Genomic DNA, 70,200 nt, shown 5'->3' with positions numbered 1-70,200 from the left:
AAACCCTCCTAAATGTCACACACTGGACCTTTAACATAAATGAATAAATGTGATGAATCAATATGGGGGGTGCTGTGCCTATCTCAGCTGACATTGGGCGATAGGCGGGGTACACCCTGGACAGTTCGCCAGTCCATCACAGGACCATATATAGAGACAAACAACCATTCACTCACACTCTCACACCTACGGTCAATTTAGAGTGACCAATTCCCCTAATCCCCATATCGCATGTTTTTGGACTGTGGGAGGAAGCCGGAGAACCCGGAGAAAACCCACACACACACAGGGAGAACATGCAAACTCCATGCAGAAAGGCCCTTGTTCCAAAGTTGTTCCAAAGGGGCTCGAACCCAGGAACCCGGGTCTTCTCACACACAAACATAAATATGGTCTAGAAAGCATCCACAGACTTACAAATCTTACTTCCTCTGCGGTGACATCGTGATGGACTCTGTATCCAGTCCCGTTGTCGCGCGGATCGTGGCTTTTGCCCGGGCTTTTGCTCTGGGCGTGGTTGGTGTAGTAGCGTACGAACCGGGAACGTCGGACCAGCAGGTGCAGCAGGAAGCAAAGCATCTCCATGGCGATGGAGACGAGGAAGAAGATGAGCGTGTTCCTCCTCTCGTCGGATATGAGCAGCTTGGTGAAGATGCGCGAGAGGGAGATGATCACTCCAGCTGTGCCTGAGTACAGGAGAGATTTGAGATCAGACGGAGGGACGGGGACAAGACAGACATGTTTGTGTTGTGTGGCCATACTTACTCTCTCCAGTCATCACCCCCTGTGTGTACCTCTTGGGCAGCATCCCCATGTAACCATAGAAACTGGACTGCTGCACTGAGGAGCGAGGAGGAAGTGTAAACAGTGGATTACGTCGTAGATTCAACATTATAACAACAACACTTTAGAACCTTCACAAACCACAGGAGAGAAGCTGCTCTGACCTGTGGACCTCCACTAATTAAAGAGGTCCCAGTGTTGTGGTGGCGTTGGCTCTGTGACTCTGTGTTCACGCTCAGTAACAAGAAGGAAAATGGATCAGGGCATGAAAGTCTTTAACAGCAGCTGAAAACGAAACCCTTTACAGCTGGTGTTTGCTCTAACAACACTCTTTGTTCTTCCAACAGCTCAGAATATTTACATTTATGCTTTACTTTGTACAGAAGATGACAGAACACCATGGTGGCCTTTACAGTGTGGTCACATCCAGTAAAAGCCACACAATATATATGACCTTTTATATGTGACTGCGTGACATGACCGATACCTTATTATGTGCACGTCACACGCAAAGTAATAATATTCATATGCACTGCATGGGCGTCCAGGGACTTCCTGGCCAAATTCACCATTAGCACAAGATTCTGAATGAATAAAACATGTGCAACACGTTTAAATGTGGTGATAATCTCAGCCACATAGTGTGGAAGACACTATCTCAAAGCCAGACTTGACAAAATACTTAAAGGGATAGTTCGGAATTTTGGACATAAGACCTATTTTCCAACTCAGCCGGTGTGATGGAGACGTCTGGAGACGTTTTCAAGAAATTTAATTCGGTTCTTCTAGTTGCCGAGTTCGGTGGTGCTATGGCTAGCGCAAGTCAATGGTAAAAGTTAGCATGGCATCAGAAACACTCATACCGACTCCACAGTGCACCCGAGGCAAATCAATTGTAACAGCCGACTATCGATGTACATATCTGTGTAGATAGAATAACATTTGAAACAAAACTAACCTTGCATCGCATGAATTTTTGAGGGACTACTTTCTGAGACATAAATCCTTCAAATTGGAAGGTTGGTTTTATTTCAAACATTCTATCAACACAGATATGTACATCGATCGTTTGCCGTTACAATCGATTTGCCTCGGGTGCACTGTGGAGTCGGTATGAGTGTTTCTAATGCCATGCTAACTTGTATCATTGACTTGCGCTAGCCGTAGCACCAGCGAAACTCTGCAACCAGAAGAACTGAGTGAAATTTCTTGAAAACGTCTCCAGACGTCTCCATCACACCGGCTGAGTTGGAAAATAGGTCTTATGTCCAAAAGTCCGAACTATCCCTTTAAATCACTGACACGAAAGAAAATCACATTTGCACAAAATTAAAGCTGCTTTTCCAACTGAAAGTTTACTTAAAATCAAATATGTACAAATTGACTGAAACTAAAACTAAACGATAACTAACTGAAACTGAATTGTGCGTTTACTAACTGTGGTTCTGGTTCTTGGTCTTGTTAGTGTGGTCTCGTCTGCATCCATTGCTAAGATATTAACGAGTGATCAGAGCCACAGGTGACTGGATCATGACTAAGTAAACACACACAGAGAAAGACCAGACAGTAATGGTGTAGTACTGTAGTACCTGTGCACCCAAAGGCTACCACTCCCACTGACACGAGGTTGACGATGTAAGCCTGTCTGGTGGTGAATTTTGCCAGCCAGACATCAAAGACGCTAACGAAGACCAGCGGGCCCAGGGCAAAGATGTAACCTGCAGACACACACACACACACACACACACACACAGAGAGAGACAGATGGTCTGTGAAGTAGTAGTTGCACTGAGCAAATATCATCAAGGTCTTACGCAGACATAACATTTCAAAAGACACTTCATCAAGGATGGAGACAGTGTTATTTAAGGCAGCAGAGAATGCAGCTGTAAATCTGAGCTCTTATATCCATTCCCCCTCTGGAATACATTTTTTTTTTAAAGAAGAATCCTTTTTCTGTTGCTCAAAAATCACACATGTAGGCTGAACCACTTTAATAAATTTGTGTTAATCTCAAATATGAGTGTTCTTATTAAAACTATTTAACTGTAAAGACATTAAGGGGGGGATTGTGAATAATTTAGGCCCAAATTGTAATTGTAGTGTAAATATGTACACGTTCACTTTGAGGGGGAAAAGAGAAGATGATTTCATTTTTGATTCGAGGAGGGAAAACAAACATCACTTTTAAATGAACGTTGTCTTTAGAAAAACACACATATATTATGTATTTTGATCAATTTTGCTTTGTTTGTGCTGACAATCCTTAAGGTGCCAAGGGGTCCATTAAAAAAATAGAAACAGTTTACTGATTCTATTATGATGATTATCTCATAACACAGGGTTACAACAACAACAAAGAAGTAAGTTGTCTATGTCTTTTCAACTGAATTAGGACCATTTTGCACCGCTGTGATGACATCCATTTTTCTCAGTCAGGTCAGGTTTTTATGCTAATTTGATTTAGAAAAATCAGATCTTTTGACTAAATTGATTACATTTTTGAATGATTGATTACATTATCAGTTGATTTTCGTTAATATTTCTCATCCAAAAAAAGCTTTAGGAGAAAAAAAAATTGCTTTCTAACAGATTCCTGTTAAGAACAATGGTGTATTTACCACAGATGTAGCAGAATACGTCAGGCTTATTTTTGCAAGATCTTCTAGTCGAAGCTATTTAATTCACTTTAGTCATAAGTTGGCACGTGCAAAATCTTCAGAATTTGTTTTGTTGAGAGCCAGTGGACCTCTCACCGTGTGACCAAAAACCAACTCATTTGGACTGAACCCCGTATTCTCTTGTGTAACCTCCCTTGCTGTAAGCAACAACCACGGCAAACCTTCCTCCCAATCAGCATTCAACTGCACACAATAAGCCCGCAACAAAGATTTTAATGTTTGATGGAACCGCTCCAATGCTCCCTGGCTCTGTGCGTGATATGCTGAGGACTGGTTGTGCGTGACGTGTAGCTGTTTCAACACTTGAGCAAACAGGTGTGAGGAAAAGTTTGACCCCTGGTCACTTTGAATGATCCTTGGAATACCAAATATAGAGATGAACTGGCTGAGTGCACGCACCACCGCCTTGGCTGACAGCGTGCGCAACGGATACGCAGCAGGGTACCTGGTACTTTGGCACATCACCGTCAACAAATACACTGAACCAGACTTAGAAGGGGGAAGAGGACCAACACAATCAATTATCAGATGTTCAAAAGGTTCACATACTGCAGGAATGGGACACAACGGAGCCACTTTAATTACCTGGTTTGGTTTCCCTGTCATTTGACAGGTGTGACACGTTTTTATGTATGCTGAAACACTTTTCTTAACCCGTGGCCAGAAAAAATGACGCAAGATCCGGTCATAAGTTTTTGCTACGCCCATATGACCAGACTCATCATGCGCAACACTGAGAACCACATCACGGAATTTCGACGGTACCACAACCTGATACACTGGTTCCCCCATGAAACCCTCTCCGTGCGGCACCCACTTCCTCAGCAACACTCCTTTCTCCACAAAATAACCCTGTGCCAGGTCCTTTACCTCACCCACAGGACGCACAGACTCAAACAGCTCTGCCAATGTGGAGTCGGCCTTCTGTTCCTTCACCAATTCACTGCGAGATATAGAAAATGGAGAGTTAGACACACGTGACAACAATGATTCAGCAACAATGAGTTTTTGGTCAGCCTGATCCGCGCCACCGGCGTCCGGACAAGCTCTCATCATTGCGCGGGTCACAGCGCATGCCTTAAACACCTCCGGGAACCTCTTCTCGTTTTCATCTGGCCCCCGAGTACCAAGCGGTACCGGGACAACCAGCGGACGAGCCGGCTGATCCGGCCAGACACGGCCCCCTGCAACATCGTTCCCCAAAATGACATGGATCCCTTCTACAGGCAGAGCAGGACGCACACCCATGTTCACTACTCCACTGAACAGATCAGACTGTAGGACCAGTTTGTGTAATGGCACACGAAAAACTGACATCCCCATGCCTCTTATGGGAACAAAAGAACCCGTATCCGACTCCTCGGAAAACGGCAGAGCAGACCCCACAATGAACGAATCAAATGCCGCCGTATCCCGCAACATTATCACCGGGACTTTGTCCTGGCTGCCCACCAGAGACACGTAACCTTTTGAAACAAACGGCAAAAATGATTTCAAATCAGGATTCAACTGAATTGACGACGGAACATCTCCACACTGCCTCACAGCACCAGAAACGGGCGCAGCCATGGCAGCTGGCTTCACAAATCCGCCACCAAACTTAGTGCGCGTTTTACGCACAGGGCACTCATTTTTCCAGTGTCCTTTTTCGTGACAGAAATGACAAAAATCCTCATTCTCGCGGCCCCGACCTGGCAGCCAACTGTTATGACCCCGATCATTCCTCCTAGCCGGTGAAAACCCAGCTCGAGGCCTGTCCCAGGAGGACACCCCCCCCCCACTGGACCATCAGCACAGACAGGGAAATCTCCTCTGCCTCTCTTATGTGTCAACAAGTAATCATCAGCAAGCGCGGCCGCCTCCGCCGCCGTACTCACTTTCTTTTCACTGATGTATATTGCCAACCTCTCAGACACTGAGTTTTTAAACTGCTCAAGCACAATCAGGTCACCCAGCCCACCAAAATCTGTTACACCGGCAGCTGCACACCAGCGGTGAAAATGCGTTCCCAACACACGTGCGAACTCCAAATGAGACTTGTCCCCTTTTCTCCAGCTCCGAAACCGCTGTCTATACGCCTCCGGAACGAGCTCATAACTTTGCAAAACCGCAGCTTTAACCTTTGAGTAGTCACCGCTGTCAGACGCCGGCAGCGAGGAAAATGCTTCCTGTGCGCGCCCTGTCAACACACACTGTAACAACACGACCCTGTCCGCGTCGCTCCAAGCTCTCGTATTGGCTACACGCTCAAACAAGACAAAAAACGTGTCCACGTCTCTTTCATTAAACTTCGGGACTAACCTTAACCTACTCAAAATATCACCGGAGTCACCACTTCGACCCCCAACAAATTTACCGTCGCTCATGAGATTCAACCTCTGAGTTTCCAAGTCCAATTTAGTCAACTCAACCTGCTGCTTTACTTTTTCCAGGGTCACAGCCTTCTCCAAATCAGCCTTTTGCCTCAGCTGCTCCAATTCCAGTTCCTTCTCTGTCTCTAACCGGAACCTTAACGTAAGCAACTCCTTCTGCTGCTCAAACGTTAAATTTGAATCTGCAACCTGTGCACTGACTCTACCGGCAGCCTTTCCCTCCGCAGGTGGCCCCGACGCACACGCCAACACACCCTGATCATACAAATTCGCCAACACAATTGCCTTCACATTGTCTTTCAACCTTTTATCAGAGACATATATCTTATAAACCTCAGCGAGTTTCAGCAATTGCTCCTTTGTGCACTGCTCCACAAATTCCTCTGAAGGTGCCCTCACAAAATCCTCTACTCCTGCCATGATAACAGACGTGCAAAGACAAACTCACCAAGGAAACGAAAAAGAAGACACGATTATGGCCTCAATCCCAGCGGATGAACCCCCCCTAACTGCCTATCCATTTCTACCTAAACTCAACCCTAGTCTTCAGGGGATACTGATGGCGGGTACTTACGCACTCTCTACCACTAGTGTGACCAAGCGACCAGCAAGCTGGCAACCCGTCCGCACTATGGACGTGCTCCCGAGACAATCGCTCCAACCACTTTCACCCCACACTACAGTGGCACCACGAAACCCAAAGGGGAAACGCGCTTATCCTGCCGGGGAGACACCACACTGATTGCGAAAACCGAGGCCAACACGCAACTTCTCCCTGTATCCTCCTACACAAACACACTCACGTCTATCACAGCCACATACTTAGCCCAAAACAATTCCTCTCGTACAATCCTCACCTACGAGCGTTCCGACGGGGAATCCCTCACGGAACCCCCAGAATGACGTCACAGCAATCAACGCGCGAACATCAAACAAAGCGCTTCGCAAACATCAGTCATCAATCTCCGCAGAAGCAACATTACGCAACAACTTACACCAATAGGACGAGCCCCCATTTGTTATGGTCTGGCTCACAAGACCACAACAAAAACGACCAAGGGAGGACGGAGGAACGATAATTAAAGATATAATTTATTTACAACTAATAGAATGTGCAACATAACCATGACCAAACAGAAACCAAACGAAAAAAGGAAACGGTGGCTCGGACGGAGCTTCGCTGGCGGCAGGCAGAGAGAGACCGAGCAGACTGCAACCCCCTAATATAGACACAGGTCACAGGTGTTTCCCATCAGGGCCCCGCCCCGCCATCAGCCACTGCAGGGGGGGAAGGGAGAATACAGAAGGAGAACACCTAGACCGGCCTGGGCCGTCACAATTGCAAGAAATATAAAATCTTTTTTGCATCATATGACGTGAAAATGTAAACAAAAAAGTTAAATAACAAATATGTAGGTTCTGATCGAGCAAAACCAATGTGATTTTTGGATTCAGCACATCAAAATGATCCTAAATCAACTAAAAAAACAATAAATGTGGTGTTGACCAGTGTAATCAGAGGTGGAAAGAGTACTGAAATATTCCCCTCAAGTAAAAGTACCACTGTCTTGGTAAAAACAGTCCCTTTACTTACCCACTGTAATCCTGGTGTGCAGGCTGAGTCTCTCCACCAGCACATTGTTGAGGATGACGGCCAACAGCGCCACCAGGATGTACGTCAGACTCATGTCAAACACTATAGATGAGCCTGGAACACACACACACACACACGTGCAAGAGCCGTGAGCACTTTTCACATTTAATGCATGATTTATAAATGAAAATAAAAGTACACGCCTGTGGTTATTTGTGCTCGTATGCCCATATTTATACCTTGGAACTTGCTGTGCAGGTAGTCCACCTCAGTAATGAAACTGTTGTAGGGAAGCAGGAAACCCACTCCAGCCAACAGCATCGCAAAGTAGATGCCATGGTAACGGTCGTCAGGAATCGGCTCCTCAAAGTCTGAAAAGGTAAAACAGAGTTGGGAGTTTAAAGAGGAATGAAATCCAGCTCGTGCACTCACTGGAAATAAAAATGACATCAAAAATATTTGGGTACGGTGCTCAATTTTCATTTTATTGCTAATCAGGACAGATGATGTAGCAGCAGAGCAGAGCAGAGGTGATGCTGCTGCTGCTGCTGCTGCTGCTGCTGCTGCTGCTGCTCAGAGAGGACCTTGTTCCTGTTGCGTGGATGAAAGATTGATCAGAGGAATTGTTGATGAATCACAGGGCTGTTGGTCGCTGCACAAATATCTTTTTTTCCTGAGTGCAGGCTTATTCAGTTTCATGGCTAGAATACGATTTCTTCATAAAACAGTTCATAATCCTCTCCTAATGCGCTGAGCCTCCTCTTAATGTCTCCACAAGGTTTTTGAGCATTTTGATTTTACGGCAGACTTAAGGGGAAAACATCCTAATGGCTCGTTACAGACACTAGAGCTGGAGTTCATAAAATGTGTTGATGAGTCAAAATAGTCCATTTTAACAAGTGTACTGACATTACTATTGGGTTTGATGAGGGTAAAAAATAAAACAGAATGTACACCAGGATTTCTATTAACCTTCACCTAATCTTAGAAAACTGCGTCCCAAATTCAAAGCCTTATGGACCAAACAACGTGCATCATAAAATAGGACAAAGTAGAAATGTCACGATAAGTCCTTATTATTATGAATCATGATAAATGTCACATCATTAAAGATTGATTTTTGCTCTTGAATTATTAAAACCAGTAAATTGTGATTTGAAATTTGTTTTACTGACAGTCACAACCAACAACATAATTATTTCACCCATCTGGACTGAAGGCTTTCAGAGTGATTAAATGACTGTTATATCCAATCCAATCAAACTTTATTTATAAAACACTTTAAACACAACAACAGCTGAAACAACATGAGAATATAACATATATCTCAAAGTGTGTTTGTGCAAAGACTAAACTTTAAAGGTGCCATATGTAAGAATGTGGCCAAAAACAGTTACTACATTCAAATTCAAAACACCGAGGTCTTTTAGGTTTCGTTTTCTGACGTAACTGGCAACCCGTGGTTTCTCGGCAGCTGAGACTCTACTGACTGCAATGATTGGTTGACGGCGGTAGGTGGCGCCACATGCCAAAACATGTTTTCAAAACATAAACATGATTTGCAGTCTGCAAAATATTTTTTTTAATGCAAATATTTTGGTTGTACTGTTGTTGTTGGTAAGTTCAGTTTGTTATATGAACATTATTCCTGAGTCTCTGTGACATATTAGGAGGATTTTATGGCCAGTTGATTTAGATTTATTACATAATGCACCTTTAAATTGATTTATATCAAGCGTGTTATATTACAAATTATGTATCATTGTCATTGTAATGTCACTTAATATTTATAACATGAATATGGTTAAAACTAAAATTGACGAGTTAAGATTAAAAATATGCGTAAATTACACTGAATTAAGCAAAAAAAATTGAAGTTGAAGAGGATGTGAGTGACGCAATTGCATTACACCAACGCATCTAAGAAGCAGTTTGTGGAAGTTTCTACAACTAGAAGCGCAAGACACACTAATTATGGACAGACTGTTAACTTTTAGTTTTTAATTAAAAGTATTCCATAAGCTTGTTAAAGAAGTCAGACTTTCTATCCAACCCCTTCCTGACCCCCTCTCATTTTTAATGACTGGGATTAATTCACTAATGCTTCTGAGTTTGCCATCCCTCATCCCCGAGTCAGGCTTTTTTTTTTTTCCTTTAAGGGGAAAAGCAGATTTATTCTGTGTGGAAAATTTCACCCTCTATTTTAAAGGCTGCAGACTAAACTGTGGAGACTGACGACTGCAAGAGAAAGACAGACAGACAGACAGACAGACAGACAGACAGACAGACAGACAGACAGAGGTAAAAGATGAAGAGACAGGAAGCAGGGAGGGATTCTGACGAGCTCGGGCCCTCGCTGTGTTTCCTTGGTCACTTCTGATTTGATTAAGGTGCCCTTTGAACAACCGGAGTAACCAGGCAACACAGCAGTTCTCTGTGAACAGACCTGCTGTGTTTTTCATACATCTTCCTTTCTCTGTCCTCCCGTCACTGCTTCCATTCACTCCACCATCATCTACAAACAAACACGGCCTACACTGACACGTCCACGTTCACACTTATTGTTCGCTCTTATTTTGCTGTCCCTCTCTCTCTCTCTTTGTGATTCTGGCTGCAGTGATGCTGTCTGAAGTCAAGGCAAAGCAGCCATATATTCTCAGCATTACATACTTTTCCTCTTGGATTCAGTTCACAACACAGAGCAGTTAACCTGCTGGATAAATGCACATGTTACACATGAGACCAAGCAACACCAAAAAACTACCTGAAGACATATTGTGTAATTATCTATGTCTATGAGAGCAGAGTACAGAGCAGAGTACAGACCTGAGTACAGACCAGTTTACAAAACGGTTTACAGACCAGTTTATAGACCAGAGTACAGACCAGTTTACAGACCAGTTTACAGACCAGTTTACAGACCAGTGTTCCACTGTGTAGACCAGTTTACAGACCAGTTTACAGACCAGAATACAGACCAGTTTACAGACCAGAGTACAGACCAGTTAAAGACCAGTGTTCCAGTGTACAGACCAGTTTACAGACCAGAGTACAGACCAGTTAAAGACCAGTGTTCCAGTGTACAGACCAGTTTACAGACCAGTTTACAGACCAGAGTACATACCAGTTAAAGACCAGTGTTCCAGAGTACAGACCAGTTTACAGACCAGAGTACAGATCAGTTTACAGACCAGTTTACAGACCAGTTTACAGACCAGTTTACAGACCAGAATACAGACCAGTTAAAGACCAGTGTTCCAGAATACAGACCAGTTTACAGACCAGAGTACAGACCAGTTTACAGACCAGTTTACAGACCAGTGTTCCACTGTATATACCAGTTTATAGACCAGTGTTTAAGTGTACAGACCAGAGTACAGACCAGTTTACAGACCAGAGTACAGACCAGTTTACAGACCTGAGTACAGACCAGTGTTCCACTGTATAGACCAGTTTACAGACCAGTGTTCAAGTGTACAGTCCAGTTTACAGACCAGTTTACAGACCAGAGTACAGACCAGAGTACAGACCAGAGTACAGACAGCACCAGTGTCTCCACAGTGTGGTTGTAAACTCAGACTTGGTTCAGGCCTTAGATTAATGTGATTTTCTGAGTCTATAAATGTCATTTCTCATTAAAGCGTATAACACACATCGACACACTCACACTGACAAACACGTGAATAGCACGACTCCATCTCAGTGATACACTGATCAGTCACAACAACAGTGAAACAGTCACAGGTTTTGATGTTGCCGCTCATCTTGCCTGTTTTCATTCTCAACCGTGAGTAATGGGATTTCAAATTTATTTTGAAGGTTCATTTATTCTCTGGGGGTTTTTTTGGGGGGGGGGTTTTCTTGGCTCAAGTAATACAGAGGCAGTGATGGTGCTTCACTTTACATGATGGCATTTTAAAACTGGAAAAATAAACTGTTTTTGATCTGTCTTACTATAAACACACTGTTTTTCTGGTGTTATTGATACCTCATTTATTGTTCCTTGTCTATCTTTGCAGTCACTACACACACACACACAGACACACACAGACGCACAAACACAGTTAATCTGAAGAAGTCCCTCACCAGGTTCAGACAGAGCCAGCACTCCTCGCTCTGGGGCATCTTTATTGATCTCCTCCTCCTCCAGCTGGTACGAGTCAAAGCTGTAGCTCTGCACCACGCTGCTCTCTCGTCCTTCCCTCCAGCCTTCCCTACCAACATCCCTCCATCCGGCTCTCCCTCCATCCCGCCACACATCCCTCTCCTCTGGAGTCTGGACCGGCGTGGGCCTGCGGCGCTCTGCTCCCACCGTACCCATCGTTTCACCACACAGGTATAACACACACACACACACTCTGGCTCAGAGACACACACTGGAGGCAAGGCAGGGGGTGGTGTTAGATGATCTGCTGGAGAAGGTACAGGAACAGAAGCAGAACATAATTAACATGTAAACAACAAAAAGCAATGAAGTAAATCCATTCATGTGTGTGTGATAAGAGTCAGGTTAAGACACGATTGCCGTTTGTGTGAGATGAAATGTGAGAGGCATCTTAAGTGGGAGAAACACACAAGGTCAGTGAAACGGAGCTCCGCGTTTTAAGAGCAGAAGCTGAATTATAGCGCAGATTACTGCATAATACAGACGAGGCTGATTAAAGACGGGGCCACGGGGTTGATCATATCATTCATTCACGTCGCGTGAGTCACTTATTATTGGGCAAAATATCCACTCTTTCCTGCTTACAGACTCTCATTTGGGAATGAAAGTTTCACACAAAAAGTCCAAAACCTGAAGATTTTTAATCCACAGTGACGTAAATGAACGCAGGGAACATGTTTTATATCGCTTCACTTACACTTAAAATGACCGATGTTATGCTGGTGAACTCTTAGAAATAAAAGTGCTAAGTGGAACCATATAAGGTTCTCCGGCTTGTCCTCAAAGGAGAGCCCATTTTGGCTCCAGGTAGAACCTTTTTATAAAGGTTCCACCCGGAACCCTTTTGGAGGGTTCCACCAAGAAGCCTTTTAAAACCCTTTATTCAGGAAAGGGGTTTTAAAGGGTTCTCTGGATCAAAATGGTTCTTGGAACCATTAGTGTTACCGAGAACCCTTGAAAAAAAAAGTTTTTCAGAAGCAAATGGTTCCAGGTAGAACCTCAGTCCTTTTGGAACCCTTATTTCTAAGAGTGTACCATCCAGCACTATCTTCATCTTAAACATGATTAAAAGAAACACTCCTCAGGTCTCTCCATGATCAACTGCCTTCTTTCACTCCAGCTAACTGTTCCCCTGCTGAGGGAATTTATGTTGTAACACGCTCGCGTGCATCAATATTAATGGATATTGACATTGTTCCATATGCAAACAAATGCACACCGACAATAACCACAAAGGCTCATCTGGTGTGTTTACCTGTGTGGTTACACAAGCACAAAGGTGGTGTGTGTATAGCTGCTGACTCCTCTCCTATTTTGTCTGTAGCTGCTTTAACATCAGGGTGAAATCTATTTGAACCTATTTTAAGACACGATGACGATGTAAGAAGGTTGTCACTTCTGTGATGTGCAGGGCTCGTGCTGGCCTCCAGCGGAGACACAGCGATTAAAGCTTCAGTATGTAAGAATTTGTGATATTTAAAGGTGCCATATGCAAGACTGTGGCCAAAAACGGTTACTACATTCAAATTCAAAATACCGAGGTCTTTTAGGTTTCGTTTTTCTGACGTAACCGGCAGCTGAGACTCTACTGACTGCAACGATTGGTAGACGGCTGTAGGTGGCGCCACATGCCAAAACATGATTTCAAATCATAAACATGATTCGCAGTCTGCAAAATATTTTTTAATGCAAATATTTTGGCTGTACTGTTGTTGTTGGTGAGTTCAGTTTGTTATATGAACATTATTCCTGAGTCTCTGTGACATATTAGGAGGATATTATGGCCAGTTGGTTTAGATTTATTACATAATGCACCTTTAAAGGTGAGACTGCAGATTGAAAGAAATGTCCTCTGCTCATCGGTAACTATAACTATAACTATAAGACTTCTCTTACTAGAAGTGATGTGAACCATATTTCCTCTCTTGTAATAATTTATTTATTAACCCTTTAAGGTACGCACCAAGAAAAAGCAAAGGAAAAATTATTTCTTTGCATTTTTTATTATTTTATTTTATTTACTTATGATAACAATAACGACAATCAATATTTATTTATTTTTTAAATTAGACCCTACAGTATTTCAGAAACAACCCTCTACCAAACGGTTGAGACGTCTGTTCATAATAAACCTGGTTTGCATAATTAAAAAGGTACAACATTCAGAACAAGTCACATTAAGTGTTAGTGAGTTCAGCTTGATGCATTTTTCAATGAGATATAGTGACTTAAAGTGTAGTCGACCAAATGGTTGAGTAGTACCTTAAAGGGTTAATTATCTTTATTATCATGCTGCTTAATTTGCATTATAAGCGTCCACTCGTGGCTGCACAAGATGGCGTCCTCTGAAAAGCAAAACCTTTCAGTGCATCAATCTTAGGCTACAAAAAACGATATATTTTATGTTAAATTGATTATACAATATGCAAAATAATCATTTATGTGTAGTATATTCATTTTATAACCCTCCAAAATGTTACGCACTGGACCTTTAAGTGGAGGGCGCCACCTGTGGACATTGCACGGTGAAGCACTGTCTCACTCCGTGTCATAGTGTGGATGCACATCGAACCTAAGACCGATTCATATTCACAGACAGTAACAGGGAAGGTTTGTGCACAGTTTCCACTTCCAGACAGGAGGCGGCGCTCTCACTCAGTCTTCACCCTCTTCCAAATGAAAAGAAGGCTCGAGACTAATTGATTTGCAGTCTATTACACTGCACACTGCAGTTTCTATTGTTTACTTACAGGAGGATAACATGACCAACAGGAGGGAGCGACATCCCACACGCACCTGATGACGCTCAGTGTGTAAATGCACGGGGAATGATTGCATTATAAATTAACTAAGTCAAATTAACCTCACGTGTTTCGCTTGTTGGAATAATAAATAAAAAAACATATAATATAAGCTGTGCGCGTAATTGTTCAAATGTAAGAACACAGCGGCTAACAGGTTATAATCTGATCTGCACAGACGCACACATCATGATCCCCTTTGTTTTTCTTTCTTTAGACGTTAAAATCCATCCAAATTTAGCCCAACCAGGTTTAGACCGTGTTCAGATCCACTCCTGTGTATTTTTTATCTGCCGCCGTCGCGCTTTCACGCAGACAAAAAACCACGCTTTAGAAAACAACAACAGGTTATGAACGGGCTCTTTACCTCTGTGGTGTCTCCGCTCTCAGGAGGGACAGAGAACTGAACGTGGTCTCTGCCGGACCCGCTGCCTCCATCAGACAGAAGGGAAGCCCCGGCTCCGTCCTTCATGCGCTGCTCCTGACGCACCATCCAGCAGCTGAGCAGAGGGAGCGCGGATGGATGGATGAGGATGAGGGGAGCGAAGGTGTGTGTGTGTGTGTGTGGAGGGAAGGGATGGAGAGGGAGGAGGAGGAGGAGGAGGCGGGGGAGGTGTGTGTTGAGAGAGAACAGCAGAGGAGGGGGATGTTGCCTCGAGCTGTTCCACCTTTTACAATCAGTCCTTATCTCCTCTTAAAGCGAATGGAGAACCAAACTGTTCACAACTGGCACAATACGGTTAACACACGGTTTAAAGGCACAGTGTGTAATATTTACGAAGGGTTGAATATAGACTACTACACATCAATATAATCACGTTCAAACTTATTTGGTCTTTGGAGTTGGAATAAGCCTTTTATGTGCATTTTAGGCAAGGACCTTGCTTTACGGAGAGATTCGGGGGGGAAATGTGGTGGCTGTTGTTCATTTGGATAATAAACTTGTATATAGAACATGTTGGCAATGCATTTTAATGTTGTTTTGCCATCTAGTATAGTATATAGTATTAATACAGTGGATAATGTTATAAGTGCCAATATTAACCGAAAACAGCGTTAGCTAGCTCGTTTTAATGGTGTTGCGCCATCTAGTATGGTATCTAGAATTAACACCCAACCACAGTTACACTTTCAAAAAAATGGGCTTAAACTGAACTTTTATTATGCCTGGGTATTTTGACACTTTAGAACTACAGAACCACACGTCTCCATATTGCAATCCTGTACAAATTGTAGTTCTTCAAGTTTTCTTCCGGCTTAGGGTTATTTTAGCACACTCGCTCTGTTTCACCGTCTAAAGGGGGTGCGTTCAAAGGCAGAACTGATTCCGCAACGTTTGAAAACAGAACTTCTGGGGATCGTATTTGTATCTACTTTTTTTTGTTGTTGTGGAGTGAAAATGTGCCTTAAAGTTTGTTCAGACATAATGTGGCATCCTACCTAAACGGTGCCCCATACTTACCAATGCTACTCCTCCCACCTATATGCCGTATGAAAGTGTGAGTGAATGGGTGTTAATGGGTGAATGGCAGAACTGTAGTGTAAAGCAGCTTTGATGACTAGAAAAATGTTATATGAACAAATATAAACCATTCACCATACCTTACCATCACCCATCCATCTTCTACCCGTTTACCCTGCACAGGAAGAACACAAAAAATTAAAAAATCAGCAGCCTTTTCTTTACAGCATTAACAGCATTTGCATATGTATAGATGAAAAACACTGTGAGGCACATATTCAGTTGTACACGCTGACACTGATGCTGCGACAGAAGCATCTGTGTGATTGGCATTATCATTTCATTTTCAATAGCCTATGCTAATGCTTTGTTATTGGCAGGGGCTCTTAGGCATATTGCGCACACAAACACACACACACACACATACACACACACATGCTGTTGCCATAGAGAAACAGAGCCAGGATGGAATTAGCTGTATGGTAGTTGTCCAGTCAGCGCAGCAGCAAACCCAGGATCTTGGGAAATTCAGTTAAGCTTCAACATCACAGATCACGTGATTCATTCAAGTGACTCAAATCCAAATCTCAGTTAGAAACAGGAACATTTTCCAAAAATAATGTAAGCGTATCTGTCAAATCCTGTCAATGATATGTTTTTTAAATTTGACTAGTTGATAAAGAATGCAATCTTTTGCAACTTGAGTAGGCAATTGTCTTTGCTGATATTGTGTCAGGTAGACGTAATCCAGTTAGAGGACTGGCATTACACGAGAAAAGAGACTAAAAGACTAAAAGCTGCAGTGTAAACAGATGAAAACCAGATTAGTAAAACAGGTTACTACGCACAACATCCGTTAGAAAGGGTTCTTCCCAGGAAACAGAAAAATGCACTGCAACTGGTTTATTTAAACTATAATATGTCTGTTGTCATGGCCAGGTCTACCTCATTAAAAATGTTTTTTTGAAAAAATGTCTCCGTAAAATAAAAGTTCCTATTAACAGTGATTAAACTACATCACTGTGAGCCACAGAGAGACCTGTGTACATGCCAGATTTCTTGGAAACAGCTTAGTTCAGATAATGAAACATCATACATCAACCAAAAACGTTATTTACGCGGCATAACGCCTCGTAAATAACATTTTTGGCTTGATTTATGACACCGCAGGAGCGTTGACACTGGTCCAAGAACACGTTCTTCACATTTGACATGAAATCGTGCAGATTATGAAGGCGTTGTTCTCTGATTGACTGCACTGCTTCTCTCTCTTCAGCTACTCGATTGTGTTAACCATGTCACCCGTCTGTCCGAGTTACGACTGACCTGCCATATTTTCTGCCTCTCCTTCTGTCTGCTCAGTTATCTCTCTCTCTCTCTCACGCTCTCTCTCTGCTCAGCCTGTAGATAGACTAGAGCAGCAGCTCTGGGTTTATACTGCATGTTGAATAATAATGGTTTGTCATGTTGTTTTAGCCTACAGCAATATGTCCACCAGAAATGACTGACTTTCTGTCTGTGTGCATCCATCTGTGCGTGTGTGTGTGTGCGTGCGTGCGTGCGTGTGTGTGTGTTCCATAAATATTATTCCTCAGCAGCTCCCAGTTATGAATCTGTAAAAAGGTCAGCTCATGTCACGCCTTCTTCACTCAAACAAAATTATATTTCTGTCCATCCACTACCCTGCAGGATTGTTCTTACACAAGTGAGTGTGTGTCTCTCTCTCTGTGTGTGTGCGTGCATGCGTGCGTGCGTGCTCTTGTACTTGCGGCATACTGAGGACCGGTGAGGGTTTTTAACCAACAGAGTGAGGTCCTTTTTACGAAGTGAGGACATTTTGGCCGGTCCTCACTTTGTTTTCATTGAAACCACTTCCTTATGTTGTAAACATGCTATACTCTGTTTTTAACAGAGGTCCTCAATTTGGTGCCAAAACCAATTTTCCAGCCCTGGTGTTAAACACACCTTTTGCTCTGGGGCTCCACCTGCAGACATTTTATGGTACTGCACCCAGTAGTTCTTTATAGATGTCATTCATGAAGTAGATATTTGTAATTGTGTTGATTTATAAAGTGGAAATGCTGGTCCTCAATTTGCCAGCATATTTACCCAGTCGTCAGTATGCAGCAAGTACAAGTGTGTGTGTGCGTGCGTGCGTGCGTGCGTGCGTGCGTGTGTGTGTGTCTATCCCTCCATCCACTCATCATCCGTCCTTCCAGCCTGGCAAAGATGCTGAGCCTCGACAGTGTCTATATTTAGCTGCTGGTCCAATCAATGATGGCAGAGCCACGGAGTCATGACTCTGCATACTGATAGTACTATAACTCTACCTCTATCGCCACACGGAATTAAAGAAATAATGATCATTCAATTACAGACAGACAGACGGAGACAGAGGGATGGACCTTTAATCCTATCGCACAGTTGGAAAAGGACCGGAAAGGAACAGGCGTGAGGAGGAGGAGGAGGAAGAGGAGGAGGTAACGATGATGGGTAAAGAAGGTGACGGAGAAGAGGCATTAAAGGAAAGAGTCAGGTGTAAATGTAGAAGCAGAGGTATCGAGGGATGGAGGCAGATGGAGGGGGGGGGGGGGCGGAGGAGGGGGGGTTTATGAAGAACAGAGGAGGTGTGGAATTCACACAGGCAGAGATGAAGACACGGAGATTGAAGTTGTGGTTGAAGGCAGAGGAGGAAAAAGTGAGGAAGCGGAGAGAGAATTTCTCAGCGCAGAGAAATGAGTTCCTCAGAGGTGGAGAGAGAAGAAAAAAAACAGAGTTCACACAAGAGCAAGTAGAGAGGACGCTGTTAGAGACTGCGGGGTTTTTCTGTGCAGAGCGTTTGCCATTGGTATGCGAGGTCACAGCATGGCTTTGTATGGAAATATAGACATATACTGTAGAGGAGACAGAGGACTGAGCCAGAGCTGTGCACACTGAGAAAGGTGTTACTGTGTAATGGAGAGGCAGAGAAAGAGAAAGGTCAGGAATGATTTTCTACTCTTCACTGAAGTCAATTCTGTGAGCCGTCGAAAACAACGTGACAGAAGTGAAAGAGGACGACTGAATGGATGGAAGGACGGATTCAAATGAACTAGAATACTGTCGCTTCATGTGCATGTTGCTGAAATAGGATTTTAGTGGTAAATGCCAGACACAGCTGAATTGTTGCCAATATTTCCATTTGCTGGTTATTGATTGAACCTGAGTCACAAGAACAAAGTTAAGTTTAGAGGCTTTTTTTTCTTCTTTTTTTACTGTGTTGCAGAATCTAATTTATCAAGATGTGACACCCTTTCTGTAATATATCTCATGAGTCCTTTTAGTCTCCACAGTCACACTATACTATTACAGCGGAGGCACCATCTTTGATTACAGTGTTACAGCATGATTGTATAAGAGTGTATAATCTGTGCTTCAGTGGTTTAGACATATACAGTTACATATATGTGTCTTTCTCTCACAGGGAAACCTGCAGTTCTTTGTATCAAGCACAAGAACACACACACACACACACACGTGAGGTTTCTATGACTTCATGGGACATTGCATTGACTTACATTCATTTCCTGGAGACTTACTCTAACCTTAAAGGCGCCATATGCAAGAATGTGGCCAAAAAACGTTACTACACTCAAATTCAAAATACCGAGGTCTTTTAGGTTTCCTTTTCTCCGCCATTGTAGCTCAGACGTAACTGGCAACCCGTGGTTGCTCTGCAGCTGAGACTCTACTGACTGAAATGATTGGTAGATGGCCGTAGGTGGCGCCACATGCCAAAACATGATTTCAAAACATAAACATAAATTTGCAGAATTAGATTTTTTTTTTTAAATGCGAATATTTTGGCCGTACTGTTGTTGTTGGTGAGTTCAGTTTGTTATATGAACATTATTCCTGAGTCTCTGTGACATATTAGGATTTTATGCCCAGTTGCTTTAGATTTATTACATAATGCACCTTTAACTAACCCTTACCACTGTCCTAATCCTAACTCTAACACTGACCCTAACCTTACCCAAACCCTACCCTCAACCTAACCTTCAAACATTTTTTCACCTTAAAATGTAGTCATTTACATGATGGGGCTTTTTGTCCCCACAAGGAAGACAAGTCCCCATAATGTGACTGTGTAAACATTTTTACATCCCCACAACATTAGTAATGCATGGGCAGACACACACACACACACACACACACACACACACACACACACACACACACACACACACACACACACACAGAGAGATCACTTTTTCCAATCCCTGTACGTGACACCAACACAAGAACACAGGCACAGATAGACTCTCACTGCTCCCTCATGCACAAATCATCCCTGTCTTTTTTTCTCATGGGAACGCGTGAGAGCGAATAAATGCAAATGTACTCTCTGTGCGCACACACACACACACACGCAAACACACACACTTCAAATCTAAGAACTGTGAAAAACTAGAAAGTGCCTGGAGCACTTGGAAAGCCCTTGCTTTTAAAATCCACTCTATTTTTATGTTTGTCTGTGATCTGTGCTGGAGAGGAATTACATGAAAACACAGATGTAGAGCAGAGGCTCTGTCTGTCTCTGTCTGTCTCTACGTGACATGCATGTATGTGTAAACGGATGGGGAAACAGAAATCTTCTTGCGTGGATTAAACTCTGGACAAATCTCAACTTTCTCTAACCACACTCCGAGATTCAGACGGCCAGAGTTCAATTACCGCTCCCTCTCGCTCTGCGTGTCATTATCATTGCCTCCATGTTACAGCTCTATTAAAGGTTGCTATGTAACAACCTGCCCTTTTACACAGCTCTGTTTGTGTTATGTCCCCTCAATGTGTGTGTGTGTGTGTGTGTGTGTGTGTGTGTGTGTGTGTGTGTGTGTGTGTGTGTGTGTGTGTGTGTGTGTGTGTGTGTGTGTGTGTGTGTGTGTGTGTGTGTGTGTGTGTGTGTGTGTGTGTGTGTGTGTGTGTGTGTGTGTGTGTGTGTGTGTGTGTCCTCAGCTGCACTGTATTCACAGTAAAGCAACAGGATCTGTGTGTAATCTGCTGCAGAAGCCTAAAGTCCCCATGCTGACTTCACTCTGCCACCCAAACATCATTTTGTCCTGCAGCGGTCACTTAGATAGGAAGTTACACTGATACACATTTTACACGAATGAGAATTGATTCGCCCGACGACGGCATCGTAGCAGCTGCAACGAATGCCCTACAAAATCTCAAGGCAATAGTTCTCGACATATTTTAACCAGACTTTATCGAATGGCTCGCGCCAATATGTGATTCGTAGTGTGTCAGAGGCAGTAACAACGATGAACATTCAGGTTTAAGGAAATAATCAGTCCCAGAGGAGGAGAAGTGGAGGACGGTAAAAGGGCCAGTGTTGCTAGAGGCAGTTTCTGCTCAGGTTGAGTCATTCAGAACAACAGAGATGACAAATCTTCTGCATGTTTCCCAGAGAATAAAAACAGCTCCACGAGTGATCTAACAAACTGCTGTGATTTACTGTATCTGCACTAAGATAAGGACGTGGAGTTCTTCTTGTAATGTAAAAACACCACCAGTACATACACAGAATAACAGATCTACCATTAAAACGGGGCTATAGTTGCAATGATGTTGAACAAGATCTTTTTTCTACTTCTTTTTTTGTTGATAACGGAATATTTTGTAAAATTCAAATGAAGATTAAACTGTAACAAGTAAATGGAGAAACCAACTACCTAATGTATATTCAGGCTGTGTAATTAAAATCACAATTTTTACATTTCTAAAATATGTATATGATTGGAAAACAATTGAAAATAAAAGTATGACTTTTTGACAATTTTTTTTTTTTTATTAAGTTTTTTACTTTTTTGTGAAAGTTTGGACAGCATACGAAATTATGACTTTTTGTCAAATTTTGGATGACATACAAAAGTAATTCTGTTATAGGAGCTATAATCTGTACTTTTTTCTACTTCTTTTTTTGTAAATAATGAATATTTTGTCAAATTCAAGTGAAGATTAAACTGTATGGGTGTCATCCCAAGTAAATGAAGCAACCAACTACCTCATGTATATTCAGGCTGTTGCTCATTTCTCATCACAACTTTTTACATTTATGAAATATTTATATGATTGGAAAAAAAATAGATAACATTTTGCAAATTCTGCAAACTTCCTGCACTATTATGCATTATCATATTCATTTTGAATTATGTGCCTCAGGTTCGCTCTGTGCTATTTCATATTCTGCACAAGTGCAGCGTCGATTATTCAGCATGTCATTAACAGCCATTACATTTAAGTGTGTGAGTTAATGTGAACAGGAGCGTTTGATTTAGTGGTTAAAGCCATTATTGTTTAGTAATAAAATCTATCTATCTATCTATCTATCTATCTATCTATCTATCTATCTATCTATCTATCTATCTATCTATCTATCTATCTATCTATCTATCTATCTATCTATCTATCTATCTATCTATCTATCTATCTATCTATCTATCTATCTATCTATATCTACTGTTTGCTGATTCTTGCTGTTTACAAGACTTGAGCTGCTCAGCACTTCATGTTCTCGCTGTTGTCTGATTCTCTTCTTCATAACATCATCTATAGGCGACAGGACAGAAAGCAGGACAATCCAGAGACAGTGACTGTGGTTTGTGGCTGTCTGTCACAGTGAGACGATGCTTTTTCATTTCATATATAATGCCTGACGGGCCCGAGGGGCCGGATGTTCAGAGATTTCCCCTGAATTGAATCTTTTATTACAATATAATGTACTGAAGACTGTCAATATTTTCCCACCAACGAACACCGTGTTTGAACCGACAGACAACGCTCTCAGTATCAGTATTATGTTTGTCAGTGAAAACACTGGAAACACACTCTTTGTACTTTTATCTATCAAATTAGTTGAGAACCTTTTCAATCAGGCAATTTGGACACTATAAATTGACCATAGGTGTGATTGTGACAGTGGGTGGGATTGGCACCCGCAATTTTCTGTCAATGGGGTTTGTATAAATACAAATGCAGACAATAACACATGCAGGTTTCCACTCACCAATGAGCCCCTGCTTCTTAAACAAGTCCACTGCTGATTTCCATATCTTTAACTCCATTACTGAAGCAAAAGTATTGGTTGATGAGCCCCAGCCTGTCCGTCCAATGGATTGCCTGATATTTGCCCGTATCCCTTCCTGTCAACCAGAACAGAGATAAGGGAAGAAGAAATGTAAGGTCAATGGGAAGAGGAGGGAGAGAGAGGGAAGCCACATTAATTTAGAATGATGTAAGGACGTGTGAGGTAGTTATAGAGGGAGAGATGAGAAATCACATCTACAGTATGTGTGATAATGTGTGGCTTATGCACTGAAATTAGATAAAAGGTGTGATGGACCAAAGATGGCTGAACAGGGAGTGACTGGAAGAGTCACTGTTTAAAGGTCATGTGTGTTATAAGAACTGTGCGCTCACTTTCCTCCTTTCTCTCCCTCCACCATCCTCTGTCCATCGCTATAGTGTCACGCCGATTGTGCTTATAATATTCATCTCTGTCCTACTGCCCTCGTCCTCTTTTGTACGCGTCTTTTTCTATTCTTCACACACAAGCCAACTCCCTCCATCGCTTCCTTCTCTCTCCCCTCTATCCCTCTCAATCAGCTTCAAAGAGCCGTCTCTGCGGTAGACCTCGGGGGCACCTGACTCTAGACGTGGAATGGAATCATCCTGTGCTGACATCTCAGTGTGTGTGTGTGTGTGTGTGTGTGTGTGTGTGTGTGTGTGTGTGTGTGTGTGTGTGTGTGTGTGTGTGTGTGTGTGTGTGTGTGTGTGTGTGTGTGTGTGTGTGTGTGTGTGTGGTACAGACTGGTCTGAAGTGCACTCAGGCCGCAGGGCAGTGCTAAACAGCAAACGCCACCAATGAACAGACAAGTGAACCTTGCATGGACCACATGGTTATTTCTGCTCATGACTTTACTTAATAAATGTGATTATAGTACATCGTGTTGTTGTTGTTGCTAACCTTGAGTCGGGCTGAGTGTGTGTACTTGTACTTGTGTATTTGTCACCTCTTCCTAACGAGGCAGAACCTTATTTCTGAGGCAATGGTTACGCGTGGGACTAAGAATTCAATTGTGGTTCGGTTCAGTCTGAGGTTACGCATTAGCTGGTTATGAATGGAAGTCAATGCAGTGTGTGTGTGTGTGTGTGTGTTTGTGTGTGTGTGTGTGTGTGTGTGTGTGTGTGTGTGTGTGTGTGTGTGTGTGTGTGTGTGTGTGTGTGTGTGTGTGTGTGTATTGGCAGAGACTAGAATAAGATTGGATTAGAGGTCCTGACGTACACTGTGTGTAAATCAAACAGTTGAAAGACAATAAAAAGCCATAGAGAGTAAAAAATAAAAAATATATATATTATTTTACTGCCAAAGTCATTGCTCTATAATGACAATCATGTCAGTGCTTTAGCTAAAACCTATAAGATAATACTTCTAAGTGCAACACAGTGTGTAATTATATTTAATAACCATGACCAACCATAACCAACCTTATACTTAAACTTAAGGCTTACTACTAAAAACAGAAAATCAAATAGAAGATATAGACGGATCTTTTGAGCACTGTTTTTTTCTTGTGTGTCATATCCATGAGGCTCTGAGGGACTAAATTAATATTACACTGCAATTACTTTTATTAGTCTATCAGCACATGTCCATATAGGGCAAAATGAATTATCCACAATGTATTTGTAGGGTCATATGGGGAGGAAGAGAGAAAAAGAAAAATGAGGTATAAAAAAAAAAGTAAGTGGGTGTTGGACATCCATATGAATCTTCTGTCTAATAAAAATCGTTAAATGGAAGCAGGGAAATGACTTTAATAAAGGAAAAAGGTTTCTGCTAAGTCTTGGATGAAGGCCCAACCCACTGCTAAACACCCACACTCACTTGCTTTCTCTCTTCATGTGTGTGTGAGAGGGAGAGATGAGATGGAGTAGAGCGTATTGATCAGTGAGGTTGCAGAGAAAGCAGCCACTGCCACAGCACTACTCTCTGAAAAAAAAAAATACAAATGCCAGCATAAATAAGGCCCTAACTACATCCTCAGATATGGTATGGATGTTATAATGCTGTCTGCTCACAGGTCAACTGCGTTCCCTTCAAAAACAATAACACACCAGCGACAAACATACACCTGTAGGACAGAGTCATGTAGTATGCCTGAAAGATGTTTCTTCTTAGACACTAAAATACTGAAAATGCCCCAGTTATCCACAATAAAACATGGCTATGCTAAAGGTGGGGGGTCAAATAATGTATCTATCCATCTTCATATCATATCAAATAATACATCATGAAATAAAAGAAAATTGCATAACTAGAGAAAGCACCGGCAGAGTGGAATCCTCTGCCCAGGCCACTCAATTCAGGATGGCATCAGGATGACTATAACATCTATAATTTCTTAACCTACATCTGCAGTCATTTACATAAAAGCAGAGGCGCAGCTTGTGAACAGGCAAGGCAGGCAACTGCTTGGGCCCCCCGACACTCGGAGTCTGAGGGCTGTTTTTACTGAAATGTGCAGTGAGCAGCCGCCTCCCAGTCCTCCTTAAACAACAATGGGCGATTTGCAATGACATCTCAGTAGGAAACCTCCCTAAAGGGGCCCCACCTCACTTTAACCGGTGTGAAGTTATCGTTCTGCAAGTTGGAAAATGAAGAGGATTATTTGCAGTGTAATGCATATCTTTTTTACTCAGTTTACATATGGGTTTTTTTTTCAGTTATTTACAGTTTTTTATTGTTCTATGTATTTATATTGTTTTATAATTTGGGTTCTTTACAGTGTAATGTTTTTTGTTTATATAGTTTATATAGTTTTTTTTAAAAGCTATTTACAGTATTTTATTGTTCTTTACATTTATAGTTTCACATACTTTTTAATTACAAGGTTTTTCCATGTTATTTCATTCATTTCTGAAAAAAAAAATTGAACTCATACATTTTTCGTTGGTGTCAGATTATTTAAAACATAATGGTGATGAACACTGGTTGGAAGGGCCCCCTGGGAATTTTTGCTTAGGGTCCCTACAGACTCTAGAATCGCCTCTGCATCAAAGACAGTCCTTTGTTGGAACAAACTCAGCCCAAACCTTATATAAACTTTCAAAACAGACACTCCACAAAAACTTCGGAGCCATGGTAATTGTATTTTTGTCATCTGCTGCCGTCTGGTGGGCCTCTTACAAAACTACACCCTCTCCCATAATGCACCTCTTCTTTTTTTATTCCCATCAGTCCCTGCCGCGAGCTCCTTTCACCAGTCAAGATGGCGGACAGACCAGGTAAAGCGCCGTGTCCTCTGCTAAAATACCCACTAAAGTTGTGTGTTTTGCGCCTCGTGTCCTTATATTGTGATGCATTTCAGAGTCTGCGTGTGTGTTTGTGTCATACTGACCGTTAGTGAGTCCGCTGAAGGTCTCTGTGTGACCGGAGGCCGCATTCGGTTTTCCAACTCACGTCAAGGACTTTGCTTGTCATTGGCAGATTAGCAACTGAAATGAGTCCAAAAGAGCCGCTGCTGGACTTGAATCTGTCAAAAAACAGTGACTTGATTATTTGTTTTACTCTTAGTTGGGCTGAACCACTTTTTGGCGCTGTCATATTTACGTTATATGATCGTTTAATTGAGCTAGCTTGCACGACAGCCCGTTAACCCACTGTCTACACCCGAACATGACTTTACTCGCGTTTACTTGGATACAAAAACCACAACAAAGAAATAATTCAATTAAACAACATGGTGTGCCTTGTTAATGGCACATGTCAAATTGTCCATTTGCATGCAAGGGGCATTATAAAAGTATGATTTCCATTTAGCTTTCATGGTGGCTCACTGTCTGTCTGTCCTGACCTACATAAAGTGAACAGCCATCAGTTTAACTTGAAGTAGTTGCTTATTAATATTAAATCGATCTTGTTTCAGCACTTTCAGAATTGAATCTGCAGATGTTAGTTACTTTTATGATTCTTACTGTTGCCCAGTCCCTGTATACCACAACAGTGGAGTTGTAGTCGGACAGCGTCACCTGTGATAATTTGAACATGAAAAACACTTGGATTTGTTCTCTATATCTGCAGAAACAGAGCAACTTTTTAGATTCACAAACAAATAAAATAATAGATTTTATTTACTTATTTTATAACAGTTTTTGGCACATACTTTTGAGTCCGTTTGAACTTTGTAACTGACCTTTTTTCTGTCTTTACGTTACCAGTTCCCGTAATTGAGAAGCGACTGATGGAGGTGAAGCTGGGTGAGCTGGGAACCTGGCTTGGTGCTCGAGACTTCACTCCCAATGGCCTCATCTCAGCCGCCCGCAGGGGTGAGGAAACCTGTGAACTGAAACTTAATTCAGGATTAAACAAAAAGCTTCCTTTCTTTTAGATCAATTTATAAACTAGGAGTACCAAACCAAACATTCACTTGTTTTTAAAATCACCTTGTCACAGGTTTCCTGTGGTTTATGCTGCTTTTTCCCCTCTGTCTCTTCCAGGCCATGACAGATACTACAATAAGTACATCAATGTAAAGAAGGGAGGCATTGGTGGTATAGCTATGCTGGTTGTTGGCTATGTGGCCATGAGCTACCTGTGGGAATACGACCACATCAGTAAGAGATGCATACTTGTTTTTCCTCATTCTGGATGTCCCACTTTCTCTAAAGTAGTTTAAGAATAACTTTCTTAGTGCCAAAACTGACTCGTAATATTTGTCTGTTTCTTCTTACTCCTTGTAGAGCATGATCGTTGGAGGAAGTACCACTGAGGTCCTTAAGCAGCTACCGGACCTTCAGGGGTTGAAGTTGGATGTCTCGTCTCCCCCGATCTTTCTATTCAGCTGTGTGTTAATATGTGACCAATAAACAATAACTTTAAGTTATACATCGTGTTTGTGTGGTTATATCTTAAGTCTGTGAAAGTCAAACAGCAAATTTGTAACAGAACATTTATTTGCACACTGTACAGATGTAAGAATGTTCACACTGATGCTGCCAACTGAATATAAATTTTTAACATAAGCTGAGCTAAAATTGAAAATCTGTATTCAGATCAACTGGGTTTTCACATTCAGTGGTAAACTACTGATTACTGATTTTAAACGCTTGCAAATAGCCAAAAACGTTGTTTGAAAAGTAAGAATTGACACGTGTGAAGTTAGGCGTCTATCAAACACAGTAGTTGAAAGTACAAAATCATTGACTGAAATTCCTGCTAGCATTTGTCATGTTTTCCTTTTTTTTCATTTCATTTACAAGACATTGTCAACATTAAGTAGAACTACAGACTTAAATCCTTGTCTGCTATCAAAGTCACATGACCTAAGGAAAAACAAAGATCAGCAACATGATAGAGCATCTGAAGACACCTGCTGTAGACTGGACCATGGCTGTGACGATTGGACAACTTAGTTCTTTCTTGAGTCCGGTAATTCAACCACTGCCACACTGGTGTGACCCAAGTGTCTTTGTGTGTCCACTGTTTGTAAGAGGCAACAGTCTTCAACTTCAGCCTGTGGAGCAGGGCAGCTTCCTCTCGTCTTTCTCCACTGTCACCAGGGGAGCGAGCTGCAGCACTGTGGTGTTTGAACCTCAAGACTGCAGGTTACTGACCACTGAGGAAGGCAAGGTGGCCTTTTGTGCATTTGTTGGCATAATGGCCCTTCTCTCCACACTGTAGATGGAAATAAAACATGACAACTCATTAAAAGTAAACTTCACACCACAGAAAGTGCTCTATCTACAAATTAAAGCTTATAATTTGTAATAATTGTTTCCTGATCATTTTCTGTATATAAAGCCCCATAAAAAGTGTGCTAGTGGCAACTCAAAATGTATTTTAAAACAGACAGATCAGCTACAACAATAAAAAAAAATGATGCAACAGGTAAACGGTACAATACGGTGCAAAATAGATGACTGTAAAAATGTGATTGTAATCCACATTAGTAGAAAAAGTTTCATATGACTCACCTTGTAGCAAGTGACCTGGTCCAAAGGACGAGGCCCCCTGTTGCCCATCATGTTATTGTGCTGAACAGCACCCATCATCATGTTGTTCTGCGGCCGCTGGCCTGGGCTGGAGTGGGTCAGCTGGATTAGTGAGAGGGATGAACGGCCGATGGTAGGCACAGTCTGCAGGAGGACAAAGGTTAAAGATTGTATACAATAACAGTTCACAGCAGCGTGCTGAGGCAGAAGCTTTAGTAGTTCCCAGCCTGACTACTGTCAAGTGGGTCATTTAAATTCAATCAGGGATTGAGATAAATCTGAAAGGTGTGTGTGTGCACTTGTATCCTCTCACCTTTACTTGGTTCTGGTTTTGCTGTGGTAGAGGAGGCTGTTCAGAAGCTCCCATGGGCAACTCAAACCGAGGACTGCAGAAAACATTTGAATTTTAAATCTACGTGAGCATTGGGTGAAAACTCCAGTTATTTTTATTCTGTGTCTGCCTCTAAAATGTGTATAATGAATGCATGAATTAATAAAAGGACAACATACTGCATGAATTTACAGGATTTCCCTTCAGGACAGAAGCCCACCAGATAATTCACACAGATCACCCTTCTTGTGTGTCTGTGTCTGCAGTCCGGACCTGAGACAGCAAGGTGGACAAAAAGGTCAGGCACAGAAATATAACACAAATGGATATAAAAGAGTTAGAGGGTCAGTTTTACTGCTGAGAAAGACATTCAATCCAGCAGAGGACGACAGTGAGACCAAAACAGCTTTCTGGGACCCACCGTGTTTGCAGAAGCCTCTGTCGTACCAGGGACAGTCTTTGATCTTGGACTCTGGGTCAATGTGCAAGAATGGACATTCCTTGTTGCTACACTCACCTGCAAGGATCAACAAAAAATGTAAACACAATCCAATTCAAGCATTAACCAGCACAGAAATTAAATATTTTCAACAGCAAGCGCTTATCAATAATCACAGCTAGTGAATGAATCTGTGTGATTTTGAGAAAGTGAACGAACCAAACTTGGAGTAGAAATAGCATTCAGGCATCTTGGTCATATCATATTCATGGAGAAACTCGCATTGATCCCCCTTCTTGCACAGTCCTCGAAGCCAGTGCTTACACACAACTGTCTTCTCTCCGCTGATGTGACGGAAAGGACACATCCCACCTGAGAGTGGACACACAAAAAAGTTATCCGAGTGTCAACTGACTACATGCACAATTACTTCATGATTCCATTCCATGATTAAGGTGACTACTTGTGCTTATATCAAAAAGACACAAAGTTTAACGCATGTTTTATCCAATAACTACCTAATTTGTGGTGCATATATAACCAGAAGATAGCAGTTTACCAGGGTGACTAAATGCATCTCAGGTGATGGGGTAGTGCATATAAATAAAGGTCTGATAGTGAGCATTTTAATGTTACTAAGTTCTGAATAAAATGCCCCAAAGTCACTGGATTGGATATTGAAAAAAGAAAAAGCATGAAATCTGAAAACTTAAGTCAAGATTTCAGGTTGTGATATTATACTAAATAAGTGTTATGGATCTACCCCTACACAAAGTGTGAGTCTGTGACTCCAGTCCACCTGCATGCAGAGCTGTGGACACGTCCGGTTTGTTTTTACCTTTCATACAAGCAGCTCTCATGAAGAACTCACACACAGCAGAGCCGGACTCTGCAGAAACAAACACACATAGTCACTACATCCAAAGTAAAGAGACGTTTTGGGTGGAAACAAATTAGATACGAACATAAATAAGGCCATTAAAGTTCAACATCTACAGCGGCTAAGTAGCAGCTAGCAACCCAATAACTCACTGTCCATGCCGGGGAAAGGCAGAGGCTGCGCTCCCAGCTGCTGCTTCATAGCGATTTCCAGGTCAAACTTAAGGTGGTCCACGGTGGCCAGTAAGTCCTGCATATCTGCATCCGTTTGTTTACCGCGACAGAGTCAAACAAATGTCACTTTCCGTTAGCTAGCTTAAAGTTGAGCTAGTTAGCTAGGAGACTTCTTCATGAGCCAGCTAAAGCGGGTTAACCAGGCTAGACGGGCTAACCGACACTATGACAACAACGAGCAAGCTCACTGACGAGAAAGCACAACAGCCAACGCTCTTCTATAGTCTGAAGTTGCCGTTTGAACACGAATGCTTTGGACACGGGTCAGTGTTCCGGAGCGAGACACAGTCCCTTGTTCGCGACAGCAGCCGTGCGCGCGGACCTCACTCAGATCAGACTGGACCAAACGAACGTCGAGTGGATTGTTTCAGTCTTCTTCTTTTCCTTTTACAGGTGGCCACAAAATATATTTACGGTGCACGTCGCCCCCTGTTGTTCAAGAGTGTGTGTAACATCTAGTCGATGCCGACTTGAGACTCTTTGTCCCTGCAGCATATTCTCTGTTTTAATCTTATTAAACCCGTCAGATTCCTCTCGTGTTACAATTATGTTGACTTGGATTATACCTGATTAGTTAGGTCTCTCTTTAAAAAAAGATTTTTTCTCTATGCGAATTCCTAGTACAATAAAGGTTAAATAAATAACTTTTCTAAACTTTTATCAGTTTATATGTGTATTTTCTACACCTGTTTTATTCTTTAACTAATTATTAATTGAACCACTTTTAAAACCTCACTTTAAATTTAATTAAAGGTGCCATATGTAAGAATGTGGCCAAAAACAGTACTACATTCAAATTCAAAATACCAAGGTCTTTTCGGTTTCGTTTTTTGACGCAACTGGCAACCCGTGTTTGCTCAGCGGCTGAGACTCTACTGACTGCATGATTGGTAGATGGCGGTAGGTGGCGCCACATGCCAAAACATGATTTAAAAACATAAACATGATTAGCAGTCTGCAAAAAAAAATTTTAATGCAAATATTTTTGCTGTACTGTTGTTGTTGGTGAGTTCAGTTTGTTATATGAACATTATTCCTGAGTCTCTGTGACATTAGGAGGATTTTATGGCCAGTTGATTTAGATTGATTACATAATGCACCTTTAAGTTTTTAATTCCTTGGATTGTAAAACTTTGTATTGATTCCTCATCATTCTTTTTCATGCTCCTGTGCAGCCCCAGTGTATACGAAGCTGCCACATAGAGACAAACAACCACCCACGCTCACATCCATGGTCAATTTAGAGTGTCCAATTTACTTGATCCCTAAATCTGCATGTCCCCACACACACAAGGGGAGAGAAATCATTGCATAATGTTTATTTTTTTTAATATCAGAAGATGATTGTAATGGTGGTCTCAAAAACAGAGAAAAGGCACAGTTACAATTCTTTTCATTTTATGCAGGTAGCGCATTTTTTTTCTTGACAGAACTTAACAAACATCCCATTTTCAAAGGCAGTTTTCTGAACAGTATAAAATTATTCAATAATTCCAAATCATATACAGTAGTCGATCAGGTCCCAGTGATTTTACTATTGATCATCAGTGCATCGGGTTGCAGTGACATTGTGTAACAATCAGTGTTCCTCTTTTAAAACCTCTTCAAGAAACTCTATAAATTCACTTTTTTGTTGTGATCGCTGTGCCATTGAGCTTAGTAACTCCTATGCTTGTGTACATTTCCATCAATGATCCATCTAAATATAGAGTAATATCAAAAAAGTTGAACATGTTTGTGCAAAGCTTTGTTTCCCTCTAGAATCAAATCTGAAATTCAAACGGGCTGCAGTCAAACTGGTCACACGCGTAAGAGTAATCAAAATAAGAGCTTGTGTTAGTATTTATATCCAAGAGTAATCACATGTAACAGCAGTTTTATTATTGAGAACATTCTGTTGTATATCGTCGAGTCTATAACACAAGGTGCTTACATATCAAACAAGGAGTTGTGTTTTGGTCTCAAATGTGTGGCAACCTTTGGAATTTTAAGTGTAATACAAAGCAAATTGCAATTTCTGACTTAAAGCTTCTTATAGACTGAGGAAACTGTGAAAAATAAAAAACCGTAACCCAGTGAAGGCACAGTAGCCACACTGATTGACTGAAACATCTATTTCATGTTATTTGTATAATACAGTACATGTGTACTATGGCTGCTGTCAAGTGTGTTGTTTTGGAGAGTGGCTGATTTAACAGTACAAATATACACATATAACACACCTTCAAAACTGATAGAATAATGTTTGTTAATGAGCTTCAGTCCAGAAGGCGTCTGAAGCGCTGCCCTCTACAGCTCAGGAAGGCCAGGCATTGGGAACTGACCAGAAAAATGTTCCACCTCAGCCCGGATCTCCGACACCCGTTGCTCGAACTTCTCTCCCTTGGACAGAGCCTGAATAAACTCCTTCAGAGTGGCTTTGGGTTCCAGGCTGCTTTGCACCTCCAAGGTCAACTGAATACCTGCCAGGAAAAAGGACAGCAGGGATGGGACTTTGATTATATCCATCGAGAGTTATCTTTTGTTTTTGTCATTTTTATGGTTTAGATTAGAGTTTTATCATTTATGGTTTAAGATGGTACTTTAATAAACTTTACCTCTGTGAATGAACTCAGCCACCTTCCTGAAGTCATCCTGCACCAGGCCTCTGGAGGTCAGAGCTGGAGAGCCAAACCTTAGACCACTCGGGCGCAAAGCACTTTTGTCCCCTAAACAAACAGATGTCAAACAGAGTCATTTTCACACAAGAATTTACACATTTTATGCTGAGGTGGGAACTACACACAGACACACGCTCTACCTGGACAGGTGTTCTTATTACAGGCGATGGCAACGGCTTCCAGAACTTTCTCCGCTCGTCCTCCATCAGTTCCTTTGCTGCGCAGGTCCAGCAGGATCAGATGGGTGTCGGAACCGCCTACACAGGAAGAGATGCAAAAAAAAAAAAATCTGACTTAAAAACTATACTGACCACTAAGTTGTGAGGTGCTTTCACAAATCTTACATAATCCTGCTGAGGTGCTCCACAATGGCAGAGAGGCATTAACAAACCACATTTTTGCCACATCTATTGTTTTTTTTAAAAATCCTACAAGCTTATTCTTATGTAGTTAATCATGTTACGTTATAGATGTCAGCATCTATATGCTTTACGAATTTCTAGTGCTGGGCACTAGGTTAACGCACTAGGATGCATTTCCATGACGACTGCCCAGAAAAAGAAGCGCGTGACGTCATGTTTACGTGCCGCGACACTGGAGTCCAGGCACTGTTTACCAGTTAGCTCCGTTAGCTGCATTAGCTCCTTTAGCGCCGTTAGCGCGCCTACAGTCGAACTGGAGCGGTCTGTTTATTAAACGAAAAGAGCAGCGCTACAAATAACCAGCGTACCTGTGTACTGCGTATGTGTGCCCCTGTTTTTTAAAGTTTAGCGTTACTTTAGAGACTCATTTTAACAATCCGGAGTCACGTAAACATGAGTTCGCGCGTGTCTTTTTTCCGGTTAACCGCCGCTATCACGTTAACGCGCCCAAGCACTACAAATTTCATTGTTATTGTGTGAGAAGAGCAGATAAACCGTTTCTCACCAGTGACGATCTTGTAGCCGTGGTCAATCAGGGAACTGGACAGAACTTTGCAGTTATCAAGAACCTGCTGCTGATAGGCCTTGAACTCCGGGGTCATGGCTTGTTTGAGAGCGACAGCAACACCTGACGACGACAAGACACGGACAAACAAAACACGGATGATGGCATAACTCTAACAGCTCATAACAGAAAGAAGTCATAGAGAGATTCATTACGATGGTTGGATACCTGCAATAGCGTGGTTGTGTGGTCCTCCCTGCAGCCCAGGAAACACAGCCTGATTAATCAAAGACTCCAAGTTGTACAGAGTCTCTTTGCCTTTTGCATCGACGCTCCGCACACCTGGGAGGAGGGAAAAAAACAAACCAGTACAGTGAGGTTAAAAAAAGTTGGTTTTGATGACAAAAGCAAACAGAAGTGCTCCAAATCTCAAGACACTGTATACACCTTTAAAATGTTATTCACACAATGAGCAAAAAAACTCCCTTTTAACACCAATAAATCTCTGATAGACCAAAAAAAAGTGCAGGCATCCGCCTCACCCGATTGGGGTGAAAGGAAAAATGGGGGACAGAGGAGAGGTGGGGGAGAGATGTCTCTACCTTTCCTGTAGAAGATAAGTCCAGCACGGCAGCCACGCAGCGTCTTGTGTGTGGTGGTGGAAACAATGTCAGAATGCTCAAAGGGAGAGGGCACCACACCAGCAGCCACCAAACCACTGATGTGAGCCATGTCTGCCATCAGGTAGGCACCGTTCTCGTTAGCGATCTGCCTCATGCGAGCGTAGTCCAGGTTACGGGAGTAGCAGCTGGTTCCTGGCGGAGAAAACGACGACTGTGAATATGCTCCCTTATAACTTATTTAGATGAATAAAAACAAATTATTAAAACAATACTAAGTGTGCGTGTGTGTGTACCTGCAATGATGAGTCTGGGATGAAACAGCTTTGCATTTTCTTGAAGTCGGTCATAGTCAATGTAGCCGGTTTCTGGATTGACCTAGAAACAGTAAATCATGATATTAGGTATACACAACGCAACGCAAGTCTGAAATACATTACAAGATCACTTCAGCCCACAGAAAAATGTGTTAGTAACCACCATATCAAATTGGAGTGACACGTCTCTAACGGTCTAAAAAAAAAGGTTATAAATCATGTCAAATTCAGCTTCATTCTCTGCTCTGAGACTGTGGGGGCGTGGTCAATGCAGCTGTTGCAAACACTCACACACTGGTGTTCCCACTCAAGTGGGGACCATAGTTGCAGTCTGTCAGTTTTTGCTCAGAATAATAGATCTATTAAATTTTGCATTATCTGCATATTTTATATACATTTTCCTTTCTCAATAATATATATATAGATTTATTTAAATGCTTAACATCTGCAGATATCTTCTCCACTTACTGTATCTAACCACCATATGTGTTTTAGTAAATGCTCTTCTAAAAACTTGTGGGACTAATGATCACATCAGTTCCTCCAAACAGGAATCTAATATTTTCTCCCAGTATTTATTTATTTGGTTTATATGGTTCTACTTGACCATTATGATGAATTTCAAACATCACAAACAGCTCTTTTTAAACTCTACAATTTCAACATAAGGCAACAAAGACAAGGCAAAGGTTATGCAAGGTTTGTTTTAGCCGTTTAACTAATTCAGTCAAATTATGTTTTTGAACTTTTCAAGCATTTAAATATATTCAAAACCTGTTTTGTTGAACATGCATCAGTAAAATAAATAGTACAAATAAAACATACTCACCAGATTAAAGTAATCTAGATTAAGTCCTGACTTTAAGTTTACCCTGACCAGGTTAACAACAATTTGAGCGATCTGGTTCTCAGAGACAAAGTTATAAATTAACATATGAAGCAAGAGGAAAGTTAAAAAATGACAATAATTGGCAGCAACAGTAATCCAGATTTAACTGTACTTTTTCACAGTCTAATCCAATACTGGTGTCTTGACAATAAGAGCATTGTGCTTTGATTCTCATTTCAACTTTTATTATATTATACCATATCATAAAGAGTGCAGTTGTTGTTCACATTTTTCAGAATGGAGTACCCTCGTTGTAAACAGATTAACGGGGTTAGTGCGTGTGTGTGTGCGTGTGTGTGTGTGTGTGTGTGTGTGTGTGTGTGTGTGTGTGTGTGTGTGTGTGTGTGTGTGTGTGTGTGTTGATAAAGTGCTTGTGATTGCGTTCTACCTTGTATGGCATCGACTCAAAGAAGATGGACGTTGCTGAGATTTTCTTCTTCTCCGTCATGAAGCCGTGCGTCAGGTGACCTCCATCGGGAAGGTCCAGTCCCATGATCCTGCCGTGGGGCTCCACCATGGCCGTGTACACCGCAAAGTTAGCAGGCGAACCTAACAGAGAGGCAACAGTGTGACAAGTCAGAGGGTGGATACAGAGGATGATGCAGAGGAAGAACCAAACATATTTTAAAGGCTCCACATCTAACATTGACTTGTTTCTGGGTGTTAAAATAGTATTGAATACCTGAGTATGGCTGCACGTTCACACCCCATTTCTCTGAGTCCAGACCGTAGGCCTCCAGTGCCCTCTTCTGACAAAGTCTCTCCAGCTCATCCACATGCTCTGTACCCCCATAATACCTGAATTGGGGAATCATACAGATTATTGTGATTACATATTTTTATATAATAAAGGATAAATGCTTCTCGTCTCCACCCGCCCTCTGTGCTGCAGGTGTATACACACAAATGCTTCCTCAGTCAGGTGTTATAGTATTGTTTGACCAAGCCTATTTTTAGATGCAGCATACAAATAATGTTTCATTGTTCCTGTTCACAAAGACAAAACTGCAACAACAACAAAATCAAGGAAGGTCCCGTACTGATGCTTAAAATTGTGAATGTATTTTAAATATTAGTACCTCTGTCCAGGATACCCCTCAGAGTACTTGTTGTTCATACAAGAACCCAGAGCCTCAAGAACAGCTCTGCTGGCAAAGTTCTCAGACGCGATGAGCTCCAGGCCGTACGTCTGCCTATGCTTCTCTTTCTTTATGATGGAGAAAACCTGAAACACAGTGCAAGTGTTTGTCATTGACAACATGCTCTTATTATGCTGATAAAAGCAAAAGTATCCAAATGCACCGTCATGTAAAAAGCATTTTCTGAAATTACTGGGAATAAATATAAGAACAAAAAGTATTAACCTAACTAACCCTAACCCAGGAACCAGTATGGACTTTGAGAGATCAATAAATAGCATTTTTCAAATCAATACCCAGCCGTACAGATGACTTTCCTTAAAGCGACATCATGTTGTTAGTGATCATAGTAAGTAAACACACAACTTCCACTGCACTGGCTGTGACCAACGTTTAAAATTCCATTGAACACCAACCTCAGAGTCGTTGATGACCAGGGGCTCCAGCATCATCTTGTTGTGCGACTCCCACATTTCTTTGCTCACACCGGCGCCGTTTGTCAAAGCCATTGTTTTTGAGCAGATGGTGACCAAAACAGAAAAAAATGGAGACCTAAAGAGGAGACGGCCTGTCTTGATAGAAAGATTAGATAAGAATCATGAAATAAATCAAAGGTAAAGTCATAAATATAGCCTTTATAGTGCACCATTCTTTCAAATATAACCCCATATAACCCCCAGATCACAGGTCAAGATATTTCCTACACACCTTAATTACTGCATGTGTGGGTGAGATTTGGGGCTTTTTTCATTAATAAAACAAGATTTCTGATTGTTTTAGCTTCTTAAATGTGAATATTTTATTGGTTTCTTTGCTCCACCTTACATAGAAATCATTAAAACTGAATAATTTTGGTGTGTGAACAAAACAAGACTTTCGAGAACATCATAATTTCCAGCTTTGACAAACACCGATCAATGTTTTTTAACATTTCCTGACATTTTATGGACCAAACAATTCATCGATTAATCGAGAAAACGATCGACAGATTAACCGATTACGAAAACAATCGTTAGTTGCATCTCTATTTGGTACCAACAAAGGCATTTTTGTGTGTATGTGTATGTGTGTGTGTAGGAGCTCCTCCAGCTCCTCCATTGTTTTAAATCACAGAATGTTGCTGGAACATGACTTGAAACCAACTTTCTAACATTAAGTGACTTTTTAATCGTTTAAATTAAAATTATTTATAGCCAAGGTGGATAGCAACACATTTTCCTGTAGGATGATAAAACCAGAGGAGATATCCTTCATCGCTTTATGGGGAGCATTAAAATGTTCAAGCTTTTCAATAAAACCATGTTGTTGGAATGACATGGATTTCACATGTCAGGGTCAGTATATACTACAAATGTAAATTATAATTTAAAAATGTATAGTTTGTATAAATTCAGTGAGTGCTGCTCACAGATTCAGATCTATTATTATCACTACAGTCATATTTATTACAACAGAGGACACATGACTGTCTGCAGCAGTGACGTGACATGGTCTCATCAGTGGAACTTTGAACTGAACACCGTGGACCCGCACGTTGCCCACTGCTCACATAAGCAGTCAGATATTTATATATAGTCTGCTCAGTTCAGGACAGTCTGACAACACTTTAACTGTATCTGTTTAAAGTGACTTCGTTTAACAACTTCCATCACACGAAAGTGAACCTGTAACGTTTAACCATCGATGTCTGACAAACTGATACTGCAACTACACAAATAGGAAATGTTTCCGACTACTTTCGCGACCTTTTGTCTCTGCGACAGGAAAACTACAGCTGTCAATACTGTGCTGGCATCGCATCACCGCGGGGGAAAACAACACATAAACGTTAAATGACGCGACTGAAACTGCTTTTTCAAGCAACTGTTAGTTGGTTAAATGGCGCCTCTCACGTATCTCTTAGCTTTTAAGTGTGCGCTTGTTTAGTTCTGTGAGTTTCTTACCAGCGCAGAAGAACTTCCAGTCGCAGAGAGATGTTGAGCTGAACTGAGGTCAGTGAACACACCACCGCTCTCTCTTCAGCAGCAGCAGCGGATAAAGTCCGCCAAACTCTCCACCAATCAGCTCACGAGTTCCTCTTCCTCGTTGTTGTTTTAAGAGTGTTTGGCAAACCAGATTGTAAGTGACCCCTACCGCCACCAAGTGAGCAGGAAGTGCAATTACACGAGCACAAAACAAAGTATATTTTCTGTAAGTCAACACTGGGGTTCTTTATTCTTGTGAAAAGTGGCAAGACTCATTATTTTATTAGACTCAAATGTCTGAGCACAGAATAGGGAGGAAAATAAAAGAGCTGCTGAATTAGACACATCAGTAACAATATTCTTAAATATGATGTAATACTACAAATGTGAATTTCCATTTGATACTTCAAGTACACTTTGCTGATATTACTTACTTAGATTTTTAGTATTAAAAAAACATCCTGATTGGATGAATTTTCTTTGTATTTAGATGATCAATTACCATAATATACCAAGTTGTATATAATGTTTGTAGGCTAAATTAAAAAATATATATATTAAAAAAAATGTATGATTTTGTAACACATTTTATATTTATTTTAAATAAATAATAATATTTCTTAGAAATTATGTTTCTCAACTGACTTGAAGATTCTTCTGTTCCAAAATCTGTAATATTTACTGATCTGAACATGGCGTCTTACTCTAAAGCACAAGAGTAAACCAACAAAATGCTTTCTCACAGGAAAATAAATCAAATAAAGGACAGAACACAGACATTTAGCTGGTTTCATCATATTACTCTGAAACATTGTCCTGTGTCAGTTATATACAATGTAAGACCCTCCAAAAAAAACATGGTGGCAAAGCTTATTTCGCAAAGTTGAAATTGTACAATGAAAAGTATAACACGTGTTACACAAGCACGTAGCTTAGAAAAGGTTCATTCCAGGTGTGTACGTGGCGATCGCTGTAATGTAGCTGTACTTCCTGGAAGGATCGAGGCCGTTTCATATTTCCATGCCAAAAACCAAACACAACCCCTCTGCACTGGTGTCGCTTAAAACCATTCCCAAATGGTTTTTATTACCTTAATGTCTTATATATTCTTGATAGCTCTTCTTTTTAAAAAATAGTCACATATTGCACCAGTCCACACACATGTGAATATGCCTCTGATAAATACTCTGCATCATTTCAGTGAGAGGGAGTTCACTCCTCGAGCTGCTGCCGCCGCTGCTTCCTTTGCTTCTTTTGCTGTGAAGAGAAAATAAAGTACAGTAAAGTTCGTCTGCAGTCCCTAAAAATAATAAAATAGCTTCATTATGTTGAAAGCTGCTGCTGCATTTCCGGCTTAATTTGAATGCAAGACAATTCTAAACAACCACACACTACAGGATAATAAGGCATTGTGACTCACCACAAAGTAGTCTCATTTCTCTGATATTAAAATAAAAAGAATAACTACGATACATTTAAAGCCGTCAGTCATTGTCACATTACCTTTTTTCTCATCGTCTTTCTTTTTTGCTGCATCCTCTCTCTGTTTTCTGATAATAGCCAGGCGAGCGAGGTCAGCTTTGGCCTGGTCCGTCTTCCCAGCCATGTGCAACTTCATGTAGCGCTCCTTCGCTTTCTGCTTCTCGATCTCTTCTCTGTGCAAAGGTTAAGAGGGTGTCAGGATGGAGAGAGTGATGTAAAAAAAAATGTGTTCTCTGTCAATTAGATTTAAAATGAAGGCGTAATTTCTACCATATATAATAGACATCAGACTTGTAATTTGTGTTGTTCCTGTAACACACAAACCTCTCTCTCCTTGATAATTGCTTGGGCTCATCCAGCTCAATCTGTGTAACTTTCTTGGCCTTTTGAGACAGTCTGTTAGGGTTCTCAATTTCTATCAATCCTTCCACTCCTGCTCTCCTCCTCTGCAAACACACCAAAGCATTGATGGTAAAGTAAATGTGTGCTAAGAATGTTGTGTCGTGTTAGGAAAACGGTATGTGTGATAACAAATGGCAGAATTAAGTGTCGCAATACCTGGCTATCTTCGTCATCGCTGTCCTCTGATCCTGAGCCTGGTAACTTCTCCTCTGTCTTGTCATCCTGTGTGGCACCCTCCACCCCTTCTTCTTGCTCTTGCTATAATGGCACACAAATGAGTTTACCAAACTAGTTATTGAACAGGTCTGTGGGGCATAGGGTCATGGGCGCACCAGTTCACAGTGCCCCACATCCACAAGATGTAAAGCTACCAAAAAGGTATGACGGAGTATTAGGGCCAAACTAAAAAGAAAAAAATAATAATCTTTTGAAAATTAAGTCCTAATATTCAGAGAATAAAGTCATTATTAGTCAAGCAAAGACGATCAGCCCCAACCTGTGACAAGATGAGAAACGCGGAGCATTTTGTTTGTTATATTTTGGTTTGGGCTTCACAAATAAGGAAATACTTAATCTTTTGGCACATCAGCACCACATTATCATTCACATCAGGACTTTGTGGAAGAAACTGAGGTTATTTCAACGAAAGAATAACAGACTTGGAGGAAATCATCTCTTTTATGGAGGAGGAAATGGCTGGTAGTGGTGTCATCAGTACAATAACAGGGCCCAACACTTTATAGTATATGGATTCTTATGATTCGTAATATTGCAGATTTCCTTTGTACAAAGGCACGATCGATTAATCCCATATTTTCTGCAGTGACAGTGGTTTGGGACTATGAGACTAATGATTGTGGTCAGAGAACCATAGACAAGCAGACTTTAATAAACAAAGCTTTGGGTTGTGTTGAAAGTCTTTGGAGAGAAGAAGAACAGGAAGAAGGTATAATGCTGCCCTCCACAGTTTGAAGTTCTCAAATCACAGTCCAAATGTTTTACCAGGTAACCAAACGAGTGTGAAACTATTTGTCTTGTGGCTTTGATCCTCTGATCCTTTGGACAAACTTACCATTTTTCTCTCCTTCTCTGCTTTCATCTGAGCATCGATTTCATCTGGGCTCGTGTACGTCCGCATTCGACCTTTGTGTCCACCCTTCTTTCCTGCAACGATTTGGAATAAGTAAAAGGACGTAGGGTAAAATAGGTGAGTCAGGACAGTATACTCCAGAAGGAAATCGCCTGAATCATATGGTGGCTAACAGTTAGGCTAACACATGTACTAAAAACTGACTTCAACTGACAGTAGCATGTTTTAAAAGTAGTATTACCTCCCTTCGGCATCTTGACAAACGAGGTCTTTGATATAACCCAATTAGTATGTGAACGCTCTCAGAAAACATAAATACTGAAGCGACAGCACAAACTGACAGCTCGCTTGACTCACTGTAGTTATATTTGGTGTAGTCCAATAATGTGCCTGTCTACAAATCTCGAAAAAATGTGTTGTTTTCAAGCATTTGTAAATATTTTGCACCTATCATCTAAAATAAACGTATATTTTTGGATAATATGTAGTCTCTAAGCTAGGTAACGTGAGTTGTCAAATACAGGAAACCTATATTATGTTGTTTATTTTAAGGATAATTTCTAGAGTACTAAGGTGATGCAATATGCCAAGAACAGCAGAACGCCACCTGTTTTTGGTTTTATCGCACTTGACATTTTCGCACTGACCTAGATAATTTTATTTTTATGAACGTGTATAGTGTGTTGGTCCAAAAAAGAACTAATCGGGTTATTCATTCCAGGCAAATATAGTTTATTTTTCGTAGTGACGTACGTTGAGCGACAATGGTTTGAAATGGACAGCATCCGGTGACGTCAAATTGTAGCGCCGAAGCCTGGTTCGCACAATCAAAACGATAACACGGAGTCTGTATCATATCTTCCAGGTAACTCAACGAAATGCCTAAAGTAAAGAGAAGTCGGAAGCCTCCTCCAGACGGCTGGGAGCTCATTGAGCCCACTTTGGACGAACTGGATCAAAAAATGAGAGAAGGTAAGCCGTGATCTTTTTTAGACTATACCCCCCCCCCCCGCACTGCGCGACACCACCAGTGTTTGTTAAATGTGATCAAATCATTACATCCTTTCTCTGGGGTTTGACTCACTTTTGATAAAAATCGGATCCATCGTGTTTAATTTTCTTCATGGCGAAGATTAAATTGGACCGTGTGGAATTTTCGGAAGTGAATGCATCGAAGGTCGGTAAACGCGATTGGTACAACGTAACAATAACATACTCGTTTTTATTTCAGATCGCCTCAGATTAGTCACTTAGGTCAGATATATACCAATAGTATTTACGTGGGAGTTGAGACTCTAACAGTAATATCCAATGTCAAGTGGGTGTAATGTTCATTAATGCAAATAAAAAACAGTGACCAAAACGAAGGGAGACGATCCTTGTGTTTGTATTTAGGACATTTTTAATTCATGGGAAAACAATTAGCGTTTATATTTTTGTTGAGTTCAATTGGCAACCCCCGATGTGACCCACATATGGGGGGGCCTGACTCTGGGAATGACATCTCTAGACCAGTCACATGAAGTCCAGAGAGGCTACTCATACAAGTAGTTGTGCTATAAATGTGACTTTTTTCCCCTAACTTTTCTCATTTGTGCTCTGTGTTGCAGCTGAAACTGAACCTCATGAAGGAAAGCGAAAGGTGGAGTCCCTTTGGCCAATTTTCAGGCTGCACCACCAGCGGAGTCGATACATTTTTGATCTCTTCTACAAAAGGAAAGCCATCAGTAGAGGTAGGCAGCGATACCTCGTCGCCTGTTTTCCCTGTGTTCCCCTTTTCTTCCAAACAAGCACCAATAGCTTTAATGGTGTTCTTTCACTTCTACTTATAACCAAGTATGAGAAAACATGACAATTGTATTAGACATTTGTTTTGCACACAATCACCTCTACTGGCATTGTGTTTTTTTGTGCACATGAATAGATATGATCGACAAATCGGCAGTTTAAATATGTGCTATAACTGCTGTCTTTCTCTCTCATCGTGTGTGCATGTGTGTATTTGTTTCCTGGCAGAGCTTTACGATTACTGTATAAAGGAAGGCTATGCTGACAAGAACCTGATTGCCAAGTGGAAGAAACAAGGCTATGAGAACCTGTGCTGCCTGCGTTGCATTCAGACAAGAGACACCAACTTTGGAACCAACTGCATTTGCAGAGTCCCCAAGAGCAAGCTGGAAGTTGTAAGTCTGACATTTCATCATTTTAAAATCATTCTTGGCATGAACCCTTATTTAAATCGATCAAATGCAGCCCCTCTGCTTTACATTATTATTATTAAATCAAAATATCCTCTCTTTTTTCTTCTCTGCAGGGAAGGATCATTGAATGTACCCACTGTGGATGCAGAGGTTGTTCTGGCTAGTGTGGTTGATGGACGTCTGGCCCATCCTCCCTCCATCGCACGCTCACGACCCTGTAGCAACATGTTCTTTTGTCTCCTGTGATAGAAATAATTTACTGACGACGTCTTCAACGCCAATCTTAGCTGACCTGATGGGGGATCATTATTTGATACTTTTTGGCTCAATTCTGGGAGCAATGGAGAATAACTGAGGGGCCATTTTGTCTTAAACACATTTGCTTTTATGTTGTCGTTTTGTGTTTTTTTTTTTTTACACTTAGCAAATGCCTTTGTTTCACAAGTGTGTGGTCAGCTGTTTTTGGATCAAGGATGTCATTCCAGCAATTCACATCCACGTTGAAGATCATTCTGAATTCTCATGTTGTTTCATTTCATGTAAGGGGGGCTGGGAGGGAGTCGAATTGTGTGAAATGTCATTCTTTTTAACCTGAAAAACATTTTTCCTCAACATTGTTATTGTAGTATAATTTTAAATAAAGCTTTGTGGTTCACTCAAGTTTTTAATCTTTTTGTCTTTGCAAACATCATCCTAGGTGTTAAATTAAGCTCTCAATTATAGCTATAGATCTATATTTATAATGATGCTAAAGACTGACCAAGGGCTGTGAATTGTCATGTGTTTTATAAATCATTCATCCACAGCCACTTCCTCTTTAATCTATCACTTTTCTTCCTGCTGCTCGAGCAGAGCAATTAGACATGTTCACGGTAGATTCACATTTATTATTCATGACACCTCAAATGTTTGCACATCCGTCATCGCCGAAGCGAGTCACACAGAGCAGAGTCAGTCGACTATCTGATGTTCAATCATCTGTTCCTTCAGCATCGCACGCTAAAGATTTAGCAACGATCTGTACCCGTCTCCCGTGTGAACCAGGCGCAGACGCACAAAGAAAGCAAGTAGATTCAAATAATTTAATTAAGTCAATGACTATGTTGAACATTACATAAAAGAATCAAGACATTCACGACGCGTTTTAGTAAAATAACTGGCAACAGCACAGTCATACAGGACTGAAGTTAATACACTTTCCTCGCATGATTAGATACAAAGGGATGTGATATGGCAACATACAGACACTTAGTGACAACACGTTAAGCACACTGTGGTATGGCTTTTTCAGATTACATTCACCTTTTTGCATTAGAGGGACAATCGCTAAAAAAAAAAAAAAATTGATAACATCTGAACATAAATTATTCAGGCAATTAAAATTTAAATAGCAAAAAAAAAAAGTCATTGAACTCAGTGCATCAAACTGAAAAAAAAAATTGGGGGGTGGAATGTTTAAATAGTACAGTTGGTGGTAATTAAAAGCATATGCCTTCATATTTTTGTTCATATAGCAGGAGGGACAGCAGCCATTGTTTGACCTTTCACATTAAAACTCTAACCATGCAGTCACAAGCACAGTCACCAACCTAGACACATAATCGAAGCTCCATCACCGACGCCACAGATTTATGAGCAGGAAAATCTAAAATACTATCAAAGACAATTTTCCGCTGTGATTTTAATGGCCGACGCGACACAATTTTAAAGATTTACGACTTTTTCCATTTATTCCGCATACTCCAGACCAAAAAGTCTGGGTGTTCTCAGCATGATGATCATGATCCAAAGTTTGTCCTGAAGCAATAAATAACAGAGCAGTTGAGTTCTTCCAGCAATGAGTGATGCGGGAATGAAGTGTCAAACGTCAGAGTTCTCGCGTTTGATGGCACAAGGAAATTCATAAAATCTACACAAACACATCCGTGTCACTCCCTGCAACCACTCTTCAAACTGTTCAGCCTCCCGTCCAAGTCCGTTCTTTCAAATACAACGAAAACAGAAATACCGATACAGCAGTTCACCCTGGCACAGGACAGTCTCATGCTGACACCACAACACTCTCACACAACTTTTAAGACAACAGTGAAATGCAATACATTGAGGTTAAGTAGCTTTAAAAAAAATGGCCCTGATCGTGTGAGTAATATTTATGTGCGCAATGACATGATGTCTCTGGACATGCAACATCACATAATAGCCAACTGGATCTAAATTCACACATCGAATACACTTCCTCATGCATCACAGACTGAAAGCAGACTCTGGGAATGTTTACTCCATGCTTTCAAAAGTCAACTCTACACCTTTAAAATCTAACATTGGGACTATACTTTAAAAAAGAACAACAACCACTTCAGGAACATGTGTTAAAACAAGATTATGAAACTGAAAGTGTGGCTGAGTGAAACAGAAATTGGCTTTAAAAAAAATGTTGGCCTTTGAATGTTTTTTTTGTTTTTTTCTGGAAGAATGTAGAGAGGCATGTCACAAACCAGCTGTAACAAGCCTGCACGGCGCAAACACGGCGACATGGACAGATTCAGAGACATCTGTTCACCATGGGCAGAAAATGTTACAGTGATCATGAAAAACATGTTTACATATAGCTGATATTACATCAATCTGCTCAGTGGATGGTGGTGGGGACTGACACAGAGCTGTGATTTAACCTATTCGTGAGCTGGCGGAGGTCAGACCAGCACCACACACACACACACATACGTATACACACCCGCGCACACACACACACACACGAAAAGGCCAGTGCAAGTAATACAGAAGAGAAAAATAGACAAATGGTCCAAAGGACGTTTGCGTGTGTCAACATACCTCTGAACCAAAGTAAACCAAAGTAAACCACTCTCTGACATTCACAGTTTGTTCTCTCTTACCTAAGGAAAAAAAAGAGAAAAAGGCAGAAAAAGAATAACCAGAGCAGATTTTTTCTGAAACTAAAACTACTTAAGACCTTGATACAATCACCCGTGGCCCCATTAAAAACCAAAGGGTCACAGATAATTTCAGCTAAAACAAAAATGAGAATCCTCCTCTCAGAAGACTATTATTAGATTTTGTATAAAACGCTGGTGGTGTATTTAAAACTAAAACAAGGTGCTGCTCCACTGCTCCCAGTGGCAGCCTGTAGGTACCGCTGAGTGATAAGCTGGCTGAGGTAGAGCAGTATCTGGCTGTCCTCCTCACCCAGCCCCAGCTGCTCCTGCAGGAAGCAGCGCCGTCTGCCCTCCACGACCTCAGGACCCTCTGTGGAGCTGACCGGCAGGTGGAGGTGGTGGGTGAAAGTAAAGAGGAAGGCCTTGGCGGCCAGGTGACAGAGGGTGCTCTGCGCGTGAAGGAAGAAGGTGGAGCCGCGGCGAATGTAGGTGCGGTGATCGGCTAAGTTGGCCAGCAGTTGGCCGCGATACGTGGGGCAGCGCAGGGTCTTTTGGTCCGCGTCGAGGATGGAGATGTATCGACTGTAGCGGGACAGGGAGTAAAGCATGCTGGAGCCCACAGGAGACGCCATTCTGTGTGAGGCAGAGAGACACACGCCGCCGTTTGTCAGTAGGCAGAGGCAGAGGTGGAAAAAGTACTAAAATATTGTACTGTATTGAGTAAAAGTACCAATACTTTGATGAAATATTACTCAAGTAGAAGTAAAAGTAGTCATCTGAAAATGTACTCAAGTAGAAGTAAAAAGTAGTTCATTTGAAATGTACTTTAAGTAAAAGTTACTTAGTTACTTTGCGTCAGGTGTGAGGGTAGTAGAAATATGACAAGGGGTCAGAAATCCAAAACTATTTTGGAGCTCACGCGCCCGGCACCACACAGGATATTACATCACTTTTGGTGCGCGCCCTCAATGTTCACGCGCCAGTGCTGGTGATAATCACATCATCATTGGTCTGGTTCTGGTGTATATTTTCCCCCTGTAGGTCTTCATTGTGCTGAATTTATATATTTTTACTCAGTAACGGATAGGATTTATAAAGTAACTAAGTACAATACTTGAGTCAATACGTACTGATGTAAAATACAAAATCCTGATTTTAAATTGTACTTAAAAAAATACAAAATACACAAAAAAGTATTCAATACAGTAACTTGAGTAAATGTATTTCGTTACTTTCCACTTCTGGGTAGAGAGTATGAAGAGGAAAAGAGTCACAGGAGCTAAACAGACAGTAAAGAACAGCCACTAAATAAATCAGTATGTGAAATTACACAGGCGTCCTCTCTGAATCTAAAATACTGCAATAAAGACATAAGGATGGCAGTATATTATTTGATTATGATGATTCATTAGCGACAGGAGTCAGACCAGATGAGTAACAGTAGATGGAGGTGATATACAAACAAACAGGAAATATGAAGTGTGAAGATCTTGGTAGATCCACTTCATATTTTCGTCATTTTTCTGTCAGCTAAAATACAACATTTTAGTAAATATGTGTTAATCACACCACATGTATTCTGTTTGTTCCACTATGAACCCCTAGCCCCCCCAAAAATATAGGTTTAGTTGGCCTTCTATGGTTCTGCTCTACCGTTTATGGTCTACCTCTAGAAAGTGGACATACAGTACCTTTGCAATCCAATGAGTTTCCACCTCTGCAGGTCAGTCAGGGTAAATGGGCAGCACAGCCAGGCTTGAACCCTCTCTCCACATTTCCCAGGGCCAGGAACAAAGAGGGCCAGAGCAGCAACCAACCGGCGGACCCTGCCCTCATCTGCGCCAAGCACCACCAGGGTTCTGCCACTCAGCAGGCACCACAGAGCTTGCATGGCAAAGGGATACTGTCGCACAAACCTCAGCGCTCCTTGTCCAGCTTTTTTCCTGTGACGCAAGGTCACCATCCCGCCGTAACCGAGAGGTGAGGCTGTGCGATCGGACCCCGTAGAAGCACTCATGGTGCAGTCTGACCCATCTTCAACTGAATTCTGGGACACTGCATCTCCAAAATGTCCAATGGGCAGCTCCAGACCAGCTCCAGTTTTTTTTGAGCATAGAGAACCCACAAAGTAATCATCCTGGAGGGGAAGAAGGGATTGGGGTTCCTGGTTGACCACCAGGTTTTGAGAGGATTGACTGCAGGAACTATGACCCGGAAGAGGATCCGCCTCTGGAGCAGATGCCTCATAAAGGAAACCCTCTTGAGCCATACAACATGCCGAGTCGATCGGAACCAACAAGTCAGACTGTATTTCGCACGTCTTGGCACTAAATCTTTCACCGTCATCCTCCCCGTTGGCCTCCAGCTCAGACACCACTTCCAGCAAAGACAGAGGTGTCTGGTCTCCCCCGTTGTCGCCGTCATCCTCCCCTGCAGTGGTTTCCATATCTTCACTGCTGCTCTCTCTCTCCAAGTCAGTAATCTGGTCAGGGTCAGGGTCGGGGGTCAAGTCAAAATCAGGAGGTTCAGACCTCAAACTACCAAGACTTTGTTGCTTCTCTGCTGGACCCATCCCACTCTTATCACTGCTAAAGCTGCCCTTGGTCTCCTCTGAGCTCTCCTGGGTTTCCAGAGTCTGGTTTGAGGGGGAGGATTCCAAATGATTCTCCCCAAGCCCAAGCTCACTCTCCTGTGTATTACTGGTCTCAGAAAGTGGGTCTATAGAATCTGGAGGCTTCAGTAGCTCTAGAGGTTCTGGTCCTAGCACAATAGGAGGAGGATTTAAGAGTGTATGGTTTTCTACAGCGTGGTTGACGGCACAGAACGGTTGTAATATCCCTCCATCATCCTCCGCCTCATCACCGAGGTCCTCCTCAAACAGGAAGTTGGTAACCCTCTGTTTCTTGCGTAAAGCCTTGTCCAGGCGGCGCGTGTGAAGGTAACACAGGTCACCCCGGAAACTGCGCTCCGTCTCCTTCAGGAGCTCCATGGTGGCCTCGTAGAAAGTTACATCGCACAGCTCTTGGAGGGTCTTCAATCGCTTGTCGAAACACTTGGCAGACTTGGCTTTGATCAGCTGCGGCGTGTAAGATGACCTGCGTTTAATGCCCTCTTCTTCATCCTCCTCCACTTCCTCCTCACCTCCTTCACCATCACTCTCACCCTGCCCACCTCGCCTCTTCCTTCCTTTGTCAGTGTAACTGAAGGGGTTGGCGAGCTTGGCGTATTTGTCCAGCAGCGCCTCACACTCACTCAAGCACTCCGTCATACACCTCTGGCACGTGACGGCGTGAGGATCTCTGCGTGGGAGGCAATAGTACGAGCTGATCTGCCTCAGCAGGTCTCTGTGTTCATAGATGCTCTTTTCCACATTGGCAAGCTCATTGGCCTTCTCTACAACATGAGCCGAGTACATGGACTGAGGCCCGGCCTCTCTCTGCAGGCCCTCCTCTCTCTGCAGCACAGAGTGAGTGTACCTGTGGGAGAGAATAACAGGGGTGAAAGGTAATAAAGTTTCACATTAACAGGCTTCTTCCTCAAAGGGAACCTCAAAGTAAATGGGTAAACCGCAAGACAAGAAACGCTGAAAATGTGCAGCAAGGGACTTCATAAAGTGTAAAATTAGATTCGGGGTTCCCCAGGCAGCAATGTTTTTATCACTCCAGTCGCATAAATTGATTGCTGTGTTGGTTTACTTTATGGATGGCCAAAATAAATGCTGTACAACATTCTGTAGGGATGACTGCTAAACTTCACTTTAGTATTAAAGGCTCTGCGTTAACTTTGGTGACCCTCAGACTTTTCACTAAGCATCAATCCCGGGTCATATTTTCAATATTTTTACCATGACTTAATAAAAGGAGCAACATTTAGACATAATAAAATGAGAAAACAGTGCCAATAGCTCACAATATACCTGCTGAATATCATAATACAAAACACTGTCACTGTATGCATGTTAGCATTATAGTGGATTTTGAAAAAATAATATACTAATATAATAACATACATGAGCCATGTTAAATTGTTAAATCATAGTAACAACTTTGCCTTTACTTTATTTTTTTTCGGCCAATGAGGAAGGCCCCATTTCTTTATAGGAAACAATTTCCTGATGACATCATGCAGGAAAGGAACGATGAAAAGCTGTGATTGGTCAGGGTCTAGTCTATAATGGCTCTCAAATAAGTCCATTTTTTTTAATGCTGTGAAAGCCGAATTTGACTATTGTACAAACGGAAATATTGCATAGTCTGTGGCTTTACTTACTGAATGCCTCAAAGCAAATTCCCCTAAATAAATAAGCTTCAAGTCTATTTACGACTTGTTTCATTTCCACATGGACTTTTCACCACAAAACAACATGAATATGAAGCATTATAATTTTAAAACCTTTATCATTTAACTTGCTCACATGATGCATGTTTATTCTGATACTCTGAACATATAACATGGAAGTGATGGCTCTGTCGGAATCTAACAGCAGGTTTTTTGCTGCAGGGCCATCAAACTGATAAAACCGGTTTTGCTGTTAACTTAACACTTCTCACTGATTACTGTGTTCCCTGTTGACATGCATAACTAAGCAAAGAGATATATCAGGTGAACACTGATTTGAACACCATGTGCCACCAGCAGTTAAAAGATTATAGAGGACATCTTACTCAAGGTCCTGGAGCTTCCTCTGAAGTTCCTTGGCAAAGGCCCTCCTGTTACCAGCCTTAAGACACTCGGATGCCTGTGAGAAACGGAGGGACATCTCCTGAAATTGCAGCATTATTTTCCTCTCGTCTGCCGAAACATAGGCCATGCAGAACGGTCGCACGAAGCCCCTTGCCTCCAGGTCGTAAAGCGTGAGGTGGTGGACATAGGCAAATGCCCCCTCCTTGGAGTCGCCCAGCACCACTCGTGAGTCCTCCACAAAGCTGAGTCTTGGGTAGCCACTGCCAGGCGGGTGTCCGACAAAGGACGCCTGGTAGTCCACCGACATGATGCGCAGGGAGAAGTAGTTAAGGTCGAACGTGCCGCACACTTTGGGGTCATCTGGGATGGTGAGGAGCGGCTGAGGGCCCACCTGCTCAGAGAACTCAGAGATGAGGATGAAGTCTTTGGTGAACTTGGCATAGGAGGTTTTGGCCCAGGGGTTGGAGTCAGCCGGAGGATGGACAGGGATGGAGAACTCCTCGGGGAGACCCCAGGGGTCAGGACTAGTCTGGCCAAATTCATCCTCTTTAGTGAAAGCCACCACGTCAGGCGATCCTATCATAGTGGTGTTGTTGAGAAAGGCATGAGAAACACAGCACAGAGTCCAGTGCTGCTTATAGTCATAACCAAGATGTCAGAGCACAGCCACATTCAGCAGAGGGATCGTTCTGCTCTCACATCGTCCACATAGTGGCTTAGTAAGTGAGGTTAAAGCATATGGTTCTAGTAGCCCAGAGATGGAGACAGTCCATAAAAATGGATTTAACTTAAAACAAAAACGTCCAACGCAGACACGACCCAGTGTGTACCCGTGGTCTCAGTAGTAGTCAGTCCCAATTGCAGGATGGTTGTTAAGTCAACGAAATGCATACTATTCACGCACTCTGTTAACAAAAGCAATTATTTTTGCGCCAATCACAGGGTCCGTGCAGACATCAGACCATTCATGCTGTGCAGAGTAAAACACACACACACACACACGCACACACAACAGCTTCGATGAAGCGGCGTTCTCCGTCTGACCTGCGCGTCTTCATGCGTCGTCTCTATCACGTTACCGAATTCTGGGGTAAAAATGCGGGATCCTGGTGCGACACCGACACCGTTTAAACACAAAAGCGCTGCGTGTAGTAATGTTCACATCCAGTAACAGACGCCATATTTACCCAGCTGGTTACAGTCATGTCAGGTGACCATTTCTCCTCCCATCCGCAGAAAGTCCACCCTCAAACACAAACTACACGGGGTTTTTTTTTTCTATGGTGACTTGCAATACTCGATGAAGTTAATGTGGACATATTATTTTATTCACCACAATTTATATCTATTTTGTATTTTATTATATGTTTTCTCTGTACGTATTTATTTATAATTTATCATTTATAATTTAGGACGGTAATTCCGTCTGTCCCACACCAGTGGGCGTTGCAGTTTTATTTTATTTTTTGGAGGGGGGGGGGGTGATGTTTAGGGTGGAATTCGACAAAAAATGCTTAACATCATTTTGTAACATGATTACACACAAAGATACACAAAACACAGCGTTGTGAAGGTTATATTGTTTGTTGAGGGATTTATTTTTATATAATAAGTTTGAGCTTCGTTTGTTGCCGTATTCCTGGTCGAACATGTTACGACAGCATCACGACCTTGCTTACGGCAGTATTTGACAGGCGGGCGCGCGACGTTTTGTAAACACAAGCGTGGAGTGTTCTTGTAGTCGTCGGGTCTGATGCAGTTAACGTGTTAAACTTGACTTTCTTGATGGGGTTTTTGTTAACTTTCAGTTGTTATTTTATTAATAGTAAAGCAGGGCACGGTGCTGATACTTTTTTGTCTCTTGTCAAAAGTTTTTTGCTAGCGAAAACCATGGCTTTAGCTGGCTGCCTCAGCTAACATGCTAACAGCAGGAGCAGTAGTAGCGGGGCTGCCCGGAGGTCCGGCTGCTTCATTTGAGAGCGGCCCGGCATGCAAATAGTGCATTTCCTCGGGAGATCCTTGCTTCGACCGGGACTACAGCTTCTCGGGGTCCAGCGGAGGTGTCTCTGTGCAGCACAGAGCAGCGGCTCGCTGACTCTCACTGACACTGACACACCAAAGCAGGAAGACATGAACCGGAGCCGGGCTCAGATCAGGCGGGTGCTCTGCGTAGCCGAGAAGAACGATGCAGCTAAAGGCATCTCAGAGATCATGTCCAGCGGGAGAGCCATGAGGGTCAGTCTGTCTCAGTACTGTACATCTGAAGTACAAACACATATTAACATACGAATGATCTTGGTGCTACATATACTTATCTTATTCTGGACTTCAATGAGTCTGATCATAATCAATCAACAGATCAGTCAGAAATAAAAACAACCTTTAACTATAGCCCCAAATCAGTTGATGGCACTGGCTCACAGGCTCGTTGTTATGGGTACACTTTCAAGATACAAGGCACTAAAACGACTATTACTATATGTTTGTTGACCTGTAGCACAATATAATCTAATTATTACATGTAATACTATAATTAAACAAGAGTTTAGTGGTTTCTTATTGCAGACTTTTGAGATTTATGATCACGCTTCCTCAGTTCTTTTTATTTTGTGTGTTTACTGTACTTGTTCAGGTTGAAAGTTCTGTTATTGAAGGGCATGATTTTCTAATCAAATAAAGCACTTTGTATGAAAACTATAAATTAATCTGATGGCTTGGTTGGAGACAGTATTCTGCAAATCGTTCAATAATGAAAATAATTTTGGTCCGATTGTGGTTTTTTTGCCCATTATTCCCTCTGTTTAGATGCTTTGGTATTTATCATATAATTTTCTATTTCAGAGGGAAGGACTGTCAAAGTTTAACAAACTCTATGAGTATGACTATCACCTCTTTGGTCAGGTAAGTGACGACAGAAATATTTAAATGTAAACACATGGACTTGTTTATCTATATTCTTTTGTTTTTTTACTCTAATTTGTTCTGTCTCCATTCTGCTCCAGGATGTCAAAGTAACAATGACATCGGTTTCAGGTCATTTACTAGCCCTGGAATTTAAAGCACCTTTCCAAAAATGGTAATTTAAAATTTGATTTTGTTTGTATTTTTTCCATTTTCAATTGTATTCTATTGTTAAAACCACTGATGTATGTATGTTTTATTTTCTAAGGCACAGTTGCAATCCTGTACTGCTATTTGATGCTGAGGTGGAGAAGTATTGTCCAGATAACATGGTACAAATCAAGGTAGGATCATTCCAGGAATCTTCACTTTGTATTTAAATTAACATGTGTTTGTGTGAGTTTTTAGACTTTTCACCAAGGCACACCCTTTTTGTGTTTTTTCACTCTGACGTTTCATTTCTGTCAAAAACAACAAAAATGTGGGACTGTTTAGGGTCAGGATTTTTAAATCTATATTAAACCCTCTTTCTTTTCTCTACCCTTGCTGCCTCTATAGCGCACACTAGAGAAAGAGGCAAGGCAGTGCCAGGCTTTAGTCATCTGGACTGATTGTGACAGAGAAGGAGAAAACATTGGTTTTGAAGTCATAAATGTCTGCAAAGCAGGTACACTTATGTTTCTGTTTCACAAGTGGAGGTTTTTGTACATTTGTCTGCAACTAACTCCTGATAATTGTGTGTGTGTTTCTTAGTAAAGCCAAATTTACAAGTTTTCCGGGCTAAGTTTTCTGAAATTACCCCCAATTCCATTCGGAGAGCTTGTGAAACTCTGATTGAGCCAGATGCTAACGTCAGTGATGCCGTTGATGTACGTCAGGAGCTTGACCTGCGGATAGGTACGGTGGCACTTGAAAACTAGTTGATCTGTGTATCTGGAAATTTGTTCACTATGAAAACTGCTTTGGTCAATATGATCCCTTATATGACCCTTGCCCTGTGTTCATCTCCTGCAGGTGCGTCCTTCACTCGATTCCAGACACTTCGCCTGCAGAAGATCTTCCCAGAGGCTCTGGCTAATCAGCTGATCTCATATGGCAGCTGTCAGTTTCCTACTCTGGGTTTTGTGGTGGAGCGTTTCAAAGCCATCCAGGCCTTCATACCTGAGACTTTCTATAAAATCAAAGGTAGGAATTTGACAATGATTAATACACAGATGCACACATCTGATCCAGAAACAAGTGTTCAGGTTTTAAACTGATTGTTTTTGTGTGTGTCAGTGCTGCATGAGGTCGAAGAGGAAAATGTAGAGTTTAGCTGGAAAAGAAACCGTCTCTTCAACCACACAGCCTGCCTGGTGCTCTACCAGATCTGTATGGAGGTATGTGCGCTGTTTTCTTTGTATGATTAACGCTGATGTGTGACCTGAAGTTTTTAGTAAGTTCCTATTGTATGAGAACTGTCTGTTTAACACATATGAGAAAGACATACTGTCCACTATTATAAAACATGAGCGATAACTATTATAATGATAGTTATCTCACCCTCAGTGAGAGATGAAATATAACATCATCTTAAATACTATGAAAAACATTGAATAAAATGTATTTCTAACCCTGCATGAAAAGAAAGCTGTATTGCAGATCAGAATCAGAACACTTCATTAATCCCCTCCTTTGGATGCATTACCCTGTTCCTTTTTAGAATTAAAATAACACTGAGGGACATAAGGAATAAGATGATCAAAACAGACAGACTTATATGTAGTATAGATAAAATATAACACAACTACATGCAAGTAGACCCGGGTTTGAGACCCTGTCGGAACCAGGGCTTTTCTGCATGGAGTTTGCATGTTCTCCCGTGTGTGCGTGGGTTTTCTCCGGGTTTTTCAGTTTCCTGCCACAGTCCAAAAACCTGCAGGTTTGATCGTGTGACTTTAGTCCCGCAAAGTCACCAAATTATGCATTACAGCTTAAATATCTTTATAATTTCAGTGGATCAAGTGGCTATGTAATGTAAAACCAGAGCTCATGACTCAGCTCTGCAGATACTGCAGATTCTGTTGTTCTTTAGCATCTTTTTTGGCTCACTGTTTTAGTTTTCTTCTTTCAAACCAAAATATCTATTCATTGAGTTTGCGAGGTGCAATATGTATTTGAAAACTAAAAGAGAACTGGACAAACTTTTGCTCTTGCATAACAGTTAGAAAATGTATTCATGCAAAAATAGCAAAGGCAGAGCAACGCAGGAGTGGGCTTTCATCTTGACAACTGCGATCTGGTTTTTCCTGATTATACAAATTAATTCAGTTATTTAGTGTAATGCAAAACCACGCATCATTCGTGTTATGCGCCCCCATGTGGACCTGTACCGACTGTGTTTGTGTGTCTACTGACTGATGGAGGCACATACACACACGTGTAACCACTCTTCGCCCTGCAGCTGTTACCTCAGCAGGACACTGCTGTAAATTTAAATTCAAATGTGTTGTCAACATGCCTGAATAAAATGAGATAAAAAGTCTCGTGCAAAAATATACACACGGGAAAATCATTTTACTCATTTCCAGGATCCCATAGCAACAGTCACCTCAGTAACCAGCAAACCCAAGAGCAAGTGGAGACCGCTGCCTTTGGACACCGTGGTAAGAATATAAAGTCAGGTGGCCATGCACATGCATGTGCTGCATATAAAGTCTATGTAGTTCTTTTCAAGCATGAGGCAAAACATTGTCCTGGGTCCCTGCTTTGTCCCCTATGTACAGTCCTCTATCTTTATCTTTCCTATAGGAAATGGAGAAACTGGCATCTCGGAAGCTAAGAATAAGTGCCAAAGAGACCATGAAAATTGCAGAAAAGCTCTATACTCAAGGGTGAGTGTTAAATCAAGCCGCATTTTTAGTAATGTACATGCATACATACACACATACAGTACATACTGCTGTCTGAATAGGAAAGTGTTGTCTTGGTTCAACCATATCTGATGTAAGTGCCCTGTCTTTCACATAAACTTGTTTGAATCAGAAAATCTACCTGTAAACCAGTGGCTTCAGTAACAGCTTTATGATTTTAGTGAAACGGTCAAAGGTATTTTTTCATCAGGTTTTTAAACCATCTCAAAAGCCGTTCCTATTTCTGTACATGAGAAAGGCACCATCTGGCAGTTCATGTGTTTGAAAGATGAGGTTACCAGCATTGTCATTCATGTTCCTTTTAGTTTCTTGGTGTGAAAGACAACTTGTAACTTTTTTTTTTTTTTTTTCCTCCCAGGTTCATCAGCTACCCCCGCACTGAGACAAACATTTTTCCTGCAAACCTGGCTCTCAGCCCTCTGGTGGAGCAGCAGACTCATAGCCCAGTATGGGGGACATTTGCACAGCGGGTGCTCGAACAGCCTGGGGGCCCCAACCCACGACAGGGCAAAAAGTCTGACCAAGCCCATCCCCCCATACACCCCACCAAGTATAGCGGCACACTGCAGGTATGTACACATACAGTTTGTGTAGTAGAAAGAAATATAATAACATTTTCTTTCTTTTTTTTTAAAGCAAAAGGACAACATTGGCTGTGTACTTTTAGTACATTTAGCTTGAAAGCATTCACACACTAACATTGACTCTGTTTTTCTCTTTCTTCTGTGTCCAAGGGAAATGAAGGACGTGTTTATGAGTTCATTGTGAGGCACTTCCTGGCCTGCGTATCCCAGGATGCTTTGGGGCAGGAGACAGTGGTGGACATAGACATCGCTCAAGAGAAGTTCTCCGCCTCGGGACTCATGATCATTGCGAGGAACTACCTGGATGTTTACCCATATGACAGATGGAGTGCCAAGGTATTGTGTGTGTATTTGTATTTGTTGTTCAGGAGGTCCTAATGAGGCAGAACCTAATTCCTGAGGAACTGGTTAAGTTTAGGGCTAGGGTTTGAATTGTGGTGAGGTTAAGGCTAAGGATACTGCTTTGTTTAGCTTACCCAAATGAATGGAAGTCAATGCAGACTCCTTAAAAGCATAGCTGCATAAATGTGTGTGTGTTGGTCCCGCTTTAAAATCATAGTTAAAAACATCTTATTAAATGTTCTAGGTGATTCCAGTGTATGAACACAGGTCCCAGTTTCAACCTTCTGCCATTGAGATGGTGGACGGACAGACGAATCCTCCTCAGCTGCTCACTGAAGCCGATCTCATATCACTGATGGAGAAGCACGGCATTGGTATAAACACACACACACACATGCACAAGAGAACATTTGTGTGTTACTCTATGAACACGTAACCACCATCGTGTTAATGTTACAGGCACAGATGCGACTCATGCAGAGCACATTGAGACGATCAAGAGTCGCATGTATGTCGGCTTGACGGCTGACCAGAGATTTCTCCCTGGAGAGCTTGGAATGGGGCTGGTGGAGGGTATGTATGCATATATAATATATGATAATATATATGATAATATATTATATATAAATAATATTGGTTTGGTTTTCCAGAATTTCAACAACAAGCCTTTGAACAGTCATGCTTTATCAAAAGCTGCTATCTTGTACTCTCGTCTTTGTACAACACCACTAACTGACAAACACCAGACAGACAAAATAGCTTGGTGTGTGTCATTGATACATCTGAGAACTACAAAGCAAGAGTGTTTGTTTGTTTGTTTGTTTAGGTTACAACTCCATGGGTTATGAGATGTCCAAACCAAACCTACGTTCTGAATTGGAGGCAGATCTGAAGCTGGTGTCTGAGGGCAGGAAGGACAAACGGAGCGTGTTGCTTCACCACATCCAGAAATACAAAGCCGTCTTCATCGAGTCTGCCAAGAAGGCAAAGAAGTAAGTTGCACCATATGCTTATATTGGTCTGAACACAAATGACCGCAATCACAGCACTCCATATTTTACAACTATTCAAATAGTTATTCACACCTGATGTGTTATGTTCTGCTGTTCTGCCTCAGGTTAGACGAAGCCCTGTCGACATATTTGGGTGCAGCTCATGAGATCACTGAAGAAGAGCAGCTGGACATGGAGATCCCACTGCCGGTCAGGAAGTGCCCTCACTGTGGTCGGGACATGGTGCTGAAGAAGAAGAGGGAGGGAAACGGGTGAGAAGAGATATGTAGACTACAACATTGAGGCCATTTTCACTCTCTGAGTGTTCTGTACTTTTAAACCAATTTTCAAAACATTTATAATATTGTAATTCATCTTATGTTCCTCCATCCTCTCCACTGTCTCTGTCCCCCTGCAGTAAGTACCTCTCCTGCGTGGGTTTCCCAGCCTGTAAGACAGCGGTGTGGTTCCCTGAGACGGTGCTGGAGGTCAGCAGAGATGAAAGCATTTGTCCCACCTGTCAGCCACATCCTGTTCATATGTAAGTTTTTATTTATAACGTCTCACTAAATCCACAAGAGATTGAACTGAAACCAAGGTAGGGCAAGACTGAGTCAAGACCATATCCAGTGCACTATACAAACATTATATATACTGTTGTATATCACCTGTAACTGTGCTTTAAGGTATTTGAACTTAAAATAAACATTCTTTATGGTTAGGCAAAGCAGCCTTGTTGTACCTACATTAAATGATCTCCACTATCTGCTGTGTGATAAAGCAGTTGTGTGGTGTGTTATCTCCATGTTATTCTTTTGTCTGTTGTTTATAAATACAAACTTTATAACAATTTGGCAACAACTCCACAGATTCTCCTTGTGGTGTCATCCACAGGAACCTAAATTTACTTCTTGTGAAGGTGACGGGGAGGGGTAACAGCTGGCATCTGTGACAAAAACAAACTCGAACTAAGAATGACTCATTATATTCGATGCATTTGCAGGTTTTCCCATCTCATCACATAGATTCATATAAATCAATCAGTCGTGGCCTCGACCTGTCTTCCTGATTCCTAAAATGTGTCCAAAACAGTTGGTCTGACACTCCAGTGTTTCTACCCTGTAGGTTGTTGTGACATTTTTCTGTCACCATCTTGATGAATTTAAATAATTCTGGCAATATCTTGTTGATAGCTTGTTCTGGAACCTCTTGAGAAAGTTTAAAATCAACTAGGGAATTACATTATATACATACAACCAAAATATTTGCATTTAAATTTCCAGATTGTGATATTGACCCACTTAATATAATAAAGCAGTAATGCTGCTTTTACAGGTTTGGATTTACTTTACAATGTATTCAAGAAAATCCTCCTCTTATTCCTTTGGTTCACTGTCACTTCCCTCCAGCACAATTCATACCCACAGTAACTTGTTTTCAGTGGTCGCGTCGGTGCCAAGTGTTTCTCCCATGGACACACAGATTACACTTGTTGTGTTACCGAGTGTATGTGGGAGCTCGGCAAGAGTCAACAAACTGTTTACTGTCGGCGTCCAACTCTCCACCACAGATGAAGCCACTTCGTCAGAGCAAGAAACTCGTCAAAAAATTCTTGTTTACACAAGTGGGCGTTAACCCCTTGAGCACGTGCCTCAGCTCAGTCCAAATATAGGGCACACTCGCCAATCCACTGCGTACCAGCATCCGTTACCATAGCGACCAAACTAGTACAGAGCTCAAAAAGTTGAACTGCAGCACTTACTCTAAAGCAGTATCACTTGTCAGATCAAACTTCAATATGAGCAGCAATAAACTGTTGCTTACTGCTACTTTTGTGCTGGTTGCCACGGCAACTTCCGATATTATCCCAACTTACTTTTTATATTAGTGACGTATTCGTTATTTTTATTATATATACAATTATTATTTATGGACAACTTACATGATGTTACTCCTGTTCTGTTTCTTTATGTCACCCTAGCATGTTTGCTTTCACATCCACTACGTATTAGTATGCGTATGTATTCGTCAGCCATGTTAGCAGCTTAGATTCATCAAACAAAAGTGAACTCCGTATCGGACCTTTTTAACATCAGTCTTCTGTTTGTCCTTCATTCTTCAGGTTGAACTTTAAGTTCCGCCGGGGCAGCCTCCCTCCCATGATATCTTTAGAATTCGTTGGCTGCATTGGAGGTTGTGACGAGACGCTCAGAGAGGTGCTGGACCTGAAATACCTCAGAGCAGGAGGAGGAGGTGGAGGCGGAGGAGGTGGAGGAAGAGGTGACCCTCGGCCACCAGCACCGAGGCCCCGCAGGCAAGAGCAGCCTGGACCACGTTCCAATCCTCGACCGTCCCTTCCTCCTGTCCCCTCCTGGAATCCTCAGCCTCGATCTCCTCCAGGTGGAGGTCAGAGAAGCGTTGACCCCAGCGGTGATGCCATTGTGTGCAACTGTGGTCAAGACGCTCTTCTCCTCACTGTGCGAAAAGATGGTCCCAACCAGGGCCGTCAGTTCTACAAGTGCAATGCAGGGAGCTGCAACTTCTTCCTGTGGGCAGATGAACCGAATCAACCCGGAGCGCCGCAGAGTCGAGGGCCTCCGCGTCCACTGCCCACGCCAAGGACCGCACAGACTCCGAGGCCTTCAATGGGCTTCGGCAGCACATTTGGAGGAGGTCACGGGCCAGAAGGGGGTGACGAAGGACAGACTATGTGTAACTGTAATGAGACAGCAGTGACGAGGACGGTGCAAAAGGATGGTCCAAACAAGGGCCGGATATTCCACGCCTGTGGGAAACCGAGAGAGCAGCAGTGTGGCTTCTTCCAATGGGCTGATGAGAACGTACCTCCACCAGGCAAGTCTCTCTCTCACGTTTGTCCACTGAAAGATGTAACATTTCTGTATTAAAACAATTAATCGAGTACATAACATTTTCCAAAACACTCTTTAAATCCCCCTAAAATATCTCTATTTCTATTCAAGCAAAACAGACCTTTTCATTTTAGTCACCGTTCAATGACGTTTGCTTTACCATCTCTGCTGTAACTTCCAGTGCAAACCCTCTATGGAGTTTCAGAATTTTCAAAGTTACCCGTTGCCATTTTGCTGCTTGTTCCACTAAGAGAAGTAGGTGTAAATAAACTCTAGCTTTGACCTACACTCTTTGGTTAGAATTTAGACGTTCTCTTGTGTCTGATGTTGCTATTTTTGTCCACTGCAAATGAACAGAAATAAATACCAACAACAATATCATCAGTAAGTGACAGGTACGCCAGTCTAACAAGATGTTTAGTCTTTTTATATTTAAATTTTGTTAGACAGGGCTACAGATATGTTTATGTATTAATGGCAATCAGGACTTGGAGATGACTTAAACTGATAAAATAAAATTAAACTTATTTCAGACCAGAACTTTAATCCTAAATGTCACATTTCTATGGAAACTTCACACAACATTTACATGAGTCTGGCATCAGCTAGTGCTTCATTCTGTTTGCTTTTATTAAATGTATTAATAAAAGCAAACGTGAAGATGAACACAGATCAAACGAGAGAAGAAAAAAACACCTGTCACGACTCTGAGCGCTTCACACCGAGACCTTGAAGCCTTCACTTATCATCTGTCAGTGCTGGTGTTCACAGAAACGGAACCTTTGTGTTTTCCGAGTGCAACGCCCTCTCGTCGCTTCACGCTGTGTTACGCCGCGTTTGACCTCTCTTCCCTCCTGTCAGGTGGTTTCGGCGGAGGATTTAATGGCGGCGGAGGCGAAGGGAGGAGGGGGAGAAAGACAACGGGAGGCTCCGCCCCTAACAAGCCTCCTGCGGCGAAGAAAGCCCGCACCTGCGGCATCTGCCACATGCCCGGACACACTCGTGTCACCTGTCCACAGCGGTGACAGCAGCACTGGGGTGAAGGCACAGACTGTGAAGCTGCTCTGGAGGTGAATGTCATTTCAATCTATGACTGAATGCTGACAAATCAGTTTATTTAATTTTTTTAAATATGCAGAAAGTCAGATTTTTGGTACCTCTTTACATGGAATGCGCTTTTCAGTCGGAACAATAAAGGTTTGAGAGCTAGACTGAACAAAATGTCCTACTACCTCGATGTGCCTTATGTTGGCAGTGCCTATTTTAAAAAAAAAATTGATTTCCAGTGTTTCTGTCTGTTGTAAAGGTTTTGATTTCTCAGGTCACCTCAGATCTTCAGAGATGGAAGGCTCTGCTATATTCTTTTTGGAGTCAGTTTAGGTGATTTTAATTTCTGCTACATGACATCCACTTTATATTGAACATCATTACGGAGAATTGGATGAGAATATCAGCCTCATACCTTCCCTGTGAAGTGAGGGTTAGCTCTTTAAGCTCAGTTTAGCCATAGACTGATAAAGTGATAGTTCAGGGTTTTGTTTTTTTTTGAAGTACCAACACAAGGACACAAGAAAAACAAATTTAGCTACTTATATAATATAATGTAGTCTGCAATATCTTAATATATTCACTATACCATAAGACGGACTTTACTCGCCGGTACCTAGTCTTCCACTGTTCCCACTATTGATCATTTGTTTGGTTTATGTCACTTTGTGCAGATAATTTAAAACGCCAAAGTCACAAAATTGCATATTTTAAATTACTGATGGAGGCAGCGGTGGATGAACTCAGCAAAGGGAGAAAAACTTGGAACTGGCCATCTAATGGTGAGAAATGTAATCAACTTACACAGGCAAATATCTTATTGGGTGAGCCTTCTGTTACGTGGCTAAAATCAGTAAAAATCCGTGTCCCTGACTTGACTGGCTGGTGACGCCAGAGCTGAGTATGTGTCCTGAACTATCTCTCTAACGTCCTATAATGAAACAATATGTAAATGGAATTTTATTCTATAGTATAGACAAATAACTGGCAGATCTATTCTGTAATATGTACCCAGTGTTTTCCTTTTCCATTTAACGCAGCCAACACAAACTGATGCACGCAATAAGCTTCAAACTCTGGTCGTCTCGCTCCATGTTTTTGTCGTCGTGTCCGAGGAGGAAAAAAAAAGAAACCTGAACAGGTTTAAAATGTGTGAGCATTTGAAACCTGCGTGAACCTGAAAGTGCTTCACAGCCGATGATGAGAAATGTGCTCAAGTGGCCTTTGCTCCCGTGTCTGAGTTCTTCCCGTTTCTCTCTCTCTCTTCACAGTCCTGGCTGAGATCAGAAGCAGGAGCATGATTCGCTCACGGGAGATTTGCCGTCTTTAATGTGTGGGTTTTAATCAGTTCTGTGTGGAGGAGCTGCTGGAATAAACACTGACATTTGTTTTTTATACTGTACATTTAACAAGTGCACAGATGCACCAAAAACGGGTTGGGTTTCAGCAGTTGTTTGTATGTTTTATCATTGTTTGTTTTAATATTGATATATAATAAACTTTAATGAGGTTTCCATCTTTACAGTCGTGGCTGAGTGTGTTGTTTCTGTCTCAGCTCTCTGTTTTTATTGTCTTGGTTCAACAGGTTTTGGTTTTAGTTTTAGTTTCACTTTGACTCTTTCACTTTGAGTCAGCTGACCACGTTTATACTGTCCTGCACAATGAGAAATGCAGATTCTGCTAATGCTGATTTTGCAGATAACATAACATCTGGATTCATTTAATAGTCACTGAGGCAACCATGTTTATTTGGTATACACAGGATGCACATAAGTAATGAGTTAATATAAAACCTTTATGTTTGCATGTTATTTTCTATAAATACTCAAACTCCAAAATAATAGCTCTATTTGACCACGATAAATTAGCATTAGAGAACCGGTTAAAACCGGTGTTAATGTTGCGTTATTCACCTCCGCCAGGAGGTATATGTTTTCACCGGAGTTTGTTTTGTCTGTCTGTTAGCAACATAACCTCGAAAAGTCACAGATGGATTTGGGTGAAATTTCCAGGAAATGTCCGCAATGGGACCCGGAACAAGTGATTAAATTTTGGGCGTGATCCGTAAGGGGGGGATGGGGTGGGTAATGTTGGAGGTCTGTGCTCTCCGAGTGCTTTTCTAGTTGTTACTTTATCAGCTCGTTTCAGTGGTGAGGGGGAAAAAAAACCTGAGGGATTTCTGCATGAATGTGTCATAAAACAGCATCTGTTCTTCGTCGAAGTCACAAGTGTTGACAAACGCAACGTTCTGGAGCTGATAACGGTGAAACAAAGTGAGATTTGTGTCCTCCTTGTCCTTTTTGCACGACACAAGAGAGAACCCCCAGCTAAGTCACTTGAACTTTTAGACCAGCACTTTCACTTGCACTTTCAAAATAGTGGTACTGGAATATTTCAGTGCTCCTTTCACCTCTGCCGATCACCACACAATGCAGAGCACTTAATGCTTGACAGCTGTCCGCTGTGCACGCATCATAAACGCTATCACATATCAATGATGCTCATAAAAGTCATCAGATATCGGTCCTGTTGGCTCGCGGGCAAAGTTCGTGCTGTTGTGTACAGCTTTGGGTTTCACATGTGGATTATTATCTTCAATGGCTGCGTTTTTCCTTCCCAGAAATGCTGCTCCTGTCACTTCGCTGCAGACATAAATGAGGTGCGAGCCCCGTGGATAAAAAGGACATCATGGAAATAAACCAGAAACGCGTGGATTCCCGGTATGAGGCTGCAGCAGGTTACACCCCCCCGTGTGTGTTTATGTGTGTGTGTGTGTGTGTGTGTGTGTGATATTCCAGAGAAGTAGCGCTGATGTTCTTACTGGCACGTTTGGTGAGTCATGCGTGACTCATAGCACGTGGGCGGGTGGGAGTGTTGTTTTCACCGCTGTGTCCTCGGCTCCTCAACTCCACCACCACCACCACCACGCGAGTATCCGGGCAGACAAGCGCGTCACGTGACTGACTGACTTACTGCCGTGTTTCTGTTTTCTGAATCGCAACGATAACCTCCGCGCTTACGAGAACAGCGTAGTAGATTACGGTAAAATACGGTGCGCCCTGCAGGGCTCTCGCTCGCGCGGCCGTTAAAGGACGAGCGCGTGCGCGCTTCAGATGAAAGTGGTGGACATCAGTGTAAAAAATGCTCTGACATTTCCTGTCGGGTTATTTATCTGTACAAACAGTACAGTGAGGTCACTGAACTCTCCAGTAAACACCATGACTCACCGACAAGACTCTGACAATGATTAAAGGAGCGTTGCAAACTTCACACTTATACATGCCGTTTATACATCGGTCATGATGAGGACTTTCCAGCCAGAGATAAAACATGTTTACTGCACGGATTTATATGGATTCACTGTACTTACCCAATGGCATCACGAAAAAAGTTAAAGTTACACACGCTGCACTAAAAACTGGGGATTTGAGGGGGTTTTCGGACACATTATGGGATCTAATATCCAGATGAGTCATGGTTAATGTGGAATTTTTTGGGTGGGGGGGTTGGTTTTTGCGAAGTACAGGAAGTTTTTACTCAAGATGGGAATCCCTAGATCGGATATCGGACAGATAAAATGTAGAATCTGATACATCCATCCATCCATCCATCCATTATCTACCTCTTTATCCACCAGAGGGTCGCGGGGGGTGCTGTGCCTATCTCAGCAGACATTGGGCGATATGCGGGGTACACCCTGGACAGTTCGCCAGTCCATCACAGGGCCACATATAGAGACAAACAACCATTCACTCACACACTCACACCTATGTTCAATTTAGAGTGACCAATTCACCTAATCCCCATATCGCATGTTTTTGGACTGTGGGAGGAAGCCGGAGAACCCGGAGGAAACCCACGCACACACGGGGAGAACATGCAAACTCCTTGCAGAAAGGCCCTTGTTCCGAAGATGTTCCAAACGGGGCTCGAACCCGGGTCTTCTTGCTGCAAAGGCAAGAGTGCTAACCACTACACCAACCGTGGGCCCCGAATCTGACACAATCCCAAAAAATAACAAATCCTATATATTGCGTGCTTCCCTATGCAATTACTGTAAAAAAAAAAGAAAAAAAAAAGCACAATAGCATTTTTAGCCGAGTCATGTTTTACACACTAGACCTTTAACTTGCCATTGTGTGTAGCGCCGTTTGTTTTTTCCAGCTCAAACTGTAGATAATCAACCCTTCATGATACCACCGTGTACACGTTACACAGGCTCAGCAGCATGTTTGCCATGTTGTAATTCAACTACTATCTGCTTTGTAATATTAATGAAATCTCCACTAGCCATGCCAGCGTACATGGAGTTGTTGGAAGTGTCGTTCTTTTCTGTATTTTCTATTCTTCTATTTCTGTGATTTAAAAGTCGAATGGTGTCACAGTTTTATAAAGGACCCTCTATGAGCAGTGAGGGACCACTGCATGTTGGCGTCACTGTCAGCAGCAGCAGTGACTCACTACAGCGATGACTCCTCTGCTAAATGGCAAAGCACACCAATTGAATTCAAACTTTTCACATTGGGAGCTACAGTGTAATTGCTCCCGAGTGAAATTTCAAACCAGTTAATTGTCATTTTGCAAGCAGGTATTTTCCTCTGAATACGCAGGAGTGATGGTTGATTTTGTTTTGGAAGATCGAAGGTCAACCTCTGTGACCCAGCTGACTGTGTTAACATAGTGAGGGTGGTTAACAACATTATCTGTGGTCATAATCGTGTTTTTAATCTGTCGGAGCGTAGATTCAGGGCGCTGTGATTTTATTTAAGAGGATCAGATTGAAACACACTTTGTGCATCTTTAACCCTTTAATGTTGGCACCAAAAAAAAAGCAAAAGCATTTTTTATTATTGTATTATTTTATTTTATTTACTTAACGTGAAGTTAGACCCTACAGTATTTCAGATAGGTGGCGCCACATGCCAAAACATGATTTCAAAACATAAACATGATTTGCAGTCTGCAAAAGATTTTTTTTAATGCAAATACTTTGATTTTACTGTTGTTGGTGAGTTCAGTTTGTTATGTGAACATTATTCCTGAGTCTCTGTGACATATTAGGAGGATTTTATGGCCAGTTGATTGAGATTTGTTACATAATGCACCTTTAAGACGAGGTCAAGTACACGTTGAAATGATTCTTCTCCCTTTGCCGTGACTGTTCCGTGTGGTTAATTCTTACGTTGTATTGTTGTGTTTGTTATCGCTTATAAAAAATGCCATTTGTCTCACTATAAAGGTATTTTCTCACTCCGTTTGCACAATCGATGCATGACGAGTATATTGATATCTTAACCCGTTTGATCAGAGCTACTTAGTGTGATGTGTCGTGATCACATCGGAAATCTAAACTTTTTTTTAGTCATTATGAAGAGTCAAATTTGAAAGCAGGCAAAGTATAAAGGGGGGAGGGGGAGTGAGTGTCATGGAGGGAAGTGACACGTCACACAATAGGCACACTGACTGACTGACTGACTGACTGACTGACTGACTGACTGACTGACAGTTTGTCCTGAAACACATTCATACTAGAGAACAACTTTGGAGCGAAAGTGGAGGAGTTATCGTTGTTTTGTGGAGAATGAGCGTGAGGAGAGATGGAGAGAAAAGTTCAGTCTCACTTCCCCGCTGCTTCGAGTGAGTGTGAACGTCAATGTTGTTGGTTTGTAAATGTTACAAAGTGGTTTTGCACACTCTTTCTTTCTTCCTTGTGCGGCAAACTCTTTATTTTAGGAATATTACGTCATCCTCATAAGAGACAATGATGGTGTTGTAAGTCAGTGTGGGAACAAAGAAGAAGACACAAATGGATTTGCCTGTATTTGTTAATGTAACGTTGTAAATGTGTTATTTTCTTGGTATACTGTGATCGTGACAGATTACATTCGAGTGTTGTTGATTTTTGTTGTGGGAACTGCAGTGATTTTTGTTGTTGGGGCTCTTATTCTGCCTGTGTTTGGTTTTCATGAACAGAATACTACGGTGGCCCTGAGGTGCAAAACACAAACGCGAATCACAAAACACAATTGCAAATCAGAAAACGCAAAACAAAAAACACAACCGCAAATCAAAAAACATAAACTCAAACGCAATACAAAAAACACAAACGCTAAAGGCAAATCAGAAAACGCAAATCGTTTTGTGTTTTGCGTTTGTGTTTTTTGTTTTTTTTATTTGCCTTTTGCGTTTGTGTTTGTCTGTGTTTGGTTTTCATGAACAGAATACTACGGTGGCCCTGAGGTGCAAAACACAAACACAAATGCAAATCAGAAAACGTAAAACAAAAAACACAAATTACAAACGCAAATCAAAAAACACAAATCCAAATCACGAACGCAAATCAAAAAACACAAATCCAAATCACAAACGCAAATCAAAAAACACAAAACACAAATCAAAAAACAAACACAAACGCAATACAAAAAACACAAACGCAAATTGTTTTGTGATTTGCGTTTGTGTTTTTTGTTTTGCGTTTGTGTTTTGCACCTCAGAGCCACCGTAG

General features: G+C 41.8%; 8 protein-coding genes across 9 annotated transcripts in view; 3 read left to right on the top strand and 5 right to left on the bottom strand.

Annotated features, from left to right (window-relative positions):
• slc29a4a (solute carrier family 29 member 4a) overlaps positions 1-11,751 on the bottom strand; it is a gene marked incomplete at both ends in the record, with an annotated part of 18,533 nt that extends 6,782 nt beyond the window's left edge. Inside the window, 6 exons of the mRNA XM_083895779.1 lie at positions 418-686; positions 766-840; positions 2,373-2,501; positions 7,431-7,544; positions 7,670-7,801; positions 11,517-11,751. Coding sequence (XP_083751905.1) covers positions 418-686; positions 766-840; positions 2,373-2,501; positions 7,431-7,544; positions 7,670-7,801; positions 11,517-11,751 — 954 coding nt within the window. The remainder of the gene's footprint in view (positions 1-417; positions 687-765; positions 841-2,372; positions 2,502-7,430; positions 7,545-7,669; positions 7,802-11,516) is intronic.
• Positions 11,752-26,143: 14,392 nt separating this feature from the next.
• atp5mf (ATP synthase membrane subunit f) lies at positions 26,144-27,788 on the top strand. The gene is made up of 4 exons (XM_083896162.1): positions 26,144-26,190; positions 27,124-27,231; positions 27,403-27,519; positions 27,646-27,788. Exons 1-4 carry the CDS (start codon positions 26,175-26,177, stop codon positions 27,672-27,674), a joined length of 270 nt encoding a protein of 89 aa, XP_083752288.1. The 5' UTR covers positions 26,144-26,174; the 3' UTR covers positions 27,675-27,788.
• A 116-nt stretch (positions 27,789-27,904) lies between these two features.
• Positions 27,905-31,066, bottom strand: cpsf4 (cleavage and polyadenylation specific factor 4). The gene is made up of 8 exons (XM_083896648.1): positions 30,699-31,066; positions 30,505-30,555; positions 29,886-30,038; positions 29,649-29,744; positions 29,407-29,500; positions 29,210-29,282; positions 28,879-29,040; positions 27,905-28,579 (listed from the first exon to the last, which is right to left on the bottom strand). The coding sequence occupies exons 1-8, from the start codon at positions 30,799-30,801 to the stop codon at positions 28,511-28,513; spliced, it is 801 nt and encodes a 266-aa protein (XP_083752774.1). The 5' UTR covers positions 30,802-31,066; the 3' UTR covers positions 27,905-28,510.
• Positions 31,067-32,136: 1,070 nt separating this feature from the next.
• On the bottom strand, positions 32,137-39,335 carry shmt1 (serine hydroxymethyltransferase 1 (soluble)). 2 transcript variants are annotated; one of them, XM_083896097.1, is made up of 12 exons: positions 39,275-39,335; positions 37,748-37,899; positions 37,272-37,417; positions 36,875-36,990; positions 36,581-36,741; positions 35,283-35,364; positions 34,969-35,181; positions 34,595-34,708; positions 34,367-34,489; positions 33,580-33,696; positions 33,377-33,487; positions 32,137-33,241 (listed from the first exon to the last, which is right to left on the bottom strand). In XM_083896097.1, exons 2-12 carry the CDS (start codon positions 37,838-37,840, stop codon positions 33,069-33,071), a joined length of 1,449 nt encoding a protein of 482 aa, XP_083752223.1. In that variant the 5' UTR covers positions 37,841-37,899; positions 39,275-39,335; the 3' UTR covers positions 32,137-33,068. The 2 variants fall into 2 exon arrangements, with proteins under 2 accessions (XP_083752223.1, XP_083752222.1); XM_083896096.1 differs by having other exon boundaries at positions 37,748-37,903; positions 39,275-39,326.
• Positions 39,336-39,525: 190 nt separating this feature from the next.
• On the bottom strand, positions 39,526-42,631 carry pdap1b (pdgfa associated protein 1b). The gene is made up of 6 exons (XM_083896098.1): positions 42,511-42,631; positions 42,252-42,343; positions 41,336-41,437; positions 41,102-41,223; positions 40,799-40,950; positions 39,526-40,552 (listed from the first exon to the last, which is right to left on the bottom strand). The coding sequence occupies exons 1-6, from the start codon at positions 42,521-42,523 to the stop codon at positions 40,488-40,490; spliced, it is 546 nt and encodes a 181-aa protein (XP_083752224.1). The 5' UTR covers positions 42,524-42,631; the 3' UTR covers positions 39,526-40,487.
• A 496-nt stretch (positions 42,632-43,127) lies between these two features.
• Positions 43,128-45,058, top strand: bud31 (BUD31 homolog). Its single transcript, XM_083895988.1, has 4 exons — positions 43,128-43,241; positions 43,880-44,002; positions 44,286-44,452; positions 44,584-45,058. Exons 1-4 carry the CDS (start codon positions 43,148-43,150, stop codon positions 44,632-44,634), a joined length of 435 nt encoding a protein of 144 aa, XP_083752114.1. The 5' UTR covers positions 43,128-43,147; the 3' UTR covers positions 44,635-45,058.
• Positions 45,059-47,537: 2,479 nt separating this feature from the next.
• On the bottom strand, positions 47,538-53,023 carry smcr8a (Smith-Magenis syndrome chromosome region, candidate 8a; the record flags this gene model as incomplete). The annotated part of the gene is made up of 3 exons (XM_083895976.1): positions 52,029-53,023; positions 49,056-50,840; positions 47,538-47,997 (listed from the first exon to the last, which is right to left on the bottom strand). The coding sequence occupies exons 1-3, from the start codon at positions 52,628-52,630 to the stop codon at positions 47,538-47,540; spliced, it is 2,847 nt and encodes a 948-aa protein (XP_083752102.1). The 5' UTR covers positions 52,631-53,023.
• Positions 53,024-54,036: 1,013 nt separating this feature from the next.
• Positions 54,037-63,809, top strand: top3a (DNA topoisomerase III alpha; the record flags this gene model as incomplete). Its single annotated transcript, XM_083896918.1, has 19 exons — positions 54,037-54,282; positions 54,889-54,948; positions 55,050-55,123; positions 55,217-55,292; positions 55,507-55,615; positions 55,702-55,845; positions 55,963-56,133; positions 56,227-56,327; positions 57,519-57,593; positions 57,739-57,821; positions 58,219-58,429; positions 58,595-58,780; positions 59,031-59,160; positions 59,246-59,359; positions 59,613-59,778; positions 59,904-60,050; positions 60,197-60,319; positions 61,901-62,631; positions 63,510-63,809. The coding sequence occupies 19 exons, from the start codon at positions 54,037-54,039 to the stop codon at positions 63,671-63,673; spliced, it is 3,111 nt and encodes a 1,036-aa protein (XP_083753044.1). The 3' UTR covers positions 63,674-63,809.
• Positions 63,810-70,200: the final 6,391 nt, after the last annotated feature.

The sequence above is a fragment of the Microchirus variegatus genome (assembly GCF_963457635.1).
Source record: "Microchirus variegatus genome assembly, chromosome: 10".
Classification (NCBI taxonomy): domain Eukaryota; kingdom Metazoa; phylum Chordata; class Actinopteri; order Pleuronectiformes; family Soleidae; genus Microchirus; species Microchirus variegatus.
This window is presented reverse-complemented; position numbering and strand designations above follow the sequence as displayed.

Coding starts and splice junctions, on each gene's coding strand:
- bud31 (XM_083895988.1), top strand. CDS start 43,148: ATGCCTAAAGTAAAGAGAAGTCGGAAGCCTCCTCCAGACGGCTGGGAG. Junction 44,003..44,285: donor AAGGAAAGCCATCAGTAGAG/GTAGGCAGCGAT, acceptor GTTTCCTGGCAG/AGCTTTACGATTACTGTATA. Junction 44,453..44,583: donor CCAAGAGCAAGCTGGAAGTT/GTAAGTCTGACA, acceptor TCTTCTCTGCAG/GGAAGGATCATTGAATGTAC.
- cpsf4 (XM_083896648.1), bottom strand. CDS start 30,801: ATGCAGGACTTACTGGCCACCGTGGACCACCTTAAGTTTGACCTGGAA. Junction 29,745..29,885: donor CTATTTCTACTCCAAGTTTG/GTTCGTTCACTT, acceptor TGATCCTTGCAG/GTGAGTGTAGCAACAAGGAA. Junction 28,580..28,878: donor ACCAGGTCACTTGCTACAAG/GTGAGTCATATG, acceptor TTCCATCTACAG/TGTGGAGAGAAGGGCCATTA.
- shmt1 (XM_083896097.1), bottom strand. CDS start 37,840: ATGGCTTTGACAAACGGCGCCGGTGTGAGCAAAGAAATGTGGGAGTCG. Junction 35,182..35,282: donor TCCCAGACTCATCATTGCAG/GTACACACACAC, acceptor TTTCTCCGCCAG/GAACCAGCTGCTACTCCCGT. Junction 33,697..34,366: donor CGGCTACAAGATCGTCACTG/GTGAGAAACGGT, acceptor CTTCCTGTGTAG/GCGGTTCCGACACCCATCTG.
- atp5mf (XM_083896162.1), top strand. Junction 27,232..27,402: donor CATCTCAGCCGCCCGCAGGG/GTGAGGAAACCT, acceptor TGTCTCTTCCAG/GCCATGACAGATACTACAAT. Junction 27,520..27,645: donor GTGGGAATACGACCACATCA/GTAAGAGATGCA, acceptor TACTCCTTGTAG/AGCATGATCGTTGGAGGAAG.
- pdap1b (XM_083896098.1), bottom strand. Junction 41,224..41,335: donor GCGATGACGAAGATAGCCAG/GTATTGCGACAC, acceptor GTGTGTTTGCAG/AGGAGGAGAGCAGGAGTGGA. Junction 40,553..40,798: donor GAAAGACGATGAGAAAAAAG/GTAATGTGACAA, acceptor TTCTCTTCACAG/CAAAAGAAGCAAAGGAAGCA.